General features: G+C 43.5%; 3 non-coding genes across 3 annotated transcripts; 1 reads left to right on the top strand and 2 right to left on the bottom strand.

The window, feature by feature from the left end:
• The first annotated feature begins 22,142 nt into the window (after window positions 1-22,142).
• On the top strand, window positions 22,143-22,215 carry trnav-uac. Its single transcript has one exon. It is a non-coding gene; the product is annotated as a tRNA-Val (tRNA).
• A 9,570-nt stretch (window positions 22,216-31,785) lies between these two features.
• On the bottom strand, window positions 31,786-31,867 carry trnas-cga. Its single transcript has one exon. It is a non-coding gene; the product is annotated as a tRNA-Ser (tRNA).
• Window positions 31,868-34,048: 2,181 nt separating this feature from the next.
• Window positions 34,049-34,131, bottom strand: trnal-uaa. Its single transcript has one exon. It is a non-coding gene; the product is annotated as a tRNA-Leu (tRNA).
• Between the last annotated feature and the right edge of the window lie 25,923 nt (window positions 34,132-60,054).

Here is a 60,054-nt window from a genome sequence, read left to right as displayed (position 1 = left end):
AACCCTGTGGGTGTGGAGCAAACATTTCAACATATTTAAGTGAAATGTGGCAATATGTTGAAACAATTCACAAACAATTTAAGGCCAGACTTCAAGGCATTGCAGGGCAAACAGTGAATGTCACCATTAGAACAAGACGAGTCCTTGGTTTCAATAAATGAACCGGCAGAAGGGTTAGGACAGGTTAGGGAGAAGTTTAATACTGTCATCATTCGGAACAACACAGACTATAAAGAAAATTCTGATCTCAAAGACAATGTCTTGTAGTATACTGTGCTGAATCAGGTTTAAAGGGCTAAATGATGTACGTTTTCTATCTTGAAAAATTATTTTAAAATCTGGAACTTAGGTAGTGATTAGGTGGGCAGGTTTGGATCAGTGATGAAGTGCCACATCAAAGGTTAATGCAGAAAATAAAAGCTCATGGTGCAGGAGGTGACATATTGGTATGGATAGAAGATTGACTAGCTAACTGGAAGCAGAGAGTTGGCATAAATGGGTCATTTTCAGGTTGGCAGGATGTGACAACTGGTGTGTCACAGGGATCAGTGCTGGGGCCTCAACTTTTTACAAGTTATATAAATGACTTGGATGAAGGGACCATAGGAATGGTTGCTAAATTTGCTGATGACACAAAGATAGGAAAGGAAATTGTGAAGAGGATGTAAGAAGGCAACAAAGGACATTGATGGGTTAAGTGAGTGGGCAAAGATCTGGCAAATGGAGTATGACATGGGCAAATGTGAAATCGTTCGTTTTGGCAGGAAGAATAAAAAAAAGCATATTATCTAAATGGTGAGAGATTGAGCAGCTCTAAAATTCAGCAGGATTTGATGTCCCAGTGCATGAATCACAAAAGGTTAGTATGCAGCAGGTAATTAGGAAAGCTAATAGAATGTTAAGACAGAGATGAGGAGAATTATTTTTCCCTCAGAGGATTGTGGGTCTTTGGAACTCTCTTCCTCAAAAGGCAGTGAAAGCAGAGTCTTTGAATATTTTTAAGGCAGAGCTAGATAGATTCTTGATGAACAAGGGGGTGAAAGGTTATCGGGAGTAGGCAGGAATGTGGAGTTGAGGCTACAATCAGATCAGCCATGATCTTATTAAATGGCAGAGCAGGCTCGGGGGGCCGAGTGGCCTACTTCTGCTCCTAATTCATATGCTCGTATGTACTCCAGGAAGCTTTAAAATCAGATTGATAATATTTCATAACTGATTCCGTGACAGCAGCAATCTCATTGCTCACTGTTGGTATGATCGATTGAAGTATTTAAAATGGAGACCATGGACGTATTGATGGATGATGTACACAAGGAATTTGTGAAGTAACTGAGGATAATAGTGAAAGGAAAGGAAGGACCTGGAAAGCAGCAGATTCTTCGTGTTGTTCCAGGAGAAGTGGGGTCTGCGTGTGTATATGTGAGGTTTAAACAGCAGTCACATACACAAACACACAGACACACACACACACACACACACACACACACTCACAGACATACTTGGGGACACTTCCTGTCTGATCAGGTGGGCAACATTTTGCCTCACAACAACCAACCTGAACAATACTGGGAATAAGAGCCACAATATTTCAGAAATTCAAGTGAACTTTTCCCTTCAGGGACTGCGAGCAGTTTTGGCTGTCCAATTCCACCGCTTTCTCTGAACCTTAAATCAATATTGAACGACATCTGGCAGAGAAGCAGCAAAAAAAACATTGAGAGCTCTATTGCCACCCTTGTGAACAGCTCTGGTGAGAGATAGTATACAATGCAAGACAATATCCTTGGATAATTGCAGCCACTACTTTCCTCCTGATATTACAGATGATCTTAATTCTCCTTATATTGATGTTCTGCTTGATGAAGATAATTCTTAGATAGGTTACAAGGAGAAAGAATATCATGGAAATGTTTGCACTGACAAAGAAATAATCTTCGAAGCTACAAAATGAAGAATATATTTCAGCTCCGAGGTGGAGAATGTAGACAGAGAGAAGCCAGATGTGGAAGATATAAATTTGATCAGGTGCATACTGGAACAATGTTTCCACTTGTGGGAGGGACTAAAACCAGGGTATACAGTTTAAGAATAAGAGACCTCCATTTAAGACTGAGTTGAGGAGAATGTTTTTCTCTTTAAGGGTTGCTGGAATGTGGAATTCTCTTCCCCAGAAAGCAGTGGGGGCTGGGTCATTGAATTTATTCAAGGCTGTGTTAGACAGATTTTTGATAGACAAGGGAGTCAAGGGTTATGGAGGACACACGGCAAAGTGGAGTTGAGACACAACCAGCTCAGCCATGATCTTATTAAATGGTGGAGCAGGCTCGAAGGGCTGAATGGCTTACTCCTGCTCCTAAGTCCTATGTTCATAAATAATTCTAAAAACTGTATAAAGCATTTCTGTATAATAAAGGCACTTGCACACATTGAAACTAAAGATCTGCAATAGAGGCTGTTCCTAGCAAGTCATATTTAAGATAAGAGTAGAACCAGAGGACACGAATTGAAGGTGACTGAAAAAAGAAGCAATTGTGAAATGAGGAAAAGGTTTCTATGTTGCAAGTAGGATCTGGAATGCACTGCCTGAGAATGTGGTGGAGGCAGATTCAATTGAGGTCTTCCAAAGAGAATTGGACAATTATCTGAAGTGAAAAAAAATGCAGGTCTGTGTGCCAAAGATGGCGGGAGTGGGACTAGTTGAGTAAATCATGCAGAGAGCTGGCACAGACACAATTTTTTGAATGTCTTCCTTCTGAGCTGCAATCATAGCATGACACTAGGATATAAGGGAAATGCAGTGCACCAATGCATGAGAGGCTGATTGTTCCTTGTGCCCCGGTGCAGGAGTGGCTACGTTTTGGGCAGTGTGACCTGAGCGTACAGAAAAAAGACTGAGGCCAATGACAAGATTCTTGGAGGTAAAAGAATGCTGGGAGTGGGTTAATAAAACCGGGGAGCTGCAGGCTGCACGAACTTCGAATGTGACTCCAGTCGCAATAATAAGCAGTAAACAAAATTATCTGATTAAATGAGATGGTTTTGCATGTTGGAGTGCCTGTAAGTACTCGCTGTAAAGGATACAGACTCTCAGAAGGCTCCACACCACCAGCTGCTCATGTGTAACTGATATGCTATCAGTGTAATGTGTACCTGTATTTAATAAAGTGTTATAACCCCTCATTGTGCTTCATGTCTAGTATCCTCCTCACCCATGGATCTTCTATTTTGCCTACTGCAAAAAAATCTTCCTGATCACTGGGTCATCCCTATGGCGGCTTGTGTTTCCAGAACACCCCGCACAGCAGAAAGTCCCCTATCAATGACAATAGGAGTCCAGTGCGCAGGTGCAGTGTGGGTGTGTGCTCTGAGCACGCTCAGTGTCAGTCATGGTGACAGAGTGAGGAGGAGCGGACGGTTCGGGAAGCAGGAGGAGATTGTGAGCACAGGGTAGGAATGGAAACCGCTGCTGGACTGCGAACTGGATCAACTTCTGGGGTAGGCCCCAGGCCCTGTGTTTACCCCGCGGTGACAGGCCCGGGGGGAGGGAGCGATGGAGCCGGCGGCTGGACGGGGAGGGTTTGGAAACACTTTGTGGATCTGCAAACCCTGTGGAATAATTGTCAGCTCCTGGTTTGCAGCTGCGGGGCTTCTCCTGGGGTTCAGAAGACTGAGGGGGGATTTCATAGAAACCCATGGAGGTGGGAGTGTGTGTGTGTGGAATGTGGATTTACAATTTTGAGGAACAAGATGAAAATATATTCTATCAGGGAAATGTGATGACACAGTGGTAATGTCACTGGACTAGTAATCCAGAGGTTCAAATCCCATAAATCCAGAATTAAAAGCTAGTCTCCGGAATGGTGACTATGAAACTACCATTGATTGTTGTAAAAACTCATCTGGTTCACCAATGTCCTTTAGGAAATCCGTCCTTACCTGGTCTGATCTACATGACTCCAGAGCCACAGCAATGTGGTTGACTTTTAAATGCCTCTGAAATGCAAGCTACTCAGCTACTGAGTAAGCTAGCAAGCTAGTCAGTTCATGGGTAATCAGGGATGGGCAACAAATGCTGGCCTTCCCAGCGATGCCAACATCCCGAGAAAGAATATTTTAAAAAACTGGAATTGTCTACCCTGAATTTCTACAGCCTGCTTACACTTATAACAATTAATTTTGTAAACTCTTTTTGCAGATATTAGAAGATTTGTAGATGGAGAAATCTAAACAAGCATCTTGGTTTGAGTCACTTGATTATTGTGGACGTGAATATCATGAACCTTTGAATGTGGAAGGAGAAATGTTTGTTTCTTCTGTCTGTGGAAAAGATTTCAAACATCAGTGTGACTGGAAAAGTACCAATACACACACACACACCCTAGTCAGAGTGTTCCAGTGAACTGACTGTGGAAAGAGCTTTAACCAGTTACACAGCCTGAAAAAATATCACACCATTCACAGTGGGGAGAAACCATATATTTGTTCTGTGTGTGGATGAGGCTTCAACTTATTGTCCAACCTGGAGAGACACAAGGACACCCGCACCATGGAGAAACCATGGAAATGTGAGGAATGTGGGAAAAGATTCAATTCTTCATCCGAGCTGGAAATCCATCAACGCATTCACACTGGGGAGAAGCCATTCAGCTGTTCCATATGTGGGAAAGGATTTACTAAGACAACCTACCTGATGTTACACCAGAGAATTCACACTGAGGAGAAGCCCTTCAGCTGCACTTACTGTGGGAAGAGGTTCAACAATTCATCCACCCTTGCAACACACCAGCGAATTCACACTGGGGAGAAGCCGTTCACCTGCTCTGTGTGTGGGGAGGGATTCACTTGGTTATTCACCCTCCAGTCACAGCACCGAATTCACACTCAGGAGAAGCCATTCAGCTGCATTACCTGTGGAAAAAGTTTCAGGCAGTCATCCAACCTTCTGACTCACCAATGCACTCACACTGGGGAGAGACCTTTCACCTGCTCTTCATATGGGAAAGCATTCACAAGGTCCTCCAGCCTGCTGAGACACCGGCAAATTCATAAGTGACTGCAGGGGTTGGATTCTGTTATTATTGCTGCTGTTAATCACATCCAGGATTGATAGTATTGTGGAATATTGTGCACAGTTTTGGTCGCCTTACCTAAGAAAGGATATACTTGCCATAGAGGGAGTGCAGCGAAGGTTCACCAGACTGATTCCTAGGATTGCAGGATTGCCGCATGAGGAGAGATTGGGCCGACTAGTCCTGTGTTCACTGGAGCTTAAAAGAACAAGAGGGGATCTATTTTAAACATAGAAAATTCTGACAGGGCTGGACAGACTGGATGCAGGGATGATGTTTCCTCTGGCTGGGGATGGGAAGGGGGGGGTGGAGGTGTGTCGAGAACAAGGGATCCATCTCAGGATACTGGGCAGAACGTTTAGGACTGAGATGAGTAGAAACTCCTTCACTCAGTGTTTGATGCGCCTGTAGAATTCTCCGCCACAGAAGCCTGTGAAAACCGAGTCATAGAATATATTTAAGAAGGAAATAGATAGATTTCTGGACTCTAAAGGTATCAAGGGGAATGCCGAGAGAGTGGGAGGATGGTGTTGAGATAGAGGATCAGCCATGATCATATTGAATGGCAGAGCAGGTTGGAGGGCCGAGTGACCTACTCCTGCTCCCATTTTCTATGTTTCCATATCAGGTTTGTTCCTGCTTACGTTAACAACCCCTATAACTGGCTGGAGTTTAACATTCTGGAGATGTCACTGATTTTCGCGGCTGTCTGTTTTTAAAAACCCCATCTGTGATCTTTCCTCTCTCAACTGGAACTCGTTTACAATAAAATAATGAACTTTCACTTCAATCTTAAATTGGTCTTTGGTGCAAACTCTACAATTCAGCCTCTGAGAGGTTCCACTGATTAACATCTGCAATTAGAAAGTGCTGATTAATCCTTGCTGACAATTTTTACTAACTTCCACATTCTTCACCATGACACCTCCATTATGAAATTAAGTTATCAAAGAAGAATCAAAATAGTAAAATATTTTACAGGCACATCAATAAAAGATTCATCGATTAACATTTATATTGATGAAGCTTGGAAGTCGCTGAGTTCAATCATTTCTGACACAGCAGCAGCAACATTTGATAAAGGTGGAACCCACAACAAAGGCTGGTTTGAGAACTAAGCAGCAGACATGACATTGTTCATTGAAGTAAAAAGCAAAGCCTGCCTGATGCACAACATAGACCCAACAGCTAGAACCCCCTGTAACTTGAAAGTAGCCAAGACAGTCGTGTAAAAGACAGGGAGATACTGTTCAATGTCATGAAGGTATTAATATCAATAATATTTTGGAAAATATTTTTCTTTCAAAATAGAGGTTTAGTCTGTGAGTGTGTCTTAATTGTAATCTGGGTGCTTTGATTTGTACGAGTTTTGATATGCAAGAGAGAGAGCGTGCATTTGCATTTTTTGAAGAGAGCATTCAAGAAGTAGGGTGAAAATTGACGCTTTTCTAGCAGCAACCAAGCAATATGTTTATATTACTCATGAAATTGGTAGTATGAAAGGGGTTTTATTCATAAAAGGTGAAGTTCAAAGAGGTTGTTGATACAATGAGAATTAACATTCAGTGGGGCTGGTGGGTATAATTTCAATAGTTTTCGGGTGTGCAGGCAGAGGCGATGAAAGATGAAAAGGCAGCTGCAAGCCTCCAACTGGCTCCAAAGTGAAAAGAAACTCATTTTGAATTTGTGAGATGAAAATGCTTCGCCTGGTGTTTGGTTTAGTCTATGGGTTGCTGTTGCCTTAATGGAGATTAGTTTGGGAATTTGTTAAAAGCTATAATAGTAGTCATTTGTAGCCTTGTGTATATGTTTTAACCTGTGTAAATTAATAAATGTTTCAGTTAGTTTAATGTAAAGCCTCGAGAACTGATGGTCTGATTCCTGAATTTAAGGTCACACCTCAAACATAACACTTAAAATTATAGGTTATGACAGTTGTTTAAAGTTTCTCTCTGGGATTTTATATATCTCTACTTCACCAAGTGCATTGATCATAACAGCAAATAAACACTGGATCGACCTGCGTCAAGAAATTCAACCAGCCTGCAATGTAGGAAATCTATGTGCTATGTCGTGATTGGATGAACAGGGCACTTGGTTTGACCATCACTAAAGTTGACTCCCACTGAAATCTTATGGTGAAGTGCTCACCAACAGAAGTAATCAGATGTCCTGCTGGGTTGAACATTATTGTGATCTGTACGCCCATGAGATGGACATCTCCCAGTCTCTGTTTGACTCTCCAGTAACTTCCTGTCATGGTTAGTTGGACAAAGAACCCTCACTCGAGCTTGAAAAAGCCATGATTGTTCAGCAAGCAGAAAGTCACCTGGCTTATTGGAATTCCAGCTGAACTGCTCAAGCACGGAAAGTCCCATCTATTGTTAGCACCCACTTCTCTGTTGGGAGGTAGGAACCATTCCACATGCATGACACAAAAATCATTACAATAACCAAAAACAAAGGTGACAGAAGAGATTGTGACTACAGGGACATCTCAATCCTTAGTGTCACTAGGAAGACCTTCACTTGGGTCATGTTTTAAAGACTTTATCTTTTTGCAGACCGAGTCTATGGAGAAGCACAGTGGTGTTTCTTGCTGGTTCTAGAGTGGACATGATCTTCTCCATACACCAGCTGCAAGAGAAGTTGGAAGAAGAAGAAAGGAAGAGCAATAGTGATAGGGGATTCGTTAGTTAAGGGAACAGAGAGGTGTTTCGGGGGCCGTAGCCAAGACTCTAGGATGGGATGTTACCTTCCTGGTGCCAAGGTCAAGGATGTCACCGAGTGGGTGCAGGATATTCTTCTGGGGGAGGGTGAACAGCCAGAGGTTGTGGTCCACGTTGGTACCAATGACTTAAGTCGGAAGTATAGAAATAGGAGAATAAGGCAGATGAATATGTGGCTGGAAAGATGTTGCAGGAGGGAGGGCTTTAGATTCCTGGGACACTGGGACTGGCTCTGAGGGAAGATGGCACCTGTACAAGCTGAAAGTGTTGCAGCTGAACAGAGCCAGGACTGAGCTCCTTGCGTTGTATTTGCTTGTCCTGTTGGGGGAGGGTGGGAGGAGGGGGGTGGGGGGTGGGGGGGGGGGGGTGCGTGGTGGTGGTGGTGGCTTCAAACTAATTCAACAGGGGTGTGGGAACCAGGAGAGAATATTAGAGAGTAATACCAAGGTGCACAAAATACTGGGAGAGACAGATAACACTAGAATAGCAAATAGGGAGTGAGGGAGAAAGTAACACACTCAAAATCAGGGTTATACTATATGTATGTGAATGCACGGAGTATAGTAGATGAGATTGCTGAGTTACAGGCGCAGATTGCCAGGTGGAAATATTATATTGTGACAATAACAGAGACCTGGCTCAGGGAAGGGCAGGACTGGGTGTTAAATATTCCTGGGTACAACGTGTTGAGGAAACATCGGGCAAGAAGAAAAACAGGAGGGGTGGCTGTATTGATTAAGGAAATCATTGCAGTGCTGGAGAAAGAGGATGTCCCAGAGGGTTCACGGACAGAATCAATTTGGCTAGAGCTAAGGAACAAAAATGGTGCAATTACATTGCTCAGTGTAGGCTATAGACCAGCAACTAGTGGGAAGGATGTAGAGGAACAAATCTGCAGGGAAATAGCTGAGAGGTGCAAACATTATATAGTAGTTATAATGACGGACTTTAATTTCCTGAATATAGACTGAGATAGTGGTAGTGTAAAGAGTAGAGAGGGGCAAGAGTTCCTAGGGTGTGTTCAGGCACATTTTCTACAGCATGTGTCCAGTCCAACAAGAAAGGAAGCTCTGCCAGACCTGGTTCTTGGAAACAATGTGAGCCAAGTAGATCAAGTATCAGTGGGGGAATATTCAGGAGACAAGGATCATTCTATCATAAGGTTTAGGATGATGGTAGAAAAGAACAATGTGCAATCCAGAGTAAGAATAATTAACTGGGGGAGGGCCGACTTCAATAGAGCAAGAACAGAACTGGGCCGGATATACTGGAACCAAAGGGTGGGAAGATGTAGCTGAACAATGGGCTACCTTCAAAGAAGAAATGGTTCGAGGTATATTCCCTCAAAAGGGAAAGATAGGGCAAATAAATCCAGAGCTCCCTGGATGAAAAATGAGATTGAAATTAAGATAAAGGAGAAAAAGTGTGCCGATGACAGGTGTCAGATAGCAAATACAATTGGGAACCAATCAGACTACAGAAGGTTCAGAGGGGAGGTGAGAATGCAAATAAGAGAAGCAAAGAGGGGTAATGAGAAAAAAAACTGGCAGCCAACATATAGGGGAATGCCAAAGTCTTCTATAGGTACATAAAAGGATGGTAAAAGGAGTATGGTCGATTAGGGGTCAAAAGGGGGGATGACACATGGAGGCAAGGTGAAGTGTTAAATAAATATTTCACATCTGTCTTTACCAAGGAAGCATGGTGAAAGAGGAGGAACCTCTGTCACTGGAAGGGTACAAAATTGTTAAGGGAGAAATGCTGGTTGAACTGTTGGTACTTAAAGTTGACAAGGCACAGGGACTGGATGAGATGCATCCAAGGACATTGAAAGAAGTGAGAGTGGAAATTGCAAGGGCACTGGCCATAATCGTTCAGTCTTCCTTTGACTCAGGGGAGGTGCCTGAGGACTGGAGAATTGCAAACATTATGCCCTTGCACAAAAAATGTTGTAAGGATAAGCCTAACATTTACAGACCAGTCAGTTTAACTTCTTTGGTGGGGAAGCTTCCAGAGGAAATTATTCGGGATAGAATTAGTCATCACGTGGAAGAATGTGGGTTGATCAGGAAGAGCCAGCAATGATTTCTAAAAGGGAAATCGTGTTTAACAAACTTGCTGGAGTTCTTTGAAGAGGTAACAGGGAAGGTTGATGAGAGGAATGCTCTTGATGTGTTAATGGACTTTCAAAAGGCGTTCAATACAGTGCTGCACAACAGACTTGTGAGAAAAGTTATAGATCATGGAATAAAAAGGACAATAGTAATGTGAATACAGAATTGGCTGAGTAATAGGAAACAGAGAGTAATGGTCAATGGATATTTTTCTGGCTGGAGGAAGGTTTCTAGTGGAGATCCCCAGAGGCCGGTATTGGGACCCTTGCTTTTTGTGATCAATATTAATGATCTAGATCCTGGTGTGCAGGAGACAATTTCAAAGTTTGCGGATGATACTAAACTTGGAAGCACTGTAAACTGTGAGGCAGACAGCAGGCAACTTCAAAAGGACATCGCAAGTTGGTGGAGTGGGCAGACAGATGGCAGATGAAATTTAATGTGGAGAAGTGTGAGATTATGTATTTTGGTAGAAAGAACATGGAGAAGCAATATAAAATAAGGGGTACAATTCTTAAGAGGGTGCAGGAGCAGAGGGGCCTCGGTGTATATGTGCATAGATCATTGAAGGTGGCAGGACAGATGAAGAGAGCCGTTAATAAAGCATACAGTATTCTGCGCTTTTAATGGAGCATAGACAAGGAGATTATGCTGAATTTATATCAGGCACTAGCTAGACCTCACCTGGAGTATTGTGTACAGTTCTGGGTGCCACAGTATAGAAAGGATGTGATGCATTGGAGAGAGTGAAGACGAGGTTTACAAGAATGGTTCCATGGGTGAGAAACTTCAGTTATGAAAATAGATTGGAGAGGCTGGGACTGTTCTCCTTGGAGTGGAGAAGGTTAGAGGAGATTTGATGGAGATGTTCAAAATCATGAGGGGGCTGGATAGAGTAGATTGGAGGGTGGGGGGAACTCTTCCTGCTTATAAAAGGATCAAGAACAAGATTTAAAGTGGTTTACAAAAGAAGCAAATGTGATGTGATAAAAATAACTCACTGAGTGAGTTGTTCGAGTCTGGAATGTACTGCCTGGAAGTGTGGTGGAGGCAGGCTCAATCCAGGCATTCAAAGGCATTGGGCGATTATCTGAATAGAAACAATGTGCAAGGCTATAGGGGAAAGGCGGAGAATGGCACTAAGTCATTATGCTCATTTGGAGAGCCAGTAGACAGGTTGGGCCAAATAGCATCCTTTTGTGCCATTACAATTCTGTGTTTCTGTGATTATTAGAAGGATTTGAGATCCCAGTTTGAGATGGAAAATCATGAGTAAAATCACGAAAAGGTCATTCACCAGCTCAATATGGAAATGACTCATATAAAAGCCACATACTGCGGATGCTGTAAATCTGAAATAAAAACATAAAATGCTGGAAAAACTCATCAGGTCGAGTAGCTTCTGTGGAGAGAAAATCAGTTAATGTTTCGAATCTGTATGACTCTTCTTCAGAAGAAGTGATTCACTCGGTCACCCCATTCGCTGACACAGCAACACCGTTACACCTCAGAGAGACCATTCAGATACTGTATTTGTGCAAAGGGGTTGATTCACTTTGCCCACCTGTTAACACTCCAGTTTTAAACCTTCAGAGGCTTTTATCCAAAATTGCTACATTCCTACTGACAACATAGAGTTTGAATGTTCTGTATATGGGAAGAAAGGTCACTTGTTCAAACCATCTACTGAGAGTCCAGTGAGTTCACAATTAACCATTGATGTATGTTCTGCTGTTAATTATACTGGGACAGAACTATGGTGGAGGTCCAGTGCACTTTGGTTGCCGTATCAATTGACTGAATAATTTTATGTAACACAAACACAGAAAGTGCTGGAAAAACTCAGCAGGTTTGACAGCATCTGTGGAGAAACAGACTTGACGCTTCAAGTCCGTAAGATTCTTCATAGCTGAACAAGAGTCAGCTCTGAAGAAGAAGCATACAGACTGGAAACATCAAGTCTGTTTCTCTATCCACAGTTGTTGTCAGAACTGCTGAGATTTTCCAGCATTTTCTGTTTTTGTTTCAGATTTTCGGCATCCGCAGAATTTTTCTTTTATAATAATTTTATACCTTGGCCCTGTGGCTCCAATCAGCATCGGATCACAAAACATAATTTTCTGTTGAACACAATCACGTTTCAATGGCAGCATTTTACCCAGCATTCGCCGCGGGACGGAATGGACCCTATTCTTTTTATTCATTCACGAGATGTGGGCGGCTCCGGCTCGGCCAGGATTGAGAGGAAAAAATAAAAACAAAAAACTGCGGATGCTGAAATGTTCTGTTGAAGGGTCATGAGGACTTGAAACGTCAACTCTTTTCTTCTCCGCCGATGCTGCCAGACCCGCTGAGTTTTTCCAGGTAATTCTGTTTTTGTTTAGGATTTAGAGGAGTTCCTTGCGCAGGCGCAGTACCGGGCAGCGACAGGAACATGCGCAATGTGAACTCAAACTGGAGCATGCGCAGTTCAGAGTCCGGAGCTGACCGAAGGACTGAGAAATATCGAGAACAGGTGAGTGGGGAGGAGTGGAAGTGGCGGAGATGGCGGGGATCTCCATAAACACCCAGTAGAGGTCTGAGACTATGAATAAGAAGCTACCGGTTCTGCGGTTGCATCGAACGAGGCGGCGGCAGGTGGGGCCCGCTTTCCATTCGGAGAGAGACCTGAGTAAACGGCCGCCATTTGTATAGGGGACAATGTGCAGCAGGGCGCATGTGCCGCCGCCATCTTTCTAGTAGCAGCTGGACTCAGAATCACACAGAGCAGAAGAGGCCATTCGGCCCATCCAGTCTGCACCGACACTCGAGAAACACCTGACCTACCCACCTAATACCATTTACCAGCACTTGCCACTTGCCTTGAATGTTATGACGTGCCAAGTGCTCATCCAGGTACTTTTTAAAGGATGAAAGCAAAATACTGCAGATGCTGGAAATCTAAAACAAAAACAAAAATACCTGGAAAAACTCAGCAGGTCTGACAGCATCTGCGGAGAGGGATACTGTTGACGTTTTGAGTCCGTATGACCCTTCATCAGAACTAAGACATATAGAAATGAGATATAAAATATAAGAATAAAAATAAATGCGATATGAAATATAAGCTGGTAGAAGGGGATGGGACAGGAGAGCTCAATAGGGGGCCAGTGATAGATGGAGGCCAAGAAGAGATTTCCAGCTTTTAAAGGATGTGAGGCATCCCGCCTCCACCACCCTCCCAGGCAGTGCATTCCAGACCATCACCACCCTCTGGGTAAAAAAGTTTTTCCTCACATCCCCACTTAACCTCCTGCCCCTCACCTTGAACTTATGCCCCCTTGTGACTGACCATTCAATTAAGGGGAACAGCTGCTCCCTATCCACCCTGTCCATGCCCCTCATAATCTTGTACACCTCGATCAGGGTCGCCCCTCAGTCTTCTCTGCTTCAATGAAAACAAACCAAGTCTATCCAACCTCTCTTCATAACTTAAATGTTTTATCCCAGGCAACATCCTGGTGAATCTCCTCTGCACCCCCTCCAGTGCAATCACATCCTTCCTATAATGTGGCGACCAGAATTGCACACAGTACTCCAGCTGTGGCCTCACCAAGGTTCTATACAATTCCAACATGACCTCCCTACTTTTGTAATCTATGCCTCGATTGAAAAAGGCAAATGCCCCATTTGCCTTTTTTACCACCCCACTAACATGCCTCTCTGCCTTCAGAGATCTATGGACACACATGCCAAGGTCCCTTTGTTCCTCAGAACTTCCTAGTGTCATGCCGTTCATTGAATACTTCCTTGTCAAATTACTCCTTCCAAAGTGTATCACCTCACACTTTTCAGGGTTAATTTACATCTGCCACTTATCTGCCCATTTGATCATCCTGTCTATATCTTCCTGTAGCCCAAGATACTCCCAAAGCAATTAAGAGAGCAAACAGGGGGTATGAGAAAGCTCTGGCTAGAAAAGCAGGGAAAATCCCAAGATATTCCAGAAGTATATCAATAAGAAGAGGATAACCAGGAAAAGAGTAGGACCCATTAGGGACCAAGGGGTAAATCTATGGGTGGAGATGGAGTGACGGTCTGGAATGCACTGCCTGGGAGGGTGGTGGAGGCGTGTTGCCTCACATCCTTTAAAAAGTACCTGGATGAGCACTTGGCACATCATAACATTCAAGGCTATAGGCCAAGTGCTGGTAAATGGGATTAGGTAGGTAGGTCAGGTGTTTCTCATGTGTCGGTTCAGACTCGATGGGCCGAGGCCTCTCCTACACTCTGTGATTAAGCTCCACCCTGCACTTTCTGTATTCCACTAATGCCTCCACTGATTTGCTCTCCTTGTACCCGCTAAAAGCCTCTCTTTTCCTTCTCATCGTATCCTGAATATCTCTGGTTATCCATGGTTCTCTCGGCTTGGTACCCCTTCCTATTACCCTAGAGGGAACATGTTGAGCCTTCCCATTTCCTTTTTGAACACCCCCTACTGCTCTTCTGTAGATTTCCCCACAAGTAATTGTTCCTAGTCTACCTTGGCCAGATCCTGCCTTATTTTATGGAAATCTGCTCTCCCCCAATCCAAAACATTTTTTTTGCAACTTGTCTATTTCTTTGTCCAAAACAAGCTTAAATTGTACCACGTTGTGGTCACTATCATTAAAATGCCCCCCACATGTGCGTTCATCCCTTTCCCTGTCAGCAGGAGGAGAAAATATTGTGAATATCTATCCTGGACTGACAGGGATGGATTTTGGAAACTCTTTTCACAGGGGGTTAAGAGGGGAGGATTTACATACACCAAACGCAAACCAAGAGAAATGTATTTTTCCTTTGAATGTCTATCCTGAACGGACAGTCATGGATTTTGGAAATTTCTTTTCTAGGTATCAGAGGCAGAGGATTGACGGACGGGAAACTCAGACTAAACATCATATCAAGATCTGACAGTCATTTGATTTGTCAGGACCTGAATATCATGAAATTTTTAATGTGGAAGGTAAACAACTTATCTGTTCTACCTGTGTGCAAAGATTTCAAATAAGGGTGAGAATAATTAACTGGGGGAAAGCCAACTTCAATGGGGTAAGAATGGATCTCACTGAGTTAAGTTGGAATTTCAAAGGGAATGGAGTTTAAAAATAGGGAAGCCTTGCTAAAACTTTACAAAGCACTAGTTGGACTGCACCTAGAATACTGTAAAGCGTTTTGGTCCCCTTCTCTCAGCAAAGATCAGCATTGGAGGCAGTCCAGAGAAGGTTCTTGAGGTTAATCCCGGGTATGGAGGGATTTTCTTAGGAGGAGAGATTGAGGAGGCTGGGCCTGTAGTCATTGGAGATTAGAATTGTGAGAGGCGCCCTTATTGAAACATATAAGATTCTTAGGGGTCTTGACAGGGTAGATGCTAAGTTGGAGAGTCTAGGAACAGGGGGCATAATCACAGAGTGAAGGGTCACCCGTTTAAGACAGGGATGAAGAAGAATTTCTTCTCTCAGAGGGTAGTGAATCTGTGGAATTCTTTACGGCAGAGAGCTGTAGAGGTTTGGTTGTTAAGAATATTCAAGGCTGAGATAGACAGATTTTTAACCTGTAAGGGAATCGAGGGTTATGCAGGAAAGTGGAGTTGAGGATTATCAGATCAGCCGTGACCTCTTTGAATGGCGGAGCAGATTCGATGGGCCGAATGGCCTACTTCTGCTCCTACATCTTATGGTCTTATGAATCAAAGGTTGGCAGGTGAAACTGTAACTGAGCAATGGACTGCCCTTAAAGAGAGAGTTCTGACACAGTAAAGATATATTCCCATGAAGGGGAAAAGTAGGGTAAACAAATCCACAGCTCTCTCGATGAGAAAAGAGATAGCGATTGAGATAAAGGAGAAAAAGTGTGCTTATGACACATGTCAGCTGGATAATAAAACCAAGAACCAGGCTGAATAGAGAAGGTTCAGAGGGATTTGGAAAACCAAATAAGAAAAGCAAAGAGAGCATGAAAAGAGACTGAAAGCAAACATGGGAATAAATCAAGAAGTCTTGCATGGGCATGTAAATAGTAAAAGAGTGGTAAAAGGAGGAGTGGAGGCAATTAGAGACCAAAGAGTTGATTTATACATGGAGGCAGGGGGCATGGATGAGGTATTAAATGAATATTTTGCATCTGCCTTTACCTGCTGCACAGGTGATTGTGAAAGAGGAGATAGTTCAGACCCTTGTGGGGTTTAAAATTGATAAGGAGGAGATATTGGATAGTCTGTCTGACAAAGTTGACAAAACCCCAGGATTGGATGAGATGCATCCAGGGATACTGAGGCGAAATGAGAGTGAAAATTGTGGAAGCACTGGCCATAATTTTCCAGTCTTCCTGAGATTGAGTTGCTGACACAGGGACTGGAGAATTGCAATTGTTACACCTTTGTTCAAAAAAGGTGTAAAAAGCCCAGGAACTACAGACCAGTCAGTTTAATCCTGGTGCTGGGGAAGCTTCCAGAAATGGTAATTCAGGACAAATTTAATGTCACTTGAGAAAATGTGGGTTAATTAAGGAAAGCCAGCATTTATTTGTTAAGGGAAAAATCACGTTTAATTAAGTTGCTTAAGATTTTTGATGAGGTAACAGAAAGTGTTCAGGGTAATGCTGTTAATGTTGTGTTACATGAACTTCCAAATGGCATTAGATAAAGTACCATGCAACAAACTTGTGAGCAAAGATTATAGCTCATGGGATAAAAGGAAAGCAGCAACATGGATACGAAATTGGCTGAGTGACAGGAAACAGAGAGTCATGGTTAATGGATGTTTTTCAGACTGGAGGAAGGTTAAGAGCGGAGTTCCCCAGCAGTCAGTGTTCGGGCCCGCGCTGTTCCTGATGCATATAAATAACCCAGACCTCAGTGTTCAGGCACAATTTTGAAATTTGTGGACAGAGTCTTGAGTGGGCATAGACCACGTAGCATGTTCCCTTCCCTGAGATGAGGAAAAATTTCTTTACTCGGAGATGGTCAACCTGTGGAATTCTCTACCACAGAAGCCTGTGGAGGCCGAGTCACTGAGTATAGCCAAGGAAGAAATTGATCATTTTTTGGATATTAGGGGCATCAGGGGGTATAGAGAGAAAGCGGGAATATGGTGTTGAGATAGAGGAACAGCCATGATCATATTGAATGGTGGAGCAGGCTCCAAGGGCTGAATGGCCTACTCCTGTTTCTAAAGGACATTAGTGAACCAGTTGGGTTTTTAACCACAATCCAGCAGTTTTCATGGTCACTTTTTCCTGGTGCGGCCCCATAAATTACCACATTCACTCAGCTCAATTTCACAACCTGCCTTTGTGTTTTTGTGGGTTCTCTCTCACTCCCTTTTTTCTGTTTTAAATCAATTTCACAGGGTATTAGAAGGAGGGGATTTGCAGTCGGGAAACTCAAATCAAACATCACATCAGAAACTGACAGAGTTGGCCAATTTATCATAACCTAAATATCATTGGATTTTGAACATGGAAGGAAAAAGCACCATTTCCAGTGAGGAGAAACCGTACACGTGTTCTGTGTGTGGACGAGTCTTCAGTCAATCATCTGACGTGTCAGAACATAAATGCCGTCACAACAGGATGAAACCATGGAAATGTGGGGATTGTGGGATTCAAATCCCCGTCTGACCTGGAAGGTCATTGGCGCACTCACACTGTGGAAAATAGTTCACCTGCTCTGAGTGTGGGAAGGGATTCACTCATTCATCCTATCTGCTGATACACCAGCGAGTTCATTTTGGGGAGAGACTTTTTAAATGTCCGGACTGTGGGAAGTGCTATAAAGGTTCCATGGAACTGATGCGCCATCAACGTGTTCACACTGACGAGAGACCATTCAGGTGCTCTCACTGCGGGACTGGATTCAGGTGGTTGTCTCAACTCACTGCACACAAGCACAATCACACTGGGGAGAGGCCAGTCACCTGCTCTTTGTGTGGGACGTGATTCACTCAGTCATCCAAACTGCTGAGACACCAGCATGGGCACAGTGATGAGAGGCCATTCACCTGCTACATGTGTGGGAAGGGATTCACTCAGCAATCCCATCTGCTGACACACCAGCGAGTTCACACAAACGAGAGACCTTTTAAATGCCCAGACTGCGGGAAGTGTTTTAAAAGCCCCCAGGACCTGATGTCTCATCAAAGTGTTCACACTGGGGAGAGGCCGTTCAGGTGCTCTCACTGCGGGACTGGGTTCAAGCGATCATCTCAACTCATTGTTTACCAGCGAGTTCACACTGGGAAGTGGCTGTTCACCTGCCCTGAGTGTGGGAAAGGATTCACTCATTTATCTATCTTGCTAACACACCACCGGGTTCCCACTAGGGGGGGCCTTGAATGTGGAAAGGGATTCACCCACCCATCCAACTTTCTGAGACACCAGTGAGTTGATACTGGGGAGAGGCCGTTCACCTGCTCTGAACGTGAGAAGGGTTTAACCCAGTTATCCAACCTGCTGACACACCAGCGAGTTCACACTGGGGAGAGACCATTTACATGCTCTGAATGTGGGAAGGGGTTTGCTTATTTATCTACACTGCTGAGACACCAGCGAGTTCACAAGTAATGACAATGGTTGGATTTTGCTGTTAATCACATCCAGGACCGAATTATGTGTATTGGGGTCCGTTTCTGATGATGTTAATAAACTCCAGCCCAGTTATTCGGGCTGATATTGTAAATAAAGGTCAATTAGATTAGCTTTATGTTAAACACACACTGTCTTGAGTCTCTTCAATATATCTAACCCAAGTTAGTTCCTTTTGACCATGCTCTCTCTCTCACCCCTGTCCCCTCCATCCTCACCTCCAACAAGTGTGAGGAGCTCATGGAGCTTCTTTGTCACTAAGATTGAGACAATCCGATCAGCTGCCTCTGCTGCTTCCCTCCCTCATCGGCAGCGGCTGTGATTATTTGAATTAGATTTTTACATAATCACTTGGTAAGTGATCGGGTGTCACTGAACATTTGTCAGAAAATTGTTCCATTATCATCCTCACAGTGACTGTATCTTGCAGACCAAGTAATTCTATCTACACCAGCTTTTCTGGAGAAGATCACCAGAGAAGAGTGAAGACATTACAGTCCACAGCCCAGCTCATAGTGGTGCACACATCTGATAAATCCAATTAAAATGCAGAGTATATAGGTCTGCCAGAGGTTTATCGATATACATTGATTATCAATTATAAGAAATAGGAACTATAGTTCCTGGCTGGGTCCCTGGTTTGAAACCAGGCAGAAACATTATCAAAACAAGTTTTAAATGTGAGCAATAATTCATCTTTATTGTTAAATATTAACTGTATATAATACCTTACAGCCGTGTGACATTAGCTCTTCCCCTCCACAGTCTGTACACACTGAAACTAGACAGAATCTTCCACTTGTTCGCATTTCCAGTCCTGATGGTTCAGAAAGCTTCCCTCAAGCCTGCACTTGCCAGCTGATTTGTGCAAGATTATTAAAGGCTCCTGCAGCATGATCTCCATCACGAACAGTCGATCAAAGCTACATTTCAGACAGGGCAACAAACCCATCAACGATTCTGTCTTCCCTGCTCTGCAGTAAGTGAGACAGGGAAAAGCAGAAGGATTTTGCCCCACCCTCTCCAATCACCCACTGCGAACAGAAAGCAGTGACAGCAACTTCAATCAGCGGGTTACTGCCCATCCCTGGGATGCAAGATACTCCAATATGGGCCAAACATCCTAAGACACGAAGCACAGATTCAGATTATTAACTTTAAACATTGCTGCTGTTTTCCAGAGTGAACCCCAGCTCTCCATTCTTCCAGTAGTGTCACCGCATTTAAACAGAGTCTATCTCCATCCCGCTTTGTTAACATCACAGTTGTTGGGTTAGGAGTGAAAACTGCTCTTTTCTTCATTGGAAGAGTGGGAGAGCAGTTTGTAGTTGTGGGTCTGATATGCAATGAATGATGATTGAATATTTTTAAGGCAAAGGTAGATAGATTCTTGTCAGGCAAGGGAATCAAAGGCTATCGGGGTTAGATGGGAATGTGGAAAGCGAAACACAAGATCAGCCATGACCTTATTAAATGGTGGAGCAGGATCGAGGGGCCGAATGGTCTACTCCTGTTCCTATTTTTTATGTTCTTATGAAAGTTTAAAAGTGGCAAGTTCCACTCAAGCCCCTGCACCAACAGAACTGCTCAGAGTCACAGAATTAGAATAATCACTCCATGGAGGGCTGATAGCATCGGGTCCACATCTGATCAGTTGAGAATGGTCTAATTCATAAGATTACAGGAAGGAAATTAAGGAACTGCACCTGAAATTATTTTCTTTTCCTGTGTTATTTGTGTGGCTTGTTCAATGAAATGTTTGTCCCGGGTAACGGTGGGGAAGGATTGAGAGTTTTCAGTGTGGGAGAGAACTGATTGATACAGAATGGCATCATCATCCATTTTGTGCTTTTTTCATTCATTCATGGGATGTAGGCAGTACTGGTTGGGCCAACATTATATTGGCCATTCCTAATTTCTCTTGAGAACCGAGTGGCTTGCTCAGCCATTTCAGAGTCAATCACATTATTGTGCATCTAGATTCACATGTAGGCCAGACCAGGTAAGGACAGCAGATTTCCTAAAGGACTTTCGCAAATCAATGGGTTTTTAATGACAATTGATGGTTTCATCATTTAGACTTTTAATTCAAATTTCACCACCTGCCATGGTGGGATTCAAACACTACCCTGGGCCTTTGGAGTACTAGTCCAGTGACAATACCAGTCCGCTGCCCCCTCCATCTCCCCTGCCCCTCCCAACCTATCACAGACCTTCCCTTTTGTTCTTTCCTCCTCTCTGTATCTGTTTCAAACCTGTTACATTGCTAGCATTTACTAGTTTTGATATAGCATAGTGGTATTTTCACTGGATTGGTATTCCAGAGACCTAGGGTAATGCTCTGGTGGTCCAACCATAGCAGATGGTGAAATTTTAATTCAAAGGAAATCTGGAATTAAAAGTCTACAAAACCCCATCTGGTTCACTAATGTCCTTTAGAGAAGGAAATCCGCTGTCCTTACCTGGACTAGCCCACATGTAGCTGACTCTTAACTACCCCCTGAAAAAATGGGCAATTTAAGAATGGGCAATAAATGCTGGCTTAGCCAGTGATGCCCACATCCCATGAACGAATGAGGAAAAAAAAATAACTGTTTTTCTCTCTCTGCCTGCTATTTCCAGCTTTTCCTGATTGAAGTCAGGATTCACTCTGTAAAAAGAACAAAAGGGAGGATCTGTGATAGAGAGCGAGGCAGGATGGATTAACTGACAGAAGAATGATGGACAGAGCAGCACGGAGCTGGTGATGGTGGACCCGGGTGGTTCGGAGTCAATGCTTTCTCCATCACGGCCTGGGCTCCATGGCTGGTGACCAAATGTTAACCAAACAAACATTTTTGTGTGAGAAACCTGTCGGCAGTGTCAGTGAACTGAAGGGCAGTAACGGGTAAAGAAATGATCAACAGTGATTTTGAAGGCTTGCTTGTCAGCTTCCCTGGTCAGTCCAACCATTGGAAACCTCCAAACATTCTGGTAGCTCAGCACTGCCCTGTTTCCGAAACAGATATTTATCCACTGTTAGATTCCGATCCAGGAACAAAATTATTTCAAGCCAAATGAAGTAAACGAACAATTGAAGCATGCGATCTTGGCAGGGCCCTGTTAAACCTCGGAACAAACATTTTCCTCTGTAATATCGCACCCTCGATTGAAGGGCTGTAGAGCAAAATAAGATTGTAAAAGTAGTAAGGTTGAAAAAATAACGCTTTCGCAAATTCGATATGAGATCAATTGCATAATTACATCATGTTCATCTGGTAAAGGATGTTAGGAACCCTGAATTAAGGCAGCGCAAGCATGGATTCTGCAAAAATGACTTTATCAAAAGAGAATTGAGTAATTTAATGAAAGAGAGAAGAAATAGATCATTAAGAGAGAGAAGCAAATTGTGATGAATTCGTTTTCTCGTTTAAAAAGGGGCCAGAGATCGGAAATTGGAAGGGCCTCTTTTGCCATTGTTTGGATACATGGTGCTAGGCCATTTTATGATTACATTGTTACATCAGTCTCGCTGCAGCGTTCCTGAGAACAGCAGCTGTATTCCATTTCTCCGCAATAGAGACACAGACTGCTGCTGAGTTACAGCGCAGTTTAGCATTCCGGACAGGATTAATGAGACCGTGGCAGTTTCTGTAGTGTAGTGGTTATCACGTTCACTTTACATGCAAAAGGTCCCCGGTTCGAAACCGGGCAGAAACATTATGAAAACTTACTCATTAAATAGTGAGGATAATTTGCGTCGTTGAAGCCTACCTGAATCTCCGATGTTGCAGGCAATATTGCATTTGCTCTCACCGAGGTCACAAAATGAATGCAGCAAAATCAGCATCTGCTGAGATTCCATGACACACTTGAGTGGATAGATGTTCGTATTTCACTGCGCTTACATATTAGCAGCTCGTTTAGTCAACAAGATAAATCAATCGGTCTTTCGATGCAGCTTGAGAAAGTTACTCACCGTGTCAAAGGTGTCTCGGTGTGATGTGTGCTCATAAAGACAGACAAGAGGGATCAGATCTAATTAACGCATCATTCCCAAGCCTGTTCCCTGTAAATTTCTTTGATTTTGTTGAAATGCTGACTGTTGTGCTACATCTCAAATCAGACCCATAGCAAATTTCCTCGTGACTTACATTCTTTTGTTTGCCAGTCAAGTTTGCAATTCGATGTTGTCTATTTCAGAAAGCCTCAAGTCAACCAAGGGCATCAATATCAAATACATTAATACTGAATGGTGAATAAGATAAAAAAAATTGCTGAGAAAAGTTTATTGAATTTCTTCTGCTGAGGAGGACAAGTGTGTTCATAATGATTGAGCAGAAAGCATTGCTGCCTAAGACATTTGCTGAACTGAGCCTTCTGCATTTTGAAATTCAAACAAACAGAGGCACCATGTGGAAACCAAAAGTTGTCTTTCTATAACAAGTGACATGAATTCTCAGTCTAACCATTGGAATCCTCCAAACATTCTGGTAGATCAGCACTATCCTGTTTCCTAAAGAAATATATATTCTGTAAAATTACGTTCCCAGAACAAAATTATATTTAAACAACTGAACAAAACGACCTATTACAGCATGTGATCCTGGCAGGGCTCCGTTTAACTGTAGCAATCATTTTCCTCTGTGAAATAACACCCTTGATTAACGAGTCATGGAACAAATGTAATCAGATTGTGTAAATAACTCAGAAATAATGAGATGTTTGATCAGAGAAGTAAGCACTTTCATCAATTCAATATGAGAACAAGAGATAAGTAAATAATGTTCATATGCATAGCTATGTAAGGAGCACAAGTCTAAACCTTCATGGCATTGGGTGAGGGAAACGTTGTTAATTCAGGCAAACTAGGCATGGAATATGCAGAAACTCCTTTTTCAAAAGGGAATGATGCAATTAATTGATATGCAGAAAAAAACAAGTTCACTAATAGAGAGAAGGAAACTGGGATTAATTCATTGGCTCTTTTAAAAAACTGACAGAGACAAGATGATGGAAGGGCCATTGTATGGATACATGGTGTTAAGCCATTTTATGATGACATTGTTATCTGAGTCTGTCTGCAGCATTCCCAATTATAGCAGCTGAATTCCATTTCTCCCATCCAAAGAGCCAAAGAGCTGTTGCATGACAGCACAGTTTACCATTCCAGATAGGCTAACTGCAGTCATGTCTGGCCAATGTTTCTGTAGTGTAGTGGTTGTCACATTTGCCTCACACACGAAAAATCAGCGGTTTGAAACTGGGCAGAAACATTATCCAAGCTTGCCAATTTTGAGAGCGGAAAATTTGTGTATGTCAGGTTTGTTGTTGAATGTTACTTGAATCTCACATGCTACAGCCATGGTGCTTTTGCTCTTACCTGGGCGTTGAAATGAATGCAGCAAAATCAGAAACACTGAAATTTCATGACACACTGAGTAGAAATAGATGTATGTTTTTTAACTCGGCATGCATTTTAGCACGTCTGGCCAGCAACAGAATTTAGTGGGTTTTCGATGCAGATTTACATCGTTACTCACCATCTCAAAGATGTCTCATGCTAAAGTGGGCGCATAAGGACAGGCGCAAGTGATGCTTCAATTGAACCAGAGGAAATGACAGTGCTGATACAGAATCACTCGTTTAAATAATCGGTTTTCAAAATAGACTATCAGGAAAAATGACCGAGGGAGTCATGGAAACCGAGGTGCAGTGCAGACCTGCTGGCTTCCCTCCTGTCTTCTACATGGAGGCAATGTAGGCCTCAGAAGGCTTCTCACCTGGAACAAAGAGGGATCAAATATAATGAACGCATCTTCTCAAAACTGCTCCCATTAAAATTCTTGCATTTTGTTTAACAGCTAATTGTGCTCAATTTCAAATGAGCACCACATGGTTTGCATTACCTGCTGACTGGCATTCTTTTGTCAATCAGTCATGTTTGAAATTCGAGTTTGGTGTATCTTTCAGAGTCTCAATTCAAATGAAGGCAGCAATAACAGATACAATATTAATATCAAATATAGAATAACGGAACAAATATGGAGTGAAGTGTGTTTAATTTCGTCTGCCAAGGATAAGAAGGATGTTCCTAATGATTGAGCAGAAAGCATGGCACCCGGAGTCATTTGCTGGACGGACACGTCTACATTTTGAAATTCAAAACAAGCTGAGGCACCAGGGTGAAATCAACAGTTGTCTCCCTGCAACAAGTGACATGGACCCTCAGTCCAACCATTGGAAACCTCCAAACAGCCTGGTAGCTCAGCACTGCCCTGTTTGTTAAACAAATATTTATCCTCTGTTAGATTCCGTTCAAGGAACAAAATTATTTCAAACCAAATGAAGTAAACGAACAATTGAAGCATGCAATCTCGGCAGGGCCCTGTTAAACTACGGAACAAACATTTTCCTCTGTAATATCGCACCCTCGATTGAAGGGCTGTGGAGCAAAATAATAAGATTGTAAAATTAGTAAGGTTGAAAAAATAACACTTTCGCAAGTTTGATATGAGATCAATTGCATAATTACATCATGTTCATCTGGCGAAGTATTTGAGCAACCCAAATCCAAATCGTCATGTGAACCTTGTGAATTAAGGCAAACCAGGCATGGATTCTGCAGAAAAGACTTTTTCAAAAGGAACTTCAGCAATTTAATGAAAGGGAGGAAAAAACTGGTTCATTAAGAGAGAGAAGCAAATTGCGATTAGTTAGTGTGCTCGTTTAAAAAGGGGCCTCGGATCGGACGATAGAAGGGCCTCTTATGCCTTTGATTGGATGCACGGTGCTAGGCCATTTTATGATTACATTGTTACATCAGTCTCGCTGCAGCGTTCATGAGAATAGCAGCTGTATTTAATTTCTCCGCAACAGAGACCTAGATTGCTGCAGCGTTACAGCGCAGTTTAGCATTCTGGACAGGCTCGGTAAAGCCATGGCAGTTTCTGTAGTGTCGTGGTTATCACATTCGCCTAATACGCGAATGGTCTCCAGTTTGAAACCAAAACATTATGAAAACTTGTTCAATAAATTGTGAGGATAATTTGCATCATTTAAACTTACCTGAATCTCCAGTGTTGCAGGCATAATGCAGTTGCTCTCACCGAGATCATAAAACGCGTGCAGCAAAATCAGAGTACCTGCAAAAACTCAGCAGGTCTGGCAACCTCTGTGGAGAGGAACACAGTTAATAAATAGAAAAGAGGTGAGATATAGAAAATTTTATATTTCACTTCTTTTATATTTTTACCTAGTTCTGTTGAAGAGTTATACGAATTCGAAACGTTAACTGTGTTCCTATCCGCAGATGTTGCCAGACCTGCTGGGTTTTTGCCAGTGTTCTGATTTTGCTGCACGTATTTTATGACCTCGGTGAGAGCAAATGCATTCTGCCTGCAACACTGGAGATTCAGGTAAACTTCAACGACGCAAATTATCCTCACAATTTAATGAGTAAGTTTTCATAATGTTTCTGCCCAGCTTCAAACCCCGGAACTTTTCGTGTGTTAGGCGAACATGATACTACACTACAGAAACTGACTTTTTACTTAGTTCTGTTGAAGAGTCATGTGGACTCGAAACGTTAACTGTGTTCCTCTCCGCAGGTGCTGCCAGACCTGCTGAGTTTTCCCAGGCATTTTTATTTTTGTTTTGGATTTCCAGCATCCGCAGTTTTTTGCTTTTATCTGCAGCAAAATCAGCACGTCTTTCGATGCAGCTTAACAGTTACTCACCATGTCAAAGGTGTCTCATTGTAACGTGTGCTCACAAAGACAGATAAAGAGTGATCAGATCTAATTAACGCATCATTCTCAAACCTGTTCCCAGTAAAATTCTTGGATTTTGTTTAAAAGCTAACTGCGCTCAATTTCAAATGAGCACCACATGGTGTGCATGACCTGTTGACTGACATTCTTTCATCTATCAGTCATGCTTAAAATTAGAAGTTGGTGTATATTTCAGAGAGTCTCAATTCAAATGAAGGCATCAATAATATATAAAATATGAATATTAAATATAGAATAATGGAACAAATACTGAGTTTCTTTAATTTCATCTTCCAAGGATGAGAAAGATGTTCCTAATGAGTGAGCAGAAAGCATTGCACCCGGAGACATATGCTGGACGGACACGTCTACATTTTGAAATTCAAAAAAAGCTGAGGCACCAGGGTGAACCCAACAGCTGTCTTCCTGCAACAAGTGACATGGACCCTCAGTCTAACCATTGGAAACCTCCAAACACCCTGGTAGCTCAGCACTGCTCTGTTTGTTACACAAATATTTATCCTGTGTTAGATTCCGGACCAGGAACAAAATTATTTCAAACCAAATGAAGCTAACGAACAATTGAAGCACGCGATCTTGGCAGGGCCCTGTTAAACTCCAGAACAAACATTTTCCTCTGTAATATCGCACCCTCGGTTGAAGGGGTATAGAGCAAAAATAAGAAGATTGTAAAAATAGTAAGGTTGAAAAAATAATGATTGAGCAGAAAGCATTGCTGCCTGAGACATTTGCTGAACCGAGCCTTCTGCATTTTGAAATTCAAACAAACTGAGGCACCAGGTGGAAACCAAGAGTTGTCTTCCTGTAACAGGTGACATGACCTCTCAGTCTAACCATTGGAATCCTCCAAACATTCTGGTAGAACAACACTTTTTCCTAAACATATGTATTCTGTAAGATTACCTTCCCAGAAGAAATGCATTTTAAACCAAATGAACGAAATAAACTATGCCAGCCTTTGATCTTGGCAGGGCTCTGTTGAACTGTAACAATGATTTCCCACTGTGATATAACACCCTCGATTAGCGGTTTGTGGAGCAACTGTAATTAGATTGTGTAAATCAACTCAGAAATAATGAGATGTTTGATCAGAAAAATAAGCACTTTTGTCAGTTCCTCTGACATGTCCTCCTTCTTCCTTAACCGAGGTTTTCCACCCACGGTCGTTGACAGGGCCCTCAACCGTGTCCAGCCCATCTCCCGTGCATCTGCCCTCATGCCTTCTCCTCCCTCCCAGAAACATGATAGGGTCCCCCTTGTCCTCACTTATCACCCCACCAGCCTCCACATTCAAAGGATCATCCTCCGCCATTTCTACCAACTCCAGCATGATGCCACCACCAAACACATCTTCCCTTCACCCCCCCGGCAGCATTCCATAGGGAGCATTCCCTCCGGGACACCCTTGTCCACTCCTCCATCACCCCCTACTCCTCAACCCCCACCTATGGCACCTCCCCATGCCCACACAAAAGATGCAACACCTGCCCCTTCACTTCCTCTTTCCTCACCGTCCAAGGGCCCAAACACTCTTTTCAAGTGAAGCAGCATTTCACTTGCATTTCCCCCAACTTAGTATACTGCATTCGTTGCTCCCAATGCGGTCTCCTTTACATTGGAGAGACCAAACGTAAACTGGGTGACCGCTTTGCAGAACACCTGCAGTCTGTCCGCAAGAATGACCCAAATCTCCCTGTCACTTGCCATTTTAACACTCCACCCTGCTCTCTTGCCCACATGTCTGTCCTTGGCTTGCTGCATTGTTCCAGTGAAGCCCAGCGCAAACTGGAGGAACAGCACCTCATCTTCCGACTAGGCACTTTACAGCCTTCCGGATTGAATATTGAATTCAACAACTTTAGATCTTGATCTCCCTCCTCCATCCCCACCCCCTTTCTGTTTCTTCCCCCTTCCTTTTGTTTTTTCAAATAATTTATATAGATTTTTCTTTTCCCGCCTATTTCCATTATTTTTACATCTTTTATGCCCCCCCACCCCCACTAGAGCTATGCCTTGAGTGCCCTACCATCCATTCTTAATTAGTACATTCGTTTAGATAATATCACCAACTTCAACGCCTCTGTGTTCTTTTGTTCTTTTGTCTGTGACATTTTTTGATTATCTGCTCCGATCACTGCTTGCTTGTCCCTACAACTACCCCACCCCCTCCAGTTCTCTCCCCCCACCCAACACCACCCCCACACCTTCATCTTATATTTCACCCCTCTCCTTGGATTCACCCAGTTCTGCTGAAGGGTCATGAGGACTCGAAACGTCAACTCTTTTCTTCTCCGCCGATGCTGCCAGACCTGCTGAGTTTTTCCAGGTAATTCTGCTTATGGTTTCGATTTCCAGCCTCCGCAGTTTTTTGTTTTTAACCCTTCATTCTCCCCTGATTCCGTTTCGTAAAGAGTTTGTAAATATTCACAGAACTGGAGACTGGGTTTCGTGTTTTGGTTCCTCCTCCATTTTTCCACCTGCCAACTAACATTTTCCAAAATCTCGTCACAATGTTCCGCCTTGCACCATGTTCAGGCGTGAACACATTCAGTCTTGTGGAGAGACTATAAAGGCCGGGATCGTTTCCTTTAGAGCAAAGCAGGTTAAGCTGAGTTTTCAGGGTGTTGTTTAAAATTATTGGGCTGAGGAAGGGATCGGCGGCGAGCGGTTTGATAGAGCAGGTAGGGAGAAACTGTTTCCACTCTCGAGGGTCAGTCACCAGAGCGCTGGGGTTTATGATAATTAAATAAAGACAGGCTTGTATTTATATAGCACCCTTCCCCGCCAGCGGACGTCTCAAATCGCTTTCCAGTCAATGAAGGACATTGTGAAGTGTCGTCATTGTTGTGATGTAGGAAACACGGCAGCCAATCACCGCTCAGCAAACTCTCACAAACAATAATGTCATAATAAGCGTAGAATGTGTCTTTGTGACGTTGATTGAGGGATAAACATTGACCAGGAAGCGGGGAGAACTCCCCTGCTCTTCTTTCAAATAGGCTCATGACATCTTTTACATTCTGGTGCCTAAATCCCGTTCATGTCTCTTCTTTCCAGACTGAATAAAAAAGGAGGGATTTCACCATGCCTGCACTGAGCCTCGGTTTCCTCGGACATTTTATCGCACCCTGGCAGTTTTTCCTCTTCCTCTGCTGAAGACCGGTATGATGATGTAAAGTGTCTGCTATTTCTTCTGTTTCAATTATAGTATCGCTTTCGTATCTTTAGGAGCACACATTACTGTTATTCATCTTTGAGACGACGAGTAAGTACGTTAACCTACAGCAATAAACAGATTCATTTATTTTGCTAACTGAACGAACTGTTAACATGTATGTCGAGTGACAGTGGAAAATGTTTTATAACCTTTACTGCATCGGGTGCGATAAAATGTCACTTTTGTTTTATTTGTGGGATGTTCTTTAGTATTTCGAGAAGACCAATTGCCACGTGGCCGTAATTCGCAAGTGCACTTAAATGAGCGGATTTCGGTAATATTTTCCCGGGTTTCGAACCGGGATACTATTTGCGTGTTAGGGCCACGACGCTAGAGAAACACTGCACTGCCGAATCCTCAATGGGCTTGGCTGAAACGGTAACCTGTGCAGCCATGCAGCAGCACTTTGGGTTTTTGTTTTGAAGAAATGGAATTCAGCTGCTATCATTAGGAATGCTGGAGACAGACTGATTTAACAATGTCGCCATAAAATGGTACAGCACACGAGGAGACAATTAGGCCCATCGTGTCTATGGCAACTTTTTGCAAAGAGCATTCCAATCAGTCCCAATGACTCTTCTTCATAGGAGTCGAAACGTTAACTCTGTTTCTTTCTCCACAGCTGCTGCCAGATTGGCTGAGTTTTTCCAGCATTTTCTGTTTTTGTTTCAGATTTGCAGCATCTGCAATATTTTGATTTATTTTGATCCTGGAGTCTCTTTCCCCCGGGATCTACAAAACCCGTCACTTCTCTTCATTCATTCTCACGCTTCCATTTCCAGTTTGAGTCGGTTCCCCTTTCGGGCTCTTCAACAAATCCATTTGGACTGACAAGTGGCATCTGAAATTTAATGTAAGGAAGTGTGAAGTGATTCATTTTGGTCGGAGAGGAGAGGCAACGGGAAATAAAGCGTACAGATTTATGTTGCACAGCGAGTGGTTAGGATCCAGAATGTATCAATTCGGCTCAGTTCCACAAACAGGTGAACGAATTTTTACCATCGCATTCATTTCACGCCTTACAACTACATTCACTTTAGTTTCGTAGCTTCGTATTAAAATGGTTCAGAGAGAAAAAGCAGATTGGAAAGATTCCTTTTGTATCTTTTTGAACTGGAAATGTCTGAGATGGAGAATACGAGTTAAAAAATGTGACGTGAAAGTGGAAGAATTTGATGTCTATCAGTTACTTTTAGTGATGAATCTGCCGTGCGTTGCCTTGTCAGTTTCACAGGAGCCGCAGTGATTAGATTGGTGGGTTTTGGAAATTGAATTTTTGCAATTCACAGCTTTGGTACTATTTCACCACACTGTCGACTTCATGTTCCAGCCAATAGCTACGTTGGTTTTAATTGACTGAAGAAATAATTTGTGTTCTATCTCAACATGATATTTTGTCGGAGAAACTTCGCCCTCGAGAAAATGGTCCAGAATGAAGAAAATGGCAAAAGCCGCGTGGATATCCCAAGATGCAAGCGCAGCAAGCAGCTTCCTTGGTAGTCTAGTGGTTAAGATTCGGTGATCTCACCGCTGCGGCCTGTGTTTGCATCCCGGTCAGAAGCTATAGACATTTAATCCTCTTGTTAAAACGACTTTATTAAGTTACTGATTGAAAACAGAAAACGCGTTACAGCCCTGCCCGAATCAGTGGAGTTGGAAGTGAAGCTCCGCATCAGAAATGAAAATGTCACATGTGCAGCAGGTCGAGAACAAATGTAGATGTCGGGCTGGAAAGTAAAAGAATGAAAGAGAAAGGCTGTGATCGGTTGCAAAGCGCTGGCTACAACGATGTTGGTACAAGGCAGAATATGGGTGAGAATCGGGCTGCTTTTACTGGAGCACTGTCTATAGTTCAGAGAATGGCACCTGATAAAGGATCAGTATTGATCTTGGAAACAGGGCAGCGCTGATCCACCAGGATGTGAGTTCTGGAATGTGAGTGGACATTCTACCCTCTGTAAACTTGAGGTCATTCAAAACTCTGCTGTCCGTGTCTGAACTCGCAGCAAGTCCCATTCCCCTATCACCCCTGTGCTTTCTGACCTACATTGGCTCCTGGACAAGTATTATCTTTAGTTTAAAATTCTCCTGCTTGTTTTCAAATTCCTCCATGTCCTTGCCCCTCTCTTTCTCTTTAGTCTCCCAGAACTCCAAAACCTTCTGAGATGTCCACACTCCTAGAGAAGTGGCAGATGAACGGAAATAGGAAAACGCGGGAGAGTTTATTTTCTACAATTTACCAATAATTTATTCTGGTTGAAATCGGGAATAATGAGGAAACGTAGTCAGCAGGATTCGAACCTACGTGGGCAAATCCCAATGGATTTCGAATCCATCGCCTTAACCACTCGGCTACGACTACGAGTATGCTTGAGTCATTCATATAAAATAATAGGCGGCTACAGCAGAGCAGGAAGACATTCGCCCAGGGATGTTCGTGCCAGCTCTCTGCAAGAGCCAATCAGATGGTTCCACACAGAAATTCATATTTGTATTGTCTCTCCTTGTTCTTCCCATCAAAATCAAACACCGCACACTCCACTTCAACTGAAGCTTCCCCGTCTAAAGATTTCGTAACACGGCGCGAATACGATTCGAACCCACGGCCCTAACGCTAGGGTGGCTTTTAACACAGAATTTTAGACCACTCGGCCACGATAACATAACGGACGTTTTTACCTTACCTGGTATTTCCATTGAAATATAGACAGCAAGGAAAAGAGCAGGGAACGGCTTTCAGGCGCCTCGAACCTGCTCCGCCATTTATTTAGAGCCCCAGCCTCAAAACGAATTGCCTACCCCATCGCGCTAACCCTTTACTCCCTCAGAATCCAAAAATCTATCCACCTTAACCTTAATGTACTCGCAGACTGAGGATCTGCAGATGTCTGGGCTACAGTACTCCAAAAATTCACAACCCTTTGAGTGAAGAAGTGTCTCCTCATCTCAGTCCTAAATGGCTGACACATTATCCGCAGAATGTGAGCTCAGTTCTAGACGCTCCAGCCAGGGGAAAAACAGCCTCTCACCATCAACACTCTCAAACTGTCGCAGAGTTTCACACTTGGCAAAGCGGTAAAGGAGAGCGAGATAGAGACTATGAGGGCGAAAGCAGATATATGGAGACAGATAGAGACAGAGAGTTGGCTCGACACTGAAAGGAACAGATACACGTCACCATTGATAGCTTAGATTGAAAGACGGAAAAGAAGAAAAAGACTTAGGTTTAAACAGAGCCTTTCACGAACTCAGGGCAACAGAAAGTGCTGTAGAGCCGATGGAGTGCTTTTGAAGTGTAGTCAGTGTTGTAACACAGAGAGACAGTTCGACAAAAATGCTGATCGAGCAAATGACAAAATGTGGTCTTAAGAGCTACACCTCAACGTAAACATTTCATTCTATGTTTCTGAACTTTGTATTATTTGTTTGATCAGATTCAGCAGGTGTAATCCTTGACAAAACAGGGACAAAGCATTCCATTTCTATAAGGTCAGCGCTCAGCCTTCCCCTTTCTAGAGTAAAGAGCTTCAGACTGTTCAGCCTTTCCAGGTGAATACGACATTTGGGATTGAACTTTAATTTTCCTATTCCTTCAGAGGTATGACCGCAGTAGAAACAGTTCCTAAGGTCTGAGGGATTTCAGTTTGGACTATTTGTATTTACAAATTCATTATCTCGGTGTGTCCATTGCCTTAACTCCTCGACCACTAGGACTCGGTTTCTGTCTGTTTTAATGTTGCTCAGTGTAAATGTCAATCACCCCCCAACTTTGTAACATACGGGCACTTAGGCGCTGAGCAGCCTCCACTTAAAAACAAATAGAGCTGGAATTCCCCACTTGCGTGTTTTAAAGCTACTCTTTTTTGTTTGTCCGATTTTAATATGAAGCTACTCAACTAATATAAATAAAGTTTTGATTAGCAAAAGTGGGGAACTGAAGCGCATTGACACACACACAGGAACACACACAGATATATAAGACCGAGAGTGACAGAGATCCAAGGACAGGCAAACACTCAGAAAACAAAGATGTCACAAATTGGTTAAGTTTTGTTCTCACAAATCCGACAGCAAATTCCGTAAATGCTTGTAGATGAACGGCAGTAGGAAAAAAACAAAGTATTTGGCTGTGTTTTTTATTCCATTGAACAGATAATTAGTCCTGTATCTGCAGACGCCTGGTTAAAATAAGGAATGAGAAGTGTAGTCGGCAGGATGGGACCCTGGGTGGGGACAACCCATCACCTTAGCCACTCTGCTTTCGCCTACAGACCCTGTGCGCTCACCAATAGGGGTCATATAAAATCACAGAATGATTACAGAAGAGAAGGAGGTCATTCAGCCCGTCATGTTGGCTCTTTGGAAGAGCAACTCAACTAGTCTCACAATGCCGGCCTTTTCCCAGTCGCCCTGTAATTTATATTCACATTTCTTCTCTTTGGGATTCCGACCAATCAGAAACACGGCTCACTTTCCTGCTATAAATTTTAGCAGCCTCCCCTCCGCTGGAAGCGATTTGCACGAAGTCCCCAAAATGATCGGTTGGCAGTGGTGGGATTTGAACCCACGTCTCGTATAGAGACTGGAACTTAAGTCCAGCGCCTTAGACCGCTCGGCCACACTACCGGGGTGCTTGCAGTCCCTCATCGTCATGACTGGTTTCGGCACTGAATGAGAACTGAAAAAATCCGACCAGGAGTCTGCCAAAAAAAGGCCCCTCGAGCTTGCTCAGCTACTTCATAAGATCGCGGAGGATCCTGGGCCTCAACATCAATTTCCCAGCCGATCCCTATAGCCCTTGATTCCTTTGCTGTACCTCTTCTTCGTGGCATAAGTGATGAGCGTGTTCCGATATTAACTGAAAAGTTGGTGGTTTGACATCACCCTGCAATGACATAAGTCTCTTCCTCACCCTCCTCCCTTCCTACTTCCATTGCCGTCACAGTTCCGGATTGTGCGCTTTGATCTGATTAAAATATTCCCCAAACTTTGTCAGCCATCTATTGTCCAGTATGTTCTCACACAAACAGGCGGTTAAACATTAATTTCAAACACAATGAGAATAAAAATAGTTCAACTGAGTACATACATCCAATTCATGAGAAATATAGGATTCAAAGCTGCGAATAGAAATGCATTCTCTGTATATATTAAGAGAACTGGAGCATACCATTGCACCGTGTGAAGTTCCATTTAATTTGTGGATGTTATAGAACTGGTATCACGATGACTGGTATTAAAATAATCTCAGAATCAATATAAAGAAACGGTACAAAAAGGGAAACAGTTACAATAATACTGCAATCAACACAATAAAAACATATTAATCTGTCGTAATGACAATCCAGAGATATTCAAGAATATTTTCATTTAGAGTCGATATTTCACAGACAGAATTCCACCTGGAGTCGCTCAAGGGCTCCATCTTTGACCAAGCTTACAGAATAGACAGTTCAGCAGTGTCACTGGTCAGAGCTGTGTCATGAAACTAACAGATATTTTCATTATGTTATTGTGGTCTATTGTAAAGTAGTTTTATGGTGATGAGTGTATGGTTCTGTCTGTGTGATTTAATTGAATTAAGGCCAGATAGACTGCAAGTTTCAAATTATCAAAATAAATTAGGGGCAAAAGGTATTTTAAATGCTATTGAGTAAACATGGATGAGGTCTTAGTATGTATAGTGTGAAGGAAATTCGCATTTTGAGATAAGTGAAGGAAGGTAAGAAAGACCAAGTAGTGTATTTATTTTCCCAAAGGTATTGACCATGTTAACAACATGAAAAAAGTTTGTATCATGGGAAAAGTAAATTTCCAAAGACACAAAGAACAATGGAATTTACAGATTAAAGAGAGAGAACATATATGAAGAGGAATGGAAAGCTATATTGGGGGGCCATGTAAGATCTAATAGGACCATGCAAAACAACCTTAGGGAAGCCTCCAGCCACTTTAGCAGACGCTGTGTCCTGTAACCAAAGCTGGAGGATAGCTTTTGGAATTCCACTGTTGAGTAGGCGCTGTGGTAAATTTGCTTGCTTGCTATTTAAATTTTAAAGCTATTTTGGATTGCTGTCCTAAAGAGGGTGTATAGTTGGGAGTGAGGTTAATTAGGGATTTTGGGATTTGTTATAGTATTAAGTAACTAATCTTATGCATGTGCTTGAAATAATTCCTTTTGTCAATAAATGTTTTAACTTAGTTTTAAAATCTCTAAAGGTGTTAGTGGACTCATTACTTCTGAATTCAGTGCACAAATCTTCTCATAATGAATACAAATTGTAAAACCGTTGTGATAGCGTGGCCAAGTTTCCTTTATGGATTTGGTCCGCCTGACCGACATCATCTGCTAGGACAGCTCAGCTGGGGATTAAAGGAAACTTGACTCTGTCATGACACTGCATCGCACATGATGCTACATTTATAACCAGCGTCATAAACTGACGCTGTTATGGAACGGAAGATTAAATAGTGGACTCTCGGAATCATTGCATTTCATGGTCCAATGAGCGATCAGGTTGAGCGATTGATCTGAAAAAATTGACGTTATTTTTCTTTTCAATTAACCGCAGATATGAGCAAGATGCGACGTCACACAAACATGGCTGACGCCAATTGGCCCGGCAGTGGATGACGCCACAATGCTTTCCGCACGCCATTGGACCGTGATTCGTTATTACCCGCATTGATTCAGGTGCGGGAGATCATGGGCTGTCTCCAGTCTCTGCTGAGCGGTGAAGTTTGAGCCGCCTGTGATCCTGACTCAGGACTGGGACCCCTTGGCATCTTAAAGGTGCCGTGCGCCCACTGAGACTGTCCGAAAGGACCGAGAAACTGGGAAGTGCAGCGGTGGAGGTTAACTATAAATGCAGCATAGAGGGGAGAGATGTCCTGAACAGTCGAGTGGTAGAGAGTGGGAGAGCGACTGGGACAGAGAAACAGATTAAACACTAACACTACCCTTTCTTAAATATCATTCCGAACCCTTCAGGTGGGCCAGCAATTTTTCCTTCCCTTCATCTTACAATGTTCATCAATAAGCGCCTGAACTCCAGGATTTTAAAGGAAAAACGGCCCTGCATCGGAAGGAAAATGTTGGAAGATATTGGGGTCTGACCAGAAATCTCTATTGATATTCCCGTGACGGGGGGATGGTGGGGGGTGGGGGGGGGGGGGGGGGGGGCGGGTGGGGGGTGGTATGAAAGGCTCTCTGAGGAGATGCAGCCAAATCCCTGGGGTGATGTTCAGTGAGTTCAGGAGGATGCTCACAGAGGGAGTGGAGCAGGGAGAGAGGATCCCTGGGTGATGTTCAGTGAGTTCAGGAGGATGGTCACAGAGGGAATGGAGCAGGGAGAGAGGATCCCTGGGGTGATGGCCAGTGAGTTCAGGAGGATGGTCACAGAGGGAGTGGAGCAGAGAGAGAGGATTCCTGGGGTGATGTCCTGTGACTTCAGTTGTTTGTTGCATCAGGCAGTCCGCAGAGCCTGGGAATTTCCACGATTGTGCTACCTGGTGTTCCTATTAAACCCCAAACTGTGATAATAACTTCAGGATTACTGCTTGAAAATGTGTATGTGTCAGATCGGCCCCAGCCACTCGGAATCATCCCTGGGTTTGTACCAAATGTTCTGTGTGCGGTATATATGTATTTCTTGTTATTCATTTATGCGATGTGGGCGTTGCTGTCTGGGTCATCATTTATTGCCCATCACTAATCGCCTTGAGAAGATGGACTGTGACGTCTCTGCCTTGCGAGTGTTTAATTGGACAAGGTACAGAGAATTCAGGTGAATGCTCTGGGCGCATGGGTTCAAATCCCAACATGGCAGCTGCTGGCATGTGAATTCAATTAATAAAGTCTGGAATTGAAAACTGGACTCAGTAGTGGTGACCACGGCAACAATCACCAATTGTTGTAAAAACCCAACTGCTTCACTACTGTCCTTTAGTGAAGGAAATCTGCCACCTTTAACCAGCCTGGCCGACATGTGATTCCAGGTCCACAGCAATGTGACTTCACTGCCCTCTGAAATGGCCTTGGAAGCCGGGCTGTTCGGGGCAGCCTTGCTGGTGACACCCACATTTCATTAAAGAATAAAGAGAAAAAAACTTTTATTCTCCATCTAACCCCTGCTGCACAGACCCTGGGAGTGCTTCATGGGACAGTGTAAAGGAAGCTTTTTTTCTCCACGTACTGCCCTGCAGGGCAGTATGTGGAGGGGAGAGGGGGAAACCGTGTTATAGGGAAAGTGGAGTGATGTCAATGGGCCTTGGAGAAAGGATTTCATCAGAACCATAGTTCGTTTCACATTAATGATTTATTAACAATTTCAGAGAACATTTTACAGAACAGTTTATTTTAAAGTTAACTGAAGTGAATAAGAGTGTCACATTCAGAACAGAGCACACACATTCCCTCTCCGCTGCCAACTGTATGTACGATAGTAACAGACACCAGAAAGAGAAAATAGAAGCTCAACGTAAACGGAAGGGGATAATTGTGAATGAGGAATGAGAAAAGTTATTTATTTACAGGGGGAATTCAAACTACCGGGGAATTATAAGTTACAATTAGAATACAGCCATAGTTATCTCAAAAATTTCAGACAGGAAACCAGAAATACCATCCATGATTGTCTCAGTTACAAATTCGGAAACAAACTGAAGGTATTTCATTTTTAGAGTCACCAAGAGGACACATTTTAAATTCAGAATACAGAGATTTCAGTAAAGAGCTGATGAAAATCTACAGTGCCCAAAATTCAACCGATCACTTGGTCTGCAAAATAGAATAAAATAATGAAACAGGTGTTTAAGATCTGGGACATTTATATTAGAGTTTTAAACAATGAAACATGGAGAGGTTTTTTAAACCGCTTCTGTCAATTTGAAGTGTGATTGCTTAATCTGTGCTGTCAAGCAGCAGCTCTCTGGATCTTTGTTTGGGAGAATTGGAATACCACTGCTTTAATTTGGAATGCTGCAGACAGATTCATATAAGAATGTCATCATAAAATGGCATAACACCATGTATCCATACCATGGCCCTTCCATCATCAGCTTTTTAAAAGTGCAAACAAATTAATCTCAGTTTCCTTCTCTCTTTTAGTAAACCTGTTATTTTTCTGCGTTTCAATGAATTGCACAATTCCCTTTGGAAGAAGGAGTTTCTGCAGATTCCATGCCCAGTTTGCCTTAATTAACACTGTTTCCCTCATCCAATGCCATGAAAATTTAGACTTGTGTTCCTTACATAGCTATGCATATGAAAATTATTTACTTATCTCTTGGTTTCATGTCGATTTGATGAAAGTGCTCATTTTTCTGATCAAACACCTTATTATTTCTGAGTTATTTACACAATCTAATTACATTTGCTCCACAACCCGTTAATCGAGGGAAATCATTGATACAGTTAGACAGAGACCTGCCAAGGTCACATGTTGAAATAATTCGTTCCGTTTGTTTGATTTGAAATAATTTTGTCCTGGGAATGAAATCTTTACAAAATACATATTTGTTTAGGAAAAAGGGCAGCGTTGATCTACTAGAATGCTTGCAGGATTCCAATGGTTAGGTTGAGAGGTCATGACTCTTGTTACAGGTAGACAACTGTTGGTTTCCACCCGGTGCCTCAGTTTGTTTTGAGTGTCATGCTGCAGAAGGCTCGGTCCAGCAAATGTCTCAGGCAGCAATGCTTTCTGCTCAATCATCAGGAACACCCTTCTCCTCCTCAGTAGATGAAATTCAACAAACTTTACTCAGCAGCATTTTTTACGTTATTCAAGATTCAGTATTAACATATTTTTTGATATTAATGCCCTCGGTTGACTTGAGACTCTCTGGAATATACAACAACATCGAATTGCAAATGTGACTAGCAAACAAAAAAATGCCAGTTACCAGGTAATGCACTCGATATGGGTCTGATTTGAGGTTTAGCAAAACAGTCAGCATTTCAACAAAAACAAAGAATTTTACAAGAAACAGATTTGGGAATTATATCTGATCCCTCCTTGTCTGTCGTTCTGAACACACATTACTATGAGACATCTTTGACATGGTGAGTAACTGTGTTAATCTGTATTGAAAGACACATTCATTTCTGTTGTTGACTGGACGAACTGCTAATTCGTGTGAGCACAGTGAAATATGAACATTTATTTCTACTCAAGTGTGTCATGAAATTGTAGCATGCCTGATTTTGCTGCATTCATTTTATGACCTAGGTGAGAGCAAATGCAACATGCCTGCAACATAGGAAATTCAAGTAAGCTTACAAATCACTCACTATTGACTTTCGTGTGTTAGGTGAATGTGATAACCACTATACTACAGAAACTGTCATGTTTCCATTGAGCCTGTCTGGAATGTTAAACTGCGCTGCAACGCAGCAGCACTCTGGGTGTCTATTGCAGAGAAATGGAATTCAGCTGCAATTAGCAAGAATGCTGCTGCAAGACTGACATAACAATGGAATCATAAAGTGGCCGAGCACTATGTATTCATACAATCGCATAAGAGGCCCTTCCACCATGCGTCACTGGCCCCTTTTTAAACGAGCAAACTAATTAATCACAATTTGCTTCTATCTTTTAATAAACCTGTTTCTTTTCCCCCTTTCATGAAATTGCTCAATTCCCTTTTGAAAAAGTAGTATCTACAGAATCCATGCCTGGTTTGCCTTAATTCACAAGTTTGCCCTGACCCAATGACATGACGATTTGGCTTGGTTTCCTAATGTACTTTACCATATGCGCATGGCGTAATTATGCAATGTATCTCATATCGAATTTACAAACGTGTTATTTTTTCTGATCGTTATATCCGAGTTGCTTTATACAATCTTATTACTTTTGCTCCACAACTCTTCAATTGACGGCATTATATTACAGAGGAAAATGTTTGTTAGAGTTTAACAGCCCTGGATTCCAATGGTTATGCTGAGAGCTCATGACTCTTGTTACAGGAAGACAACTGTTGGTTTCCACCTGGTGAAACAGTTTTGAGAATGATGCGTTCATTATATTTGATCCCTCTTTGTTCCAGCTGAGAAGCTTTCTGGCACATAAATCACGTCCATGTCGAAGACAGGAAGGAAGCCAGCAGATCTGCACTGCACCTCGGTTTCCTCATCTCCCTGGGTCATTTTTCCTGATACTCAATGCTGAAGACCAGTTATTTAAAGGAGTGATTCTGTACCAGCTCTGTCATTTCCTCTGGTTCAATTACAGCATCTCTTGTGCCTGTCTTTATGAGCGCACTTTAGTATGAGACACCTTAGAGATGGTGGGTAACGATGTAATTCTGCATTGAAAACCCACTAAATCCTATTGCTGCTCGGACAAACTGCTAAAATGTGTGCCGAGTCAAAAAACAAACATCTATTTCTACTCAGTGTGTCATGAAATTTCAGTGTTTCTGATTTTGCTGCATTCATTTTAAGGACCAGGTAAGAGCGAAAGCACCATGCCTGTAGCATGCGAGATTCAGGTAATATTAGTCAACAAACCTGAATTGCGCAAATTTCCCCCCTCACAAAATTAGCGAGCTTTGATAATGTTTCTGCCCGGTTTCAAACTGGGCCCTTTCGTGTGTGAGGAGAACATGATAACCACTACACTACAGAAACATTGAATAGCTTTGGCGGCAGTCAGCCTATCTGGAATGTTAAAGTTTGCTGTCCCGCAGCAGCTCTCTAGCTCTTTGTTTGGGGGAAATGGAATTCAGCAGCTATAATTTGGAATGCTGCAGACAGACTCATATAACAATGTCATCATAAAATGGCAAAACACCATGTATCCATACCATGGCCTTTCCAACATCCTGTCTCTGTCAGCTTTTTTAAAGAGCAAACCAATTAATCGCAGTATCCTTCCCTCTTTTAGGAAACCCGTTCTTTTTCCTGAATATCAATTAATTGCACAATTCCGTTTAGAAAAAGGAGTTTCTGCAGATTCCATACCTAGTTTTCCTTAAATAATACTGTTTCCCTCACCCAATGCCATGAAGATTTAGACCTGAGTCCCCTACATAGCAATGCATATGAACATTATTTACCTTTTCTCTTGATTTCATGTCGAATTGACGAAAGTGCTCATTTTTCTGATCAAACATCTCATTATTTCTGAGTTATTTACATAATCTAATTACACTTGCTCCACAGCTCGTTAATCGAGGGTGTTATATCACAGAGGAAAATGATTGATACAGTTAGACAGAGCCCTGCCAGGGTCACATGCTGAAATAGTTCGTTTCATTCATGTGGATTGAAATAATTTTGTCCTGGGAATGAAACCTTACAGAATACATATTTGTTTAGGAAAAAGGGCAATGTTCATTTACCAGAATGCTTGGAGGATTCCAATGGTTAGGCTGAGAGGTCATGACTCTTGTTACAGGCAGACAACTGTTGGTTTCCATCTGATGCCTCAGTTTGTTTTGAATTTCATAATGCAGAAGGCTCAGTCCAGCAAATGTCTCAGGCAGCAATGCTTTCTGCTCAATCATTAGGAACACCCTTCTCCTCCTCAGTAGATGAAATTCAACACATTTGACTCAGCATTTTTTCCATTATTCAACATTCAGTTTTAATATTTTTGTTTTGATATTGATTCCCTCGCTTGACTTGAGACTCTCTGAAATATACAACAACATCGAATTGCAAACATTACTGGCAACCAAAAGAATGCCAGATACCAGGTACTGCACTTGATATGGGTCTCTGATTGGAGATTTAGCACAACAGTAAACATTTCAACAGAATCACCAAAGAATTTTACAGGGAACCGGTGTGAGAATGACGTGTTAATTATATTTGTTCCCTCTGTGAGCACACATTACTATGAGACATCTTTGACATGGTCAGTAACTGTGTTAATCTGCATCAAAAGACCCATTAATTTCTGTTGTTGACTGAACGAACTGCTAATATGTGAGTGCAGTGAAATACAAACATCTAATTCCAATTAAGTGTGTCATGAAATCTCATAAAAGACCTCCCTGAGAGCAAATGCAACATGCCTGCAACATTGGAGATACAGGTAAGTTTCAATGATCAAATTACCCTCACTCTTTAATGAGTAAGTTTCAATAATGTTGCTACTCGGTTTTGAACCAGGGACCTTCTGCACGTTAGGTGAACATGACAACCACTAAACTTCAGAAACTGCCATGCTTCCAATGAGCCTGGTGGGAATGTTAAACTGCGTTCTAACACAGCAGCAGCACTCTGGGTGTTTGTTTTGGAGAAATGGAATTCAGCTGCTATTATCAGGAACGCTGCAGCAAGACTGATATAACAATGTAATCATAAAATGGCCTATCACCATGTATCCATACCATCCGACCTCTGTCCCCTTTTTGAGCGAGCAAACTAATTAATCACAATTTGCTTCTCTCTCTTAAAAATACAGTTTTTTCTCCCTCTCATTAAATTGCTCGATTTCCTTTTGAAAATGTAGTTTCTGCAGAATCCATGCCCAGTTTGCCTGAATTCACAAGGTTCACGACGATTTGGACTTGGGTTCCTAATATACTTCGCCATATGAATATGATGTAATCATGCACTTGATCTCATATCGAATTTACGAAAGTGTTTTTTTTTCTGATCAAACATCTCATTATATCCTAGCTGATTTATACAATTTTATTATTTTTGCTCCACAACCATTCTGTAGGGTGCTATATGACAGAGGAAAATGTTTGTTAAGGAGCTCAACAGAGCCCTGCCAAGATCACGTGCTTCAGTTGTTCGTTTATTTCATTTCGTTTGAAATAATTTTGTTCCTGCACCGGAATCTTACAGAGGATAAATATTTGTTTAGGAAACAGGTCAGTGCTGAGCTGCCAGGATGTTTGGAGGATTCCAATGGTTAGACTGAGAGATCATAACTCTTGCTACAGGAAGAGAACTGTTGGTTTCCACCTGAAGCCTCAGTTTGTTTTGAATTTCAAAATGCAGAAGGCTCAGTCTAGCAAATGTCTCAGGCAGCAATCCTTTCTGCTCAATCATTAGGAACACCCTTCTCCTCCTCAGAAGACGAAATTCAACAAACTTCTCTCAGCAATTTTTTATGTTATTCAACATTCAGTATTAATATATTTCTATTTGATATTAATGCCCTCGGTTGACTTGGGGCTCTCTGAAATATGCAACAGCGAATTGCAAATGTGACTGGCAAACAAAAGAATGCCAGACATCAGGTAATGCACTTGATATGGGTCTGATTTGAACGTTAGTACATCAGTCAGCATTTCAACAGAATCATCAAAGATTTTTACACAGAACAGATTTGAGAATGATGTGGTATTATCTGATCCTTCTTAGTCATTCTGAGCATACATTACTATGAGACATCTTTGACATGGTGAGTAACTGTGTTAATCTGTATCGAAAGACGCATTCATTTCTGTTGACTGAATGAACGGCTAATATGTGAGCACAGTGAAATAAGAACATCTATTTCCACTCAAGTGTGTCATAAAATCTCAGCATGTCTGATTTTGCTGCATTAATTTTATGACCTCGGTGAGATCAAATGCAAGAAACCTGCAAATGGGAGATTCAAGTAAGCGTCAATGGTGCAAATCACCCTCACTATTGAATGAGTAAGTTTTAATAAAGTTGCTATTGCATTAAAGGTGTTGTATAAATGCAAGCTATTGTTGTCTCCTTTAAGGAGTGATTTCATTACCAGTCTCAGTTGAAAAATCATGGGTGCTGTGGCACCAGGGAGAGACTTTGTATTGGCTGAAAGTGAAAAGGGATTCACTCAGTCATCCCATTTACTGACACAGCAGCACAGTCACTATAGAGAAAGACCATCCAGGTAATTCACGAGTATGGGAGGGTTTACTCAGTTTTCCTGCCAACTTTGAAAGTTCAAAGCATTTGATGCAAGTTCAGCACATTTACATAGTAGTGAGGCTGTTTAAATGTTGTGTGCGTGGGTGGTGATTCTCCTGTTCTTCCCACTCGCTGTGATACTAGTGAGTTCACATGTGTCTGTAGGGTTGAAATTCTGTTTTTTTGCTGTTTAGGGGATTCTCAATTCGCCATTAATTCCCATTCTCCTTTTTCTGCTGGGTAATGGAGGGTCCATGCAGTTGGCTTTCAGTTTCATTTGTTTCTTAGCTTTAGTATCGGACCCTCCGACCCAGCTACCACTCCGCAACAGGAAAGCAAATCAGGATATCCTAATTTGGACTTTCAATGGGGGAAGGGGTTACCCAGCATTCCCCGTGGTAGAGAATGCCCCCTCTCCACACAACAGGAGTCAGTGCGCATGTGCAGTGTCGAACAGTGTTTGAGCATGCGCGGAGTGAGCACTGGCGATGGAGTGAAGCTTCTTTCTCTGATCCGCTATCGGTGAGGGAGGGATCAAGGGTCTGAGGGAGCATACGATCCGGTGGATGGACGGGAGGGTTTCGTAAACATGTTGTTTAAGCTGCAGTCTCCTGAATGAGAAGCTACCGGTCCCCATTTACAAGAGCAGGGGAACAGCTGAGGGGCTCCTGCTGCTGCAGAGCGGGGTGAACGGAGGAGGAATTTCCAAAGCTTGTGACCTTGGTAACGGAAAGATCGGCGGTGGGATGATTAATATGGGGAATGTTCAAGAGGCCGGCGGTAGATGAACACATGTTTCAGAGGGTTGTGTGGGTGGAGGAGATAACAGAGATAGGGATGATCACAGCCAGAGAGGAAATGCATTGAGTAGAGGGTTGTGCGTGTGGAGGAGATTACAGAGATAGGGATGATCACAGCCAGAGAGGAAATGCATTGAGTGGAGGGTAATGTGAGTGGAGGAGATTACAGAGATAGGGATGATCGCAGCCAGAGAGGAAATGCATTGAGTGGAGGGTTATGTGAGTGGAGGAGATAACAGAGATAGGGATGATCGCAGCCAGAGAGGAAAACAAGGATGAGAATTTTAAAATTTTGCTGCTTCTTAACCGGGAACCTTTGTAGGTCTGTGAACACAAGGGCAGCAGAGTTTTGGATGACCTCAAGATTACAGGGAGGCTGAATGTGGGAGATTGGCTGGGATTGTGTTAGGATAGTTAAGTCTAGAGGTAACAAAGGATTGGATGATGGTTACAGCAGGGGCTGAGCTGAGATGAGAGTGGAGTCGGTGACGTTACTGGGGTGGAAATTGGGGTGGATATGTGTTTGGAAGCTCATCTTTGGGTGAAATATTTTTCCATGGTTGTGAACAGCCTGGTTCAGTCTCAGACAGTTACCAGGGAGAGGGATGGAGTCGGTGGCTGGCAGTGGAGTTTGTAGTGGGGATTGAAGAGAACGGCTTCAGTCTTCCCAATATTTAAATAGAGGAAATTTCTTCTCATCCAGGACTGGATTTCAAACAAGTCAGGACGTTGTGTGACTTGGAGGGGAATTTGGAAGTCATGCTACCTTGGGCCTAGGTGGTGGAGGTTGAGGGTTTTGGGGATTCCCTCACAGTTCTGGTCAAGCTGTAGATATATAAAACGTATAAAATCTCTCTCTACCCTCTGTTTTTTTCTCTCTCTCTTCATTTAGCTCAATTTCACAACCTGCCTTTGTGTTTTTCTGTGTTCCCCTTTTTCTGTTTTAAATCAGCTTCACAGGATATTAGAAGGGGAGGATCTGCAGTCAGAAAACAGCATCTGAAGGAGTTGCCCAATACATCGTAACCTGAATAGCACAGCATCTTGAACATGGAAGGAAAAAGTACTGTTCAAATTGGAGAGAAACTGTGGAACTGTGGGGACTGTGAGGAGAGATTCAGTTACCCATGTGAGCTGGAAACTCATCGGCGCAGTCATACTGGGGAGAGACCGTTTACCTGTTCCATGTGTGAGAAGGGATTCTCTCGATCATCCCAGCTGATTACACACCAACGAATTCACACTGGGGAGAAACCATTCACCTGCTCTGAGTGTGGGAAGGGATTCACTCAGTCATCCAACCTGCTGATAAACCAGCGAGTTCACACTGGGGAGAGACCTTTTAAATGCCCAGATTGTGGGAAGTGCTCTAAAATTTCATGGGAACTGCTGCTCCACCAACATGTTCACACTGACAAGAGGCCATTCAGGTGCTCTCACTGTGGGACTGGGTTCAAGCAATCATCTCAATTCACTGTACACCAGCGAATTCACACTGGGGAGATGCCGTTCACCTGCCCCATGTGTGGGAAAGGATTCTCTCGATCATCACAGCTGATTACACATCAACGAGTTCACACTGGGGCAAAACCATTCACCTGCTTCAAGTGTGGGAAGGGATTCACTCAGTCATCCCACCTGCTGAGACACCAGCGAATTCACACTGATGAGAGACCTTTTAAATGTTCAGACTGTGGGAAGTGCTATAGATGTTCTGGGGAACTGATGTCCCATCAATGGGTTCACACTGAGGAGAGATCATTCAGGTGCTCTCACTGTGGAACTGAGTTCAAGGCATCATTTCAACTCACTGCACACCAACGAGTTCACACTGGGGAGAAACTGTTCACCTGCTCCGAGTGTGGGAAGAGATTTACTTGGTTAGCCAATCTGTTGAGACACCAGCGAGTTCACACTAGGGAGAAACCTTTCAAATGCTCAGACTGTGGGAAGTGCTATAAAAGTTCTGGGGGACTGATGTCCCATAAACGTTTTCACACTGATGAAACACCATTCAGGTGCTCTCATTGTGGGACTGGGTTCAAGCGATCATCTCAACTCACTGTACACCAGCGAGTTCACACTGGGAAAGGCCATTCACCTGCTCCGAGTATGGGAAGAGATTCACTCGGTCATTCACTCTGCTGAGTCACCAGCAAGTTTACAAGTCATGACAGTGATTGTATTTTTCTGTTAATCACATCCAGGACAAAACCATGTTCATTGGAGTCTGTTTCTGCTGATGTTAATAAATTCCAGTCCAGTTATAGGTATTAATATTTTGGATATAATAAAAATAAATCAGCTTTGTGCTAAACTCACAGTGTGTTGAATCTTTTTAATATCTATAAACACAAGTTAATTCTTTTGAAGCGCACTCCCTCTCCCCTCTCCTCTGCACTCACCTCCAACTCACCAAGGCTTTTTCAACAGCACCTTCCAAACCCATGACCACTACCATCCCTGTCGCTAGCCATTTCAACACACCACCCTGGTCTCATGCCCACATGTCCTTCCTTGGCCTGCTGCAATGTTCCAGTGAAGCTCAACACAAACTGGAGGAACAGTACCTCATCTTCTGACTAGGCACTTTACAGTCTTCTGGACTTAATATTGAGTTCAATAATTTCAGATCATGAACTCTTTCCTCCATCCCCATCTCCTTTTTGATCCCATTTTTTCCAATAATTTATAATTTTTTTTACAAATATATTTTTCTTTTCCCTCCTATTTTTAAATTTATTTTGATCCATTGTTTCATCTCCACCTTTTAGCCCATTTTAATCCCTTCCCCCCACCCCATCCCCACTAGGGCCATCTGCCACTAGCTTGTCCTGCTTGCTACCCTTAATGTCCCCATTAGCACATCCTTTAGATAATATCACCACTGTCAATACCCCTTTGTCCTTTTGTCTATGATATCTTTGGCAGTCTCTTGGCCTCCACCACTCACTGGCCCCTTATCAAGCTCTACCTGTCCCACCCCCCTCTACCAGCTTACATTTCAACTCGTTTCTATATGTCTTACTTCTGATGAAGGGTCATACGGACTTAAAAAGTCAACTGTATCCCTCTCCGCAGATGCTGTCAGACCTGCTGAATTTTTCCAGGTATTTTTGTTTTTTGTACCATCTAGAAGGACATGGACAGTAGACACCATTACCAAACAATCCTCCACCAATGCCTCTCCTCTGTTGTCCAGCTGGGTGGGACTGCACACTCCCGATTCCTTTCTTATCGACTTGTAGCCAGAGAATCACCTGCAGTAGCTGTGGTCATTTCAGTTGCATTATTACTAACTCACTCACCGTCACAATGCCCGGGTGATTGACGGCCCCCCGGACCAATAGGAAAAGGGAGCGGGGCTCCAAGCGAGGTGGGTTGGTCCTCCAACCAATCGGAGTGAATGAGGGGGCGGGGCCAGACTGTGACTGAAGCATGCACAGCGCAGGTAATGGCAATGGGGAGACGGGTCCACAATGGGCGGGGCGGAGGGAGCGATGAATCCAGCGGGTGGACGGAGAGGCTCCGGAAACATTGTGTAAACCGCAAACCCCGAAAATCAACTGACCGGTTCCCCATCTCTGTTTGCACTGAGCGGGGCCGCAGCTTCCAGATCAATGAAGAGCCAAAACAAAAACAGAATTACCTGGAAAAACTCAGCAGGTCTGGCAGCATCGGCAGAGAAGAAAAGAGTTGACGTTTCGAGTCCTCATGACCCTTCGACAGAGCTTGAGTTCGATTCCAAGAAAGAGTTGAAATATATGGTTTTTCAACTTTTTCTTGGACTCGAACTCAAGTTCTGTCGAAGGGTCATGAGGACTCGAAACGTCAACTCTTTTCTTCTCCGCCGATGCTGCTAGACCTGCTGAGTTTTTCCAGGTAATTCTGTTTTTGTTTTTGTTTTGGATTTCCAGCATCCGCAGTTTTTTTGTTTTTATCTTAATGAAGAGCCAGTTTGTATCAGGTTGGGCATTGGTTCCAGAGGGTTGGTCCCTGGTTTCCAGTGTCGGTTCTTTATCATTGAATGGTTACAATGCAGATGGAGGCTGTTCAGCCCGCCCTGCCTGTGCTGGTTCTCTGCAAGAGCAAATCAGCTAGTCCCACCCCCTGCCCTTTCACTAACAAGACCAGCAACAGATATTACCATTTCCAGTTACCTGTGGAGAAGATGATGTTTGACCTTCTTGAACCTTAGTGAAGGTGCTCCCGCAATGGTGTTAGATAGAGTTACAGTGATGATGAAGGAACAGCGATATATGTCCAAATCAATAACAACAATGTGTGTTTATATAGCACATTTCATGTAATAGACCTTTCCAGGTTTAACAGGTGTGCTAAAAAGCAACATTTGGCACAGAATCATGTAAAGATATAAGAGGGCAGATGGCCAAAGGTTTGGTCAAAGATATAGGTTTTAAGGAGGATCTTGAAGTAGGAAAGGAAGAAAGAGAGCGGAGAGGTTTAGGGAGGCCTTTGAGCTCAGGGTGTGGACAAAAAGGATGAAGCAATTAAAATCGGGAATGCTCAGGAAGCCGGAATGAGCAGAGTGCAGAGACCTTGGAGGGTTGTGAGGCTGGAGGAGATTATAAGGGTAGGGAGTGGTGAGACCATGGAGGGACTTGAAAACAAGGATGAGAAATGTAAAATTTTGGTGCTTCTTAAACAGGAACCTTTGTAGGTTAGTAAGCACAGGGAGGATGGATGAATAAGACTGGGTGCTAGTAAATGTATGGGCAGCAGAGTTTTGGATGACCTAAAGATTACAGGGAGGTTGAATGTGGGAGGCCGGCCAGAAGTGCGTTAGGGAGGAACATAAGAAATACGAGCAGCAATAGATCATTCAGCCCTTCGAGCCCTTCTACCATTCAATGAGATCATGCTGATTTCTACTTCAACACCATTTTCTGGCACAATCCCCTTAACCCCAATGGTTTTTATATGTAGAAATCTATCTTGAACATACTCAACGACTGACCCTCCACAGCCCTGTGGGATAGAGAATTCCAAAGATTCACCATCCTCTGAATGAAGAAATTCCTCTTCATCTCAGTTCCAAATTGCCTGCCCCTTATTCTGAGACTGTGTCCCCAGGATTTCGAACCTCCAGTTAAGTCTAGAAATAACATGATGGTTTCAGAGGAGCTGAGACTAGGGTAGAGTCGGGTGATGTTACTGAGGTGAAAACAGGCGGTCTTGGTGATGATGTGGATATGTGGTTGGAAGCTCATCTTGGGGTGAAATGTTTCATCATGGTTTTGAACAGTCTGGTTCATCCTCAGAGAGTTGTCAGGGAGAGGGATGGAGCCGTTGGCTAGGGAGTAGAGTTTGTATTGGGGACTGAAGACAATGGCTTTCATCTTCCCAATATTTAAATGAACGAAATTTCTGCTCACCCAGCACTGGATATCAGACAAGTCAGAACTGTGTGTGAGTTGGAGGTGATGGTGTTCACATACACCTGCTACCCTGGTCCTTCTAGATGGTGGACGTTGAGGATTTAGGAGATTCTGGCAAATTGTGGTTCAGTTGTCAGTCTCTAAAATGTCTTTCCATTGCCCCTGTCGCTACCACCCTCTTCTGTCTCTCCCATGCCCTTCCATTTCTCATTCTTTCTCTATTCCATTTCTCTCATTCTTTCTCTCTGTGTCTCCCCCATTTCTCTCTCTCTTTTTCTCTTGTCATGTAGAATTCTCTAACCGGGGGCTCTGGATGCTCCATCTTTAAATATATTTAAGGCTAAGATGGAGAGATTTTTGGTCTCTCAGGCAGTCGAGGGAAATGGGGAGCATGCGGAAAAGTGGGGTTAAAGACCAAGGTCAGCCACGATCATGTTCAATGGTGGAGCAGGCTCATTGGGGCTGATGGTCTACTCGTGCTCCTATTTCTTTTTCTTTATTCATTGGATGTGGATGTCATTGGCTAGCCCAACACTTATTGTCCATCCTTTGTTCAGAGGGCATTTAGGAGTCAACCGCATTGTGAGTCTGGAGTCACATGTCGGCCATACCAGGCAAGGGTAGCAGATTTCCTTCCCTGAAGGACATTAGTGAACCAGATGGGTTTTTATGACAAACAACACTGGTTTCATGGTCATCAGTAGACTTCTAATTCCAGATTTTTATTGAATTCAAATTTCACCATCTGCTGTGGTAGCATTCAAACCTGGGTCCCCAGACCATCACCCTGGATCACTGGATTACTAGTCCAGTGACAAAGCCATTACACCATCACCTTCCCCTAGTGTTCTTGTAGAGGCCAGAGTCTTGTGTAGCCCAGACTGGAGGCAGGTTCTCTTCCCTGAAGGACATTAATGAACCACTTGGGTTTTTACAAAAAATCCGACAGCATTCATGGTCATTTTTTCTTTGTTCTGACCCAAAAATTACCAGATTAATTTAGTTCAATTTCACAACCTGCCTTTGTGTTTTTGTGGGTTCTCTCTCACTCTCTTTTTTTCTGTTTTAAATCAATTTCACAGGATATTAGAAGGGGAGGACTTTTCAGTCAGGAAATTCAAACCAAACATCACATCAGAATCTGAGAGAGTCACTCAATTTATTGTAACCTGAATATCATCAGATTTTGAACATGGAAGGAAAAAGCACCATTCACTGTGGAGAGAAACTGTGGAAATGTGGAGACTGTGAGGAGGGATTCAGATTCCCATCTGACCTGGAAACTCATTGATGCAGTTACACTGGAGAGAGGCCATTCATCTTCTCTGTATGTGAGAAGGGATTCACTCAGTCATCCAGTCTACTGAGACACCAGCGAGTTCACAGAGGTGAGAGACCATTCACCTGCTCCAAGTGTGGGAAAGGATTCACTCGGTCATCTGACTTGCTGAGACACCAGCGAGTTCACACTGACGAGTGAGCTTTTAAATACCCAGACTGTGGGAAGTGCTTTAAAAGTTCCCGGGACCTGATGCTCCATCAACGTGTTCACACAGACAAGAGACCGTTCAGGTGCTTTCACAGTGGGAAGGGATTCACTCAGTTATCCACCCTGCTGAATCACCAAAGTGTTCACACTGACAAGAGGCCTTTTGAATGCTCAGACTGAGGAAAGTGCTTTCAAAATTCCAGGGAGCTGATGTCCTATCAACGTGTTTACACTGATAAGAGATCTTTTAAATGCCTGGACTGCGGAAACTGTTTTAAAAGTTCTGGGGAAGTGATGCGCCATTAACGTATTCACACTGACGAGAGACCATTCAGGTGCTCTCAGTGTGGGACTGGGTTCAAGACATCATCTGATCTCACTGTACACCAGCGGGTTCACATCGGGGAGAAGCCCTGTCCCAACTGTGGGAAGGGATTCACTCAGTCATCCACCCTACTGACACATCAGCGAGTTCACACTGGGGAGAGACCATTCATCTGCCCCAAGTGTGGAAAGAGATTCACACAGTCATCCAACCCGATGAGACGACAGCGAATTTACAAATAAGTAAAGTGATTGGATTTTGCTGTTATTCACATAGTGGACTGAACCATGTTCACTGGGGTCTGTTTCTGCTGATGTTAATAATTTCCAATGCAGTTACATAGGCTAATATTCTGGATAAAAGTCAAATAAATCAGCTTTGTGTTGAATACATTGTGCTGAATCTTTCTAATATCTCTAACACAAGTTAATTATTTTTGAAGGTTTTCCCTCTCCCATCTCCTCCATCCTCATCTCCAACAAATTTGAGGAGCTCATGGAATTTCCTTGAAACAATCTGATCAGCTGCTTCCCTCCCTTACACTAGCACACTGGGCCAAACTATCTCCAAAGTTCCTCCTTGCCTGAGCCGTGAACTCTTTTCTTTCTCCAGTTTCTCTCCCACCTCCAATCATACCCTGTAGGGTATTCTTGAGCTTCTTGGCAGGACCACTAATGGTGCAACAATTGAATTGGGAGATGCTCAGGGGCCAGGATTAGAGGAGGGGTTTGAGGGGATGGAGGAACTGTCTGTGAGTTAAGACATAGGGCAGCAGAATTTTGGATGACCCAAGGTTACAGGGGGCAGAATGTGAGACACCAGCCGGAAAGTGTTGGAATAGTCGAGTCTGGAGGTGACGATGGCGTGGACGAGATACTCAGCAGCAGATGAGCTGAGACAAGGGTGGAGTCAAGTGATGTTACGGAGTTGGGAATCAAGGGCTAAGTTTGATGGAAGTTTGATGTGGGAAGGCAGGAGACTGTTTAAGTGAAGAGTCCTTGCCCTGAAAAATTAACCCCGTTTACCTCTCCGATGGATTTTGCTGCCCGGAATTTTCCAGCCTTTATTCCTAGTTTTTATTTCAGATTTCCAGCATCCGCATAAGTTTACCCTTGAATGTTGGAGCCTCTGAACTGCGCGGGTTGTTTTACATGCAGTGGAGGCGCGGGAGTTGTTGTTGAGTGAGATGGGGGATCAAACGTCACAATGAGGTGGGGGGGTGGCGGGGAGGTTCCCCAGTCCAGTTGATTTGGATCCAGAGAAGGCCCCGCCCCCTTGCTGCGCTGCGATTGGCTGCCAGCCCTTGTCCGCTCAGTCTCGGTCTCACGTTTCCCATTGGCTGGAGCTCCTGTCAGTCACGGTCGCACCTCGCCGGCCACGTGCACCCGCCCTTTCCCCCGCCCCCTCCCTAAGTTCCGACGCAAATGCGATCGGCGGCCTGACTGATTCCGGGGATGTCCGTTCGGACACGCGGGTCTGAAATGCTGATTCAGGGCGGGGAGGGGGCGGAGTCACAGAGTCACACGGTGCAGAAGAGGCCCTTCGGCCCAGCAAGTCTGCACCGACACGTGAGAAACACCTGACCTACCTAATCCCATTTACCAGCACTTGGCCCATAGCCTTTGAATGTTATGACGTGCCAAGTGCTCATGCAGGTACTTTTTAAAGGATGTGAGGCAACCCGCCTCCACCACCCTGCCAGGCAGTGCATTCCAGACCATCACCACCCTCTGGGTAAAAAGGTTTTTCCTCACATCCTCACTAAATCTTCTGCCCCTCACCTTGAACTTATGTCCCCTTGTGACTGACCCTCCAACTAAGGGGAACAGCTGCTCCCTATCCACCCTGTCCATGCCATTCATAATCTTGTACACCTCAGCTCAGGTCACCCCTCAGTCTTCTCTGACCCAATGAAAACAACCCAAGTCTATCCAGCCTGTCTTCATAACTTATCCCAGGCAACATCCTGGTGAATCTCCTCTGCACCCCCTCCAGTGTAATCACATCCTTCCTATAATGTGGTGACCAGAACTGCACACAGCACTCCAGCTGTGGCCTCACCAAGGTTCAATACAACTCCAACATGACCTCCCTACTTTTGTAATCCAGGCCTTGCTTGATAAAGGCAAGTGTCCCAAATGCCTTTCACACCGCCCCACTAACATGACCCTCCGCCTTCAGAGATCTATGGACACACATGACAAATTCCCTTTGTTCCTCAGAACTCCCTAGTGTCATACCGTTCATTGAATACTTCCTTATCAAGTTACTCCTTCCAAAGTGTATCACCTCACATGATTCGGGGTTAAATTCCATCTGCCACTTATCTGCCCATTTGACAATCCTGTCTATATCATCCTGTAGCCCAAGACACTCAACCTCACTGTTAACCACCCGGCCAATCAGTCAGGGTGGAGAGAGGACTGAGTCAGGCTCTGGTGACGTTGCTGACTGCAGGTTGGACCAGGAGAGGAGAGGCTCTGAATGTTTTATTGTGGAACAGATTTTTCTGCTACCCTGTGATCCACCAGTGTTCTGCTCTTAAACCAAATAACGGAGGTGTGGGGGTAAATTGTAAAGTAAAATTTCTCAACCATATCAATATTTCCTGGTCCTCGAGTTTGTGAGAGGATCAGGAGTGCTGACTATTCAGGAATTACACCATCAAGCCCCACAGAGCTGAACGACAGAGGAGGAAGCTGCGATCAGTCATGCCAATGGTAGCAGACAGAACAAGAAGGATGAGGGGGGTATATTTGAATTCAATAAAAATCTTGAATCAAAGTCTAATGATGACCATGGAACCATTGTCGATTGTTGTAGAAACCCATCTGGTTTACGAATTATTCACTGTCATCCTTATCTTATTTGGTCTACATGTGACTCCAGACCCACAGCAATATGGTTGACTCTTAAATGCCCTCTGAAAATGCCTAGCAAACTACTCAGTTGTAACAAACTGCTACAAAGTCACATTAAAGGATGGACTACCCTAGGCACCGGAAATGACAACGGCAGTCTCAGCCCTGTCAATCCTGTAACGTCCTCCTTGCTAATATATTGGAAGAGCTGTCTCACAGATTGTAAAGCAACAGCCTGACATAGTCATCCTCATGGAATCATACCTTACAGATAATGTCCTGGACACCACCATCACCACCCCTGGGTATGTCCAGTCACATCGGCAGCACAGACCCAGCAGAATCTATTCTGTGTAGGGGACTTCAATGTCCATCACCAAGTGTGGCTCGGTAGCACCACTACTGACCGAGCTGGCCAAGTCCTAAATGACGTAACTGTTAGACTGTATCTGTGGCAGCTGGTGAGGGAACCGACAAGAGGGAAAGACATACTTGACCTCATCCTCACCAACCTGCCACAGGTTCATATGTCCTTGACAGTCTCAGTAGGATTGACCACTGTACAGTCATTGTGGAGACAAAGTCTGACCTTCACATTGAGGATACCCTCCATTGTGTTGTGTGGCACTACCACCATGTTAAATGGGATAGATTTTGAACAAATCTAGCAACTCATTGCTGGGCACCCATGAGGTGCTGTGGGCCATCAGCAGCAGCAGAATTGTACTCAAACAGAATCTGTAACCTCATGGCCTAGCATATCCCCTACTTTACCATAGCATCAAGCCAGAGGATAAACCCCTGTTCAATGAACAGTGCCGGGGAGCATGCCAGGAGCAGCAGCAGGCATACCTAAAAATGAAGTGTCAACCCGTTGAAGCTACAACACAGGACTACTAGCGTGCCAAACAGCAAAATCAGCAACTGATAGGCAGGGCTAAACAATCCCACAACTACTGGTTCAGATCTAAGCCCTGCAGTCCTGCCATATCTCATCATGAATGGTGGTGGACAATTAAACAACTCACTGGAGGAGGAGGATCCACAAATGTCCCCATCCTCAATGTTGGAGGAGGCCAGCACATCAGTGCAAAAGATGAGGCTGAATGATTTTCTACAATCTTAAGCCATAAGTGCCTGGTGGATGATCCATCTTGGCCTCCTCTGGAGGTCCCCAGCATCACAGATGCCAGTCTTCAGCCAATTCGTTTCACACCACGTAATATCAAGATATGGCTGAAGGCACTGGACACTGTAAACGCTCTGGGGCCTGACAATATTCCTGCAATAGTACTGAAGACTTGTTCTCCAGAACTTGCCACGCTTGAGCCAAGCTTTTCTAGTACAGCTACAACAGTGGCATCTACCTGGCTATGTGGAAAATTGCCCAGCTGTACCCTGTACACAAAAAGCAAGACAAATCCAACCTAGCTATTTACCGCCCCATCAGCCTACTCTTGATCATCAGTAAAGTAATGGAAGGAGTCATCAACAGTGCTATCAAGTGGCACTTGCTTAGCAATAACCTGCTCACTGATGCTCAGTTTGGGTTCTGCCAGAGCTACTCAGCTCCTGACCTCATTACAGCCTTGGTTCAAACATGAACAAAAGAGCTGAACTCCCAAGATGAGGTGAGAGTGACTACCCTTGACGTCAAGGCAGCATTTGAATGTGGCATCAAGGAGGCCTAGCAAAACTGGATTCAATGGGAATCAGGGGAAAATTCTCCACTAGTTGGAGTCATACCTAACACATAGGAAGATGGTTGTGTTTGTTGAAGGTCAGTCATCTCAGCTCCAGGACATCACTGCACGAGTTCCTCAGGATAGTGTCCTTGGCCCAACTATCTTCAGTTGCTCCTTCGATGACCTCTCTTCCATCATATGGTCGGAAGTGGGGAAGTTCGCTGATGATTGCACAATGTTCAGCACCATTCGTGACTCCTCAAATACTGAAGCAGTCCATGTCCATATGCAGCAAGACCTGGACAATATCCAGGCTTTGGCTGACAAGTGGCAAGTAACATTTGCACCATGCAAGTGTCAGGCCATGACCATCTCCAACAAAAGAGAATCCAACCATCGCTCCTTGATGTTCAATGGCATTACCATCACTGAATACCCCATTATCATCATCCTGGGGGTTACCATTGACCAGAAGCTAAACTGGACTAGCCATATAATTACTGTGGCTACAAGAGCAGGTCAGAGGCTAGGAATCTTGTGACGGGTAACTCATCTCCTGACTCCCCAAAGCCTTTCCACAATCTACAAGGCACAAGTCAGGAGTGTGATGGAATACTCCTCAATTGATTTGATGTGTGCAGCTCCCATAATGCTCAAGAAGCTTGACACTATCCAGAACAAAGCGGCCCACTTGATTGGCACCACATCCATAGACCTTCACTCCCTCCATCACCGACTCAAAGTAGCAGCAGTGTGTACCATCTACAAGATGCACTGCAGGAATTCACCAAGTCTCCTTCGACAGCACCTTCGAAATCCACGAACACTGCTACCTAGGACAAGGGCAGTAGTTAGATGGGAACACCACCACCTGGAAGTTCCCCTCCAAGCCACTCACCATCCTGACTTGGAAATATATCGCCTTTCCCTTCACTGCTGCTGGGTCAGAATCCTGGAACTTCCTTCCTAACATCACTGTTGGTGTACCTATACCACATGGATTGCAGCGGTTCAAGAAGACAGCTCACCACCGCCTTCTCAAGGGCAAGATGCGATGGGCAATAAATGCTGGCCCAGCTAGCGACGCCCACATCCCATGAATGAATTAAGAAAAAGAATGTCCTTGTGTTTCTTTAAGTTGGATGATAAGTTAAAGTATCATCTTCAAACCGAACACCTTTATGGTTTCTCCTCACTGTGAATGATGTGATTTTTTTTCAGGCTGTGTAATTGGTTAAAGCTCTTTCCACAGTCAGTGCACTGGAACACTCTCACTCAGGTGTGTGTGTCTCACTGCTTTTCCAGTCACACTGATGTTTGAAATCTTTTCCCACAGGCAGAACAGACAAACATTTCTCCTTCCATATTCAAAGGCCAATAATATTCATGTCCTGATGAATCAATTGATTCTGTAAGATCTCCATGTGACCTTTGATTCGAGTTCCCTGTCTGCCAATCCTCTCCTAATATCCTGTGAAGGAAGTTTACAAAAGTCATCACTGTCAGTCCAGGATATCTCCTGGATCATCGGAGACCAGGGACTCCCCCTCCCAACTCAGTTCATGTGAGGAACCGCAGCAATGAGGTTCAGGAACGCTACAACCAGAGTCACACAACCACCAGATGTGACATTAAGCAAACCATCGCAATGTTGAAGATGTGTTTCAGGTGTCTGGATAGGTCTGGAGGTGACCTTCAGAACTCGGCAGCCAGGGGTTCCAGTATAATGATGTGCTTCATCTTGCACAACATTGCACAGCAGAGAGGAGGAGGAAGGGGCAGATCCTTCCTGTCTCCCAAGTTCATCACTCTCCACCTGTCAGCCCTGTTTTCAGCAGCTGAGGGCCCAAGCTTTGGAGTTCCCTCCCTAAAACCCTCTCCTCCTTAAAATCTCCTTCATCCACCAAACTTTTGATCACCTGTGAAGCATCTTTAGATGTTTTACTGTATTAAAGGAACTACATAAACGCAACTTGTTGTTATTGCCTCACGCTGGTAGACTCAGGAATGCCACGCAAGCCTTTTTAATCCTCATACCATAATAATCACAGTCATTTTCAGACTGGAAACTTAAACCTGCCGTAAAAACAGAAAATTCTGGAAAAACTCAGCAGGTCTGACAGCATCTGTGGAGAGAGAAACAGAGATAATGTTTTGAGTCCGTATGATCCTTCTTCAGAGGTAAAGAGAAGTAGAAATGTGATGGGTTTTATACTGTTTAAGAGGGGGTGGAGCAGGTGAAGCAAAGTAGAATGTCAGGGATAGGTAGGACTAAGGAAAGAATGACAAAGATATCATGGGTACAATGCAAAGGGAATGTTAATGCTAATGCTAATGACTAAATAAGGTGTTGGTAGTGGCAGAATGTGTTAATAGCAGAAAAGGGTAAACGCTCTGTGAAAGCACAACATAGAAACATGTGAGAGATGGCCCTAAGTGACAGGTGGCTCTGAGGAGTCGCGAACGGTGTTGAACATTGTGCAGTCATCAGTGAACATCCCCACTCCTGACCTTATGATGGAAGGAATGTCATTGATGAAGCAGTTGAAGATGGTTGGGCTGAGGACACTACCCTGAGGAAGTCCTGCAGTGATGTCTTGGAGCTGAGATGACTGACCTCCAACAACCACAACTACGCTCCTTTGTGCGAGGTACGACTCCAAACAGCGGGGAGTTTCCCCCGATTCCCATTGACTCCAGTTTTTCTAAGGCTCCTTGATGCCACACTTGGTCAAATGCTGTCTTGGTGTCAAGGGCAGTCACTCTTGAGTTCAGCTTTTCTGTCCAAGTTTGGACCAAGGCTGTACTAAGGTCAGTAGCTGAGTGATGTGGCAGAACCTAAACTAAGCATCAGTGAGCAGGTTATTGCTGATTAAATGCCATTGAAAGCATTGTCGATGACCCCCTCCATCAATTTGCTGATGATCGAGAGTCGGCTGATGGGGCGGTAATTGGCTGGATTGGATTTGTCCTGCTTTTTGTGCACAGCATATATCTGGGCAATTTCCCACATTGCCAGGTAGATGTTAGTATTGTAGCTGTACTGGAAGAGCTTGGCCAGGGACACGTCTAGTTCTGCAACACAAGTCTATTGCCCAAATTTTGTGAGGGCCCACTGCAGTATCCAGTGCCTGCAGCCATT

Source organism: Carcharodon carcharias, chromosome 27, assembly GCF_017639515.1.
Source record: "Carcharodon carcharias isolate sCarCar2 chromosome 27, sCarCar2.pri, whole genome shotgun sequence".
NCBI lineage: Eukaryota > Metazoa > Chordata > Chondrichthyes > Lamniformes > Lamnidae > Carcharodon > Carcharodon carcharias.
The sequence above is the reverse complement of the archived record's forward strand: the minus strand, read 5'-3'. Positions and strand labels throughout refer to the sequence as shown.